Consider the following 72089-nt stretch of genomic DNA (forward strand, 5'->3'; position numbering starts at 1 on the left):
TTGAATTTTAAATACTATTTTGGAAAAAGTAATGCTATAATTAGCTTGAAAACTCTTTTTCACAACTTTTTTATTTAACTAGAAATAGTATTTCAAAAAGTGTATGATACTTTATGATTCTTAATTGCTCTAGTTTGAATAAGTAAAATAAAATTCGGATTAGAAAACTTTTGAAAATCATTATTTCTTATAAGTTTCAATTGTTTAGGACTATCTTGGATAAGTAACATATAAATCAACTTAAGGACTATTCTTGAATCTTATTTGAAACTAAATCAGATTTGTGCTTCATCTCTTTTCTTAAATAATTGACTAAGGAATTAGCGATTAATTAGGTTAAAGAGAAATTGAATTATCAAGGGATTGGAATTTAATTATTTATGATTTGTCGTCATTGATCTCTACATGCCTCAATTAAATGAACACAAGGATTGTTTTCCTAAAGAGTGAATATCTCTAAAACCTTAACATTCTCACCATCATTATTGTCACACTCACTATTTGATACTTTTATTGTCCTCTATTTACACGTTGCTTTAATTTCTCATTCCTTCTTCTGTTTGTTGATTTGTCTAATTAGAATAATCAATTAATCATTGTCGCTTAGTCCTTTAATCCTCGTGGAAACGATAACTAACTCACCATGATATTACTTGATACAATTCGGTGTACTTGACAAGGTGTGGTTTTGAAGAATTCTGCATCAAGTATATCTAGAAATCAACTCAAATTCATATGCGTCTCCATCCTTGTACTCAATTCGAAGGCCTAAATAACAATCACCGGTCTCCGTAAGCGACTCCCGACTTATAGATTCCATTTTTCTTAGGGCTTAATAATTCACTTTATAAGTCTGAGTTTTATTTCCATCTGTATTAATGTTTTCAATAAACACCGTTAATCTTCCTCAGTTCTATAACCAAACATAACTCTCTTTTCAAGTCTTCTCTTAAGTGTTTTATGAAGAAGTCCCTAGAGTTTAGGTTATTAAATTATCTTTCTATGTCTTTTACTATAGTTACCGTTATATTCTTAAACGTTATGTTACTTACCTCAATCTTTACTTAAATTTTTTTAATATATCTTTTATTTTTTAACTTTTAAATCTTACACTTACATATTACGTTTAATCATAGAATTTAGTTAATTATAAGTTAATCCATAAGCTTTAGTTAATTATACTTTAACTATCTAGCTTTTACTAATTACACTAATTTTTCAGAATTTAAATTAGTTTCGTTTTACTTCTATCACTTTAATAAATTATACTTCTCCTCTTAATTATTTCAAAATCTCAATTTTAATTCTATTATGCACAAGGTGCACCCACATGTGACGCCCAACGCCTTCGAATCGCAAAAAGTATAAACATGTCGTAGGGACCTAACGTCAACCGTTGGTGCCTAGCGCCTTCGGGATTGATAATAGGGCATCCAATGCCCAGAATATATGTATGATGGGATTCCTTGAAGGGGTGCCTAGCACCCATGTCTCCAAAAGTGGGTGGCCAACGTCCTTGATTTGTTTATATATAGTTGGGCACTCAGCACCCATGTGTTTTTTCTAGGGAAGGCGCCCAGCGCCCAAATATTTTTGTATTTTTAGGAGATATTAAAACATCAAGTAAACATTGTTTCATATATCAAACAATTCAATGATCAACTAAGCATCAAAACACAATCAATTCGTAATAAATTTTTGATCCTTACCTCTCAGTTTCAACTCTCAAAAATCGATTTTGTCTAGGTACTCTTTAACTCACGCCCCTCCTTTCTCACTCTGAAGTTAACGAGTTCTCACTCCTTGAAATTCTATGCAACCTCTTTAGCAAATCTGGTATGGTTATGTAGAGAAAAAAGAGATGAAAATTTTAATCGGTTTAAAATATTCGTTAGAATTTTAGAACTAAAGGATCGAGTCTCAGAAACTCACCGATTATGAAACTTCGATATTTCTTTCTCGTTCTCCCTCACAATATTACATGCGTAAAAAGAAAGAAAGTGAAAAGTATGTCGAAGGTTAAACACGAAGAAAGGAGGCAAGTAGGAGGTGGCTTGAATTAGCACGACCCAAATCCTGAGGATGGTTAATCACCGTCCTTGATTATTAAAATATAGTAAGGAGATAATTACTAAAACTAGATATATTAAGTCATAATAATTACATTTCTAGAGTAAATATATGAGCTACTAGTATAAATGATACTAGTAACGTGATTATCTTAAAAAAACATAAAAGATATGATGACATATTAGCATAGTTAAATTCATCGGAGAGTGTTGGCATTAATCCATGCTGGTAGATTTTTAAGTCCAATTATTATATTATTAAACTTATCGTCGATTTAACTAAAACGGGTAAAATAATAACTAGTAATAATAATATTATATTATATATTTTGCTCTCTCAATACTCGGTTTCGACTCGTCAAAACGACTCTAACCGTAAAAATCAGAATTTCAAAATTCGTAGATGAAGCATCTCAAAAACAAAATTTCTGCTAGTTTATAACTGATGACGTAGCGAGGTACTTGCTGAAACTAGGCCGTTACAGAATTAATTAGTATGGATGTTTTATGCCATCCACACCATACAATGACGGACTCAAAAAATTTATGTTGGTGGGATAAAAATAATACACATTACTATCAAAAGATATATTAATTTAAATTTAAAAATATAAAAATGCACATTAATTATTCGAATACAAAAAAAACCGAAAGTTATATTAGCCGCTAACATTTTTCGCTTCAATTCTAAGAACTTCTTTTTATTAGAAGAGACTAATGGAGTGACTTCAGATTTTAGTGGTAGCTTTCTTTTGAAATATTTTTTCATTATTATTTCTAAAAATAAAAAAAATATATTTTAAATTAATAAATTGATCAATTCACTTTAAAAATTTATATGCAACATAATTACATATAATAGAATAGAACGAATGATAAACAAATAAATAATAAGGATCACTAAATTGAGAATAAAATAAAATATATAAATTCATGAAGAAAATAAAAAAATAGATTAATACCTAAACTATAATTGTTTGAATTAAAATTTGCAATTGAAAATATCGAAAAGGAAAACAATGAAATTGAAAACTAAATAGAGTCATAGAGAGCTATATAAAACAAATAGAGAATTTAAAATTTACCTTTTGATGAAGAGAAAATGACCACTAGATAAGGAATAAAAAAGAATGTTGAAAATATAAAACTAAGAAGAGGGTTTAAAAAAATAAATGAGTGACGGTTGGGATTTAAGAATAGAAGAAGACTAAATTTAATTAAGTTAACTAATAGTCAAAATGATAAAAAGATAAAATGGGTTTGAAGCTTTTAACAATTGGACTTTGTTTATTTGTAATGGGGTCATTTAAAATTTAAAATGGGAGCATATTATATATATAATTTTTTTTGTTAAAAAATATAAAATGAGAGTGGGGCAAGTGCCCCTTCACTACTATGCATGGTCCATGTCTGACACCATAGATGCACCCTTAAGTTCAATACCTTAAGTTAGGGTATTTCCTTCTCTGGATATCTATGAAGCATGAACATTTTACTGATTTGTCGTGTCTGTATGTCTGATATATTTTGGATATGACACTCATCGACACTCATCTTATGCGTATGTTTTCTGTGTGCAATTGTATTTTAATAAAAAATAAAAAAAAATTTTCTCAACATATTTTAACACTTAAATATTATTATGTGTCAACATACACGTATGTATAGTCTTATTTTTAACATGTATTTTTAAAATGAGTTTAAAAACGTTATATATTATTAATTATTAAACAAAAAATATTTTAAATATTTTATATAATAAAAAATTTTAAAATATTATTATAATTTATTTAAAAATATTTTATATTATTTATATATATCGTGTCTCTATATATAAAAATTTAAAATTCGTTTATCTATATATTTTATAGGAAACATTTCAAGTGCACTAGGGAACACCGGTGCACCAGTTGTTTTAACCGTTGATTTTAATTAATATATATTATATATATTTTTTATAATTCAGATCGACGGTTAAAACAACTGGTACACCGATACTTCCAATGCACTTGAAATGCTTCCTATTTTATATCATGTGGTGTTTTGTGTCCGTCACAATATTAGTATAAGGAACTACTTTCCTTCGTCATAATTTTTGGCGTGCTCTTCATTAATGTAGCATGCCCCTTCATTGTATACATATACACGTGACTAATTTCCTTCGTCAATACGAATCATATTTATTATTTTGTCGGTATAAAACTCAATAATATTTTTAAAATTTAAATAAAGACAATAAAAATATTAAATAATATAAATAATAAATATATTAAATATTTATTTTACTAAATATACGGATAGTTATTCTAATATTAAAATTTATATAGATAATTTAAAAATATAGTATATTTTTATTTAATTAATAATTGTTCATATTATTAAAAAAAATTATTAGTTACCTAATATAATCCCTTAAATAAACACGGCTCATCATTACAATAGGTCAGATTTAATATTTATTTTGCACTTAAGTTTTTAAGAATTTATTTAAAATATTAGGAATTAAAATTTATTTAAAAATTAATTTTTTAATTTTAGAATAATAAAAAATAAATAACTTAAATTTCTTTAAAAATTTTAATTTTAATTTTTTATTTATAAATCATACTAAAAAAATTTTATTTCTAAGTTAATTTTTATTTTTATAAATTTAAATTTTATTTTATTAATATATTATAATTATTTTAAATTATAGAATTAAATTTTAAATATAAATGAATTTTTTTAAAAGAATAATTTTTTTATATTAAATATTTTTCAAACAAATTCTAGCTAACATCCTCAATAAAACTATTAAAATATAAAAATTTTTAATATTTTTAACTAATGGCTAATGCGTTTATTAAAATATTCGTTTTATTTGAAGCCAATTTCTTTTGATCAACAGTTAACCAATAAAGTAGTACATGAGCAAAGATTATTATTATTATATTGTTTTAAAAGGGTTAATAGGTAAATTAGTATTTAAAAGATAAGATATTTTTTAAATTTAATTTTGAATGACTTTTTTAATTAAATTAGTTCTTCAAAAATTACGAATTAATTGTAACATAATAGAGTTTGTTTTTTGTATAGCTGTCAAGTTGGTTAGTTTGTTAGACATAATTATAGCACTATTAGTTAGTAATTTATTTTCCCTTTTGCTATATATATTGTAATTGGTACTCAGTACTCCGTGGTGGTTCTTTTAATCAATTATTCTCTCTTTTCACTTCTTTTCAATTCTTTTTCCATTACTTTAAATTTCAATGACCTGAGAGTACATCACCAACCTTCTTCTTTTCTTATAATTATTTTTGTAATTCACTTGAATTTTAAGCTTGGTATCATTTTACATGGTATCAGAGCGAGAAGATCCAACTATGGCAGATAATTTAGCTAATCCGAATGCAAACCCTTCATCAAATTCCGCTGCAGATTTTGAGAATTTCACCGCTTTCATGCGTCAATTCTCTCAGTTCCAGGCACATCTTGGCAGATCTAGTTCCTCTTCTGTAATTTCTGATCCGATTAGCCCTTATTTTCTTCATCCAGGAGAAAGTCCTGGTTTGGCTCTAATTCCGCTTAAGTTGACACCTCAAAATTATTATCAGTGGTCGCACGATATGTGGAGAGCACTCAGATCGAAGAACAAAGTGAAATTCCTCGATGGATCCATTCTAAAACCAAGTGAAGGTGATCCTAATTTTGAAGCATGGGATATGTGTAACAATTTTCTCCTCTCCTGGATCAACCTCTCTCTCAGCCCTGAAATCGCTAAGAGCGTGATGTGGATTAGCTCAGCTCCAGACTTGTGGAATGATTTAAAACGTCGTTACTCACAGGGAGATGTCTTTCGAGTTGGTGCGTTAAAAGAAGAATTTTATGCACTCAAACAAGGTGATCTTACTGTTACCTCTTACTTTGCTATGTTGAAAGCTATTTGGGAAGAATTAGAAAATTTACGTGCTATTCCTAGTTGTGTTGCTTGTGTTAATGGATGTTCATGTGGATTACGAATTGTTCGAGACTATGCTTCTGAGGAATATGTTGTCAAATTCTTAAAAGGATTGAATGAGCAATATTCAAATGTTAAATCACAAATCATGCTAATGAAGCCGTTACCTGAAATCAACACAGTACTATCTATGTTAACCCAACAAGAGCAAGAATTGAATTGTGACCCGTCAAATAGCAACATAATGACTAACTCTTTAGAGGTGCAAACCTCAACTGGAGGCGGTTCATTTTCTGGAAGAGGCAGAGGCCGTGGACGAAATTCAGGCAGAGGAGGAAATCAAAAATCTTATAGTCGAGGCTACACTTCAAAGTTTTGTAGCTACTGTAATCGAATTGGTCATTTAGCAGAGACATGCTATAAGAAAAATGGCTTTCCTACTCACCAAAAGCAGCGAGTAGCCAATCAACTTAGCACTGACGAGATAGTTGAGAATTCTAGTGCTGAGATTGCTGATTCTAACCAGGATAAAAAGAGCGATGATACAGTACTTGTGTTGACTCCAGATCAGAAGGAAACCTTACTAGTACTCCTTCAACAACCACACATGCCAACTTCAAATAGTGTAAACCATATTACTTCTTCGGCCACCCTTACTCAACCAAAAGGTAGGCATTTCTTGAGTGTATCATCAAATTTTACTAAAACTTCTTGGATACTTGACAGTGGAGCTACTGATTATGCATCCTATATTCAAGAGTCTTTCAAAACTTTTCATTATATGAGACCAGTTTTGGTAAATCTACCTGATGGTTCTACCACTACAACAAACATTTGTGGCACTGTGCAACTCTCTAAATATTTGATTCTTACCAATGTTTTATTCATACCTCACTTTAAATATAATTTGATTTCAGTGTCTAAACTCACAAAGTCATTACATTGTGAATTAAAATTTACTAATTCTTTTTGTGAGATACAGGTACTCCCATCATTGAAGATGATTGGGCAAGCTAAAGTCATTGGTGATCTTTATGTGATGGATGCTCAACCTTGGAAACTAACTACACCAGAAGTTAACACACATTCTGTAAATGTCACAGTGCAGCAAGATTTAGGAACTCTATGGCATGCTAGACTAGGTCATTTACCATCCAAAAGAATGTCAATCATGAAAAATACATTTCCATTTATTGAATGCATTTCATCATCTTATGTTTGTGATTCTTGCCACTTGGCTAGACAAAAGAAATTATCTTTTCCCATTAGTAATACACAATCAGAATATATTTTTGATTTGTTACATATAGATATTTGGGGACCACTCTCACTTTTATCTACTGCTGGCCATAAATATTTTCTTACAATTGTAGAAGATAAAACGAGGTTTACTTGGATTTATTGCATGAAACTAAAATCCGAAACTAGAGTGTTAGTAGAAAATTTTGTTCAAATGGTGCAAACTCAATTTCATAAAGTTGTGAAACAAATTAGAACAGATAATGGGATGGAATTTAAAATGAACTCCTTCTATAACTCAAAAGGAATATTACATCAAACATCTTGTGTTGAAACTCCTCAACAAAATGGAATTGTTGAGAGGAAGCATCAACATATACTGAATATTGCAAGAGCACTTTTGTTTCATTCTAATGTGCCAAAATGTTTTTGGCACTATGCTATGCAACATTTAGTACATTTAATAAATAGACTACCAAGCACCTTCTTGAATCGTCAAACGCCTTATGAGGCACTTTTCAAGAATAAACCAGATTTGACTCATCTCAAGGTGTTTGGTTGCCTTGTTTTTGCTACCACTTTGAGTACTAATAGAAAAAAATTAGATCCTAGAGCTAGAAAATGTGTTTTTCTTGGTTATCAATCAGGAACAAAAGGGTCCATTTTGTTTGATTTAAAATCCAAAGAAATTTTTATATCAAGAAACACTGAATTTTATGAATACTATTTTCCTTTCAAACAAATACCAAGCACTGATTTTTCTATAGATCAGCCTTCAATTGAATCATCCAATTTTGACCCTTTTGCATTCTTTTATAATAACTCTGCACATACTTCTTCATATGAGCATACTCATGGCATAATTGCACCTCACACCATACACACTACACCTGATTTATCTGCCACTTCTACATCACCTATGGCATCTCTTCATGATATAACAGATTCTGCATCACCCGCCACCTTAGAATCAGCATCTGCATTGGCACCATTGGAACATTCATCCATTCATATTGAGTCACAATCTGCTGCACCAGTTTTGAGAAGGTCTGAATGAGAAAGAAAAACACCCTCTTATCTTAAAGATTTTCATTATTTCCATATTTCATCACATAGAGATCCAATCAATGCGGCCCAATTACCTTCAACATGTAAGTATCCCCTTTCTCACCATTTGTCATATTCATTGTTTACTCCCAAGCACCAAGCCTTCACTTTTGCTCTCATAAATAACTCGGACCCCAAACACTATTCTGAGGCTGTTATGCATGATTGTTGGAGGAAGGCTATTGAGGCAGAACTCACTGCTCTTGAGCAAAACAAAACCTGGATCATCACTTCTCTTCCTCCTGGAAAGAATGCAGTTGGTTGTAAGTGGATTTTTCGCACAAAATTCAACCCAGATGGCACTATCGAGAGGCATAAGGCACGTCTTGTTGCCCAAGGTTTCACTCAAATTTTTGGAGTCGATTACATTGACACCTTTAGTCCCGTTGTGAAAATGAGCACTGTGCGTATTCTTCTTACCGTTGCAGCAGCAAAGAATTGGCATCTTCATCAACTTGATGTGAATACAGCTTTTCTCCATGGAGCCCTACATGAGGACGTTTATATGAAACTTCCAAAGGGGTTGCAGTGTTCCGATCCAAACTTAGTCTACAAGTTGACAAAATCTTTGTACGGTTTGAAACAAGCTAGTCGCCAATGGAACATCAAGTTGTCTGCTGCACTTGCTGATCTGGGGTTTACTCCATCTAAAAATGATCACTCGCTTTTTACCAAATCCACAGGTACAACTTTCACAGCTATTCTTGTTTATGTTGATGATCTTGTGTTAGCTGGAGATGATTTGAGTGAAATTCAAGCTGTCAAAATGTTTTTGGATGATAAGTTCAAAATTAAAGACCTTGGCCTTCTTAAGTTCTTTATTGGGATGGAGGTAGCATGAAGCAATGCTGGTATTGCACTGTATCAAAGAAAGTATGCATTGGATTTGATCACAGACTGCGGTTTGCTTGGTGCAAAACCAGCATCTACTCCTATGGAGTACACTACTTCTCTGTCTAAGGCTTCAGGCTCCCCTCTTCCTGATGCAACCATCTATCGTAGATTGGTGGGCAGACTTCTGTACCTTACTAACACAAGACCAGATCTCAGCTACTCTGTTGGATGCCTATCTCAGTTCATGGATTCACCAACTGATGCCCACTTGAAGGCTGCCTATAGGATCATCCGGTATCTAAAACAATCACCAGCAACTGGCTTATTTTTCTCTGTCAACAATTCTTTCACACTATCTGGTTACACTGATTCTGATTGGGGGCTTGTAAAGACACCCGAAAATTCATCAGTGGTTATTGTTTCTTCCTTGACCAAACTCTTATTTCTTGGAAGAGTAAGAAGCAGGCTACAGTTTCAAGGTGGTCCTCAGAAACAGAATATCGCGCCCTTGCTAATGGCACTTGTGAACTCGTTTGGTTACTCAAACTACTAAAGGAATTCAACATTCTTCCTCCTCTTCCGGTTGATATCTTCTGTGATAATAAATCTGCTATCTATATTGCTTCAAATCCTGTCTTTCATGAAAGAACCAAGCATGTTGAGGTTGATTGTCATGTGGCTCGAAACAAGTTCAAAGAAGGGGTTTCTAATCTTAGGCACGTTGTCTCCAGTGAACAACCGGCTGATCTATTCACTAAATCCCTTCCTCCAAGACCATTCTCTCATTTGCTTTCCAAGCTGGGATTACTTGATTTGCACAAACCACGTAATACCAGCTTGCGGGGGATGTAACATAATAGAGTTTGTTTTTTGTATAGCTGTCAAGTTGGTTAGTTTGTTAGACATAATTATAGCACTATTAGTTAGTAATTTATTTTCCCTTTTGCTATATATATTGTAATTGGTACTCAGTACTCCGTGGTGGTTCTTTTAATCAATTATTCTCTCTTTTCACTTCTTTTCAATTCTTCTTCCATTACTTTAAATTTCAATGACCTGAGAGTACATCACCAACCTTCTTCTTTTCTTATAATTATTTTTGTAATTCACTTGAATTTTAAGCTTGGTATCATTTTACATTAATCATATTTGTTCTCTAGTCACTCCATTATTAATAATTTTTTTTAAAGATTGATGTTATAAAATGTTGATTGATAACATATAATACCTGATATATCTAATTGGATATTGATTAAATATGTTTATAAAAATTTATTAATTTAGTCATTTTTCTCAATTACAAAAATTCTATTCTTAATATGACCTGGTGATTAAATTGATAGTTTTTTATAAATATATTTAGTTAATGTCTAATTGAACATGTTATATGTCATATATATTATCAGTTAATATTTTATATTCTTAATTATTAACGAAAATTATGAATGGAGTAACTAAAAGGTAGATATAATTAATTTGTAATTGTTAAAAGATCAATTTAATTTAAAAAAATTTTCAAAAATAAATTTAAAAAATATTTTATTTTTTAAGAACTAATTTGACTATTAATCCTTTTTAAGCGTATAACATTCTAGTATCCGCTGATGGGGCGCTTTCTTGCATCATTCGTCGTACATTTTTCTTCTAAAAGTCATATATAGAAAGCACTATGTATTAATAATGATGAGATTTATTAACAATTAATGGTTAATTATAATAAAATTTTTCAATATTTATAAGATTTTATATTATATTCTTTTAATAATTATGTTAATTTTTTATATCTATATAAATATTATATATAAAATATTTCATTTACAATTCATTAGAATATATTCTAGAATTAGTATTTTTTTCCTATTTTACTGTTTTGTATGATAATTTTGTATTGTTTCTTTTCAATCAAAGTTAATCCTTTAATATAAAAACTAAAACTTCGTTATCTTTTAGTATTATTAATCTAAATTTTTTTATTCCTTTAATTATATAATTATTGATTTCTAACAAAAATTAATTTTTCTAATTTGATCTTGCAGTGTAATTGTTTTTTTTTTTCGTAGTCATTTATAATGCATCAAATCCATAAATTATTAGAATTTACGTGATCGACATAATTCACAAAATATTTATACATGTTTTGTGTACGGTATATTTTGCTTTTTATTTATAAATTTATTTCAATATTTATATAATTATTTGCTATTATTTTTAATAATATCATTGTTTTTCTACTGTTCAAATAAATTATTATTATTATTATTATTATTATTCCTAGTAAAATATGATTTTATTTTCTTTTAATTTGGACTTGTAATGTGATTGTCTTTTCTCTTAGTCATTTACAATATATTAATACATCACATTCATGAGCTAGGATTCATCCGATCAATATAATTCACAAAATGTTTATACATATTTTGTATACGGTACATTTTGCTTTTCAGTTATTAAACTTATTTCAATAGGTAGATAATTATTTGCTATTATTTTCAATTCATTGTCTTTTACTGCACAAATCAATGTTTGTTGTTGTTGTTGTGGCTGTTTCTTTAGAAAAATTACTCTATTCTCTCAGCATTATTCATAAAGTTGTTATATATTAATAATACTATTTGTCAATGGTTAATAATTAATTATAGTGAAGTTTGTTAATAGTTACAAGATTCTATATTAATTAAAAAAGTATCCATTTATATTAAACATTTTCATTCCAATGCATGCATACTTACTTTATTAATATTTTGTAGGTATTAATTTCTTGATTAATATTTCTTTTTAATTTGCATTGCTTCATATATACTTACAAACACAGCGCGCCTAATATATATCTTATTCATGTATATTTGTTTATCAAATATTCAATTATTATATATTATTTTAAAAAAAAGTTTGGACCAACACTTTTATTAAATTTTTATCTGTATATAATCTATAAAAAAAAATAAATAATTTTATATTATTAAATAAAATCTCACATTATTAAAAATATTATTAATAACTATTTAATAATTATAAATTACAAAAACTACTGCCGTAACATTCCTCTTATTTTAAAGCGCATAGCACATGTTGACATGCCAGTCTTTACACGTTTCTATCCAACATCATTTATGAAAAATATTATTTAAAAATATTCATGTGAAAAACATAATATATTTATATGTACAATAAAATAAAATATAATATAGAATAAATTTAAAGTTTTCTAACAAAAATATGAATTGAATAAAAAATTTTCGTAGATCGAACTGATATCTACTTTAATTGTTGATTAAAAAAATTTGTTTTATAATTTTTTTAATATATTAAAGATATAAAATTTTCGAATTTTCAACGTATTTTTTATTTCTTTCTTAACTAAGACTTATTATTATTATTATTATTATTATTATTACATAGGTTCTATCTTTGTTTTTATTATTATTATTATATAGGTTCTGTCATTGAGTGAGCGTCCAACGTGTATGCATTAATTATTTTACAACTATTTATTTTCTATAAGTTTGACAAAATTTAATGAATTTATAATTAAGCTCTCATTGATGAGAGGAAGCATTTTGTTTCCAAAGAGTAAGCAGGCAAAGGATTCCATGATTTTAGAATATCTAACTATCAAATGGTTTTATAATAAAATATATTTTTTAAATTTTTTTAATAATTATTAAATAATTTTTATTTAATTTTAATTATAAATTAATTTTTTATATATTATTTAATTATAAAATTTATTTTTTATTTTATAAATTATTATTTTATTATTCATCTATTTTATTTATTAATAATTAAAAACAAAAAAAAAACAAAAAAAAACAAAAAAATAATAAATTAAATCTTTTATTGATTGTAATAATTTTTTGGCAATTTCAATTGATTAAAATTTTATTTCTGATCCATTACAATTGTATAGGATTATAAAATCTATTTCTTAAAAAATTAATCGATTAAATTAATAAAACAATAAATTAAATTTCAGATTTTCATAACTCAATCGATTAAAATTCAGATTACTATAAATTTATAATCTTAATATTAAAGAAAAAGATAAGATTAGAATATCTTTATTTTAAGGTGAATTTGAGTTGCCATTTCTAGCACTTCTCTTGGTCATCCTTTTCCCTTATGAGATCATGATATTTAGGTAAGCAAATCCATCCTTTTGGGTTTTGAGTTCATCAAGCCATTGCCTTTTCTTCATAAAACGAATATTGTCTTTGTTAGGAACACAAAAGAAGGTGCTATCATTTCATTATTAATTGCAGTGTATTTGGCTTACTAGCATTTCTCAAGAATAAGTTTACAAAAATCACAAGATCAAGGTTCAATTGTTATCACCATAACTGTCGTTTGTATCACTATTGCATCTTTATTGTTTCTCATATGAGTTGCTTTAGAATGGTGTAGACTCATAATATATTGTACATAATAATGCTTTACAGTGGTGATTATTGTGTAATATATTATATCTGAATTCCATACTTTTTTCATTAATTATTACTGATTCAAATAAAGAGGTTAGCTTTGTTTTGTGATAAAAATTGGCATTCAGAGAATGATTTTATATATAGAGTTATGTCTTATATTAAAAAATTGTGTTATAAAAGATTTAGTTTTTAAATTTTAATATTAAAAAATAAATTTCTAATTTGAGAATATGTAAATGAGATGGATTAATGAAAGATTTGAAATTAAAAATAAAAAAATAATTATATAGAATTTGTAGATGTTTGAAAATCTCACAAAAATAGTTAATTTTTGTTAAATTAAAAAATTAATTTGTGGAAGTTTTAAACCATTACAAAAGTTATTTAAAATCACCACAAAAGTCCAATATAAAACTCCCACTAAACACACACAGAAACCCCCCGACAAAAGATCTCGTGGCATCTCAGATTTTGAGAGTTTAGAAACCCCCACAAACCATTTGGTGGGATTATAAACTTCCACAAATAAAAGAAAAAACTGTCACAAATAAATAAAAACTTTGTAGTGCCACGAACCACCGTCGCGCTATGCGACCTCTTCCACACGTCCCGTTGCCGACCTTCTTTTGTCGACGCCGTCGCCTACCGGCCCGACGCATCTGCACTGCCGCGACCCCCATCTGTTGGGACGCAGCCACCGCCGGTCCTCATTCGCGATGCACGATTAACTACTCCAATCCATGGCGACTCCTTCATTTGCGATGCATGGTCTCCGTGGCTTTCTCCTCGCAACGCACCATCACGAGTCTCTCACCGTACACACAACAATCGGTTGCTGCATGCACAAGATGGGATTCGAATCCCTGACACCTGCTTAACGAGTGAGCTGACCACTCGACCAACCCAAGCCAAAATTTTGGATGATTCTTTTTATTAGTTTTACATGATTCTTTTTCCTATGTTTTGTATGTTTTTTTTTTAAGATTTGGATAATTTTTTATTTTATATTTTGGTGTTTTTTTTAGCTTGCACTTTAATTTTTGTTGAAAAGAAAAATTAGGATTTACGTAATAAAGGATAAAAGATAAATTAAAGTGAAAAGAGGTAATTAATAATAATTAATTTTGTATTTTTAAAAAAATAAAATTTAATAATTAAAAATTAATAATAATTAATTAATATAAAATATAATTTAAATATGTTTATTGGCTTATTATTGGCTATATCTTCTTAGTTACCTAACGAAATTGATTATTAATTTCTGCACTCAATTTCTATGTGGACATACAATTGAGTGGTTCCAAGTATAGAATTAAGTGAATCCCCCAATATAGAGTAGCAAGGATAGGAATAGGGATGCCGTGCTTACATATACAAAATGCTCCACTATAAATATAGGGCGTCCATGCAAGTTTTTTCATAAAATAATTTGGTTGTTCTATTATTTTATATAAGAATAATAGTTGAATAATATAGTATTATTAAGATGATGAGAGTGGCAGTGGTGGGTGGTGGAATAAGTGGATTGGTTTCAGCGTATGCATTGGCCAAAGAGGGAGTGAATGTGACTGTTTATGAGAAAGAAGATTATTTGGGAGGCCATGCAAAAACTGTGAATGTTGATGGTATTGATTTGGACCTTGGTTTCATGCTCTTCAACCCGGTAATTTTAAGTCTCTACACATACAATTTTCATTCTTCTTATGTTAGTGTTGTTGCACTTTCATCTCAAAAAGCTTTTGGTTACTAGTTAATTAACTACTCTTCCATTGCCTTTAACTCTAGTTCTCTCATTTTGTTGGTATGCCTCAAAATGCTTACACACAAATTAGTCTTGGCCACATTATCCGAAACAGTAAGGGACGGAATCACGTTTATGGCTATGGGCCAAGTGTGCCCAGTGGATTTTAAAAAATATTTAAACAATACATAGTAATAAAATTTGTTTACTCCTACTAAATAATTAATTAAATTTCACCCTATTGTGTTATATATTGGACTTTACTCATCTACCTCGATTATATAGAAGCAACTCTAATTTAAAATTTAAATAAATTTGTTATAATAATATATGTAGTTGAAATTTTAGTCGCTAAAGGCATTTTTGTGACTTGAAATTAAGATAGATTATATTATAGAAAGTTGAAAATAATGTAATATGGGTTATTGAACAGGTAACTTATCCTAATATGATTGAATTCTTTGAGAATCTCGGAATTGACATGGAATTATCAAACATGTCATTCGCTGTGAGCCTTGATGGTGGCTGTGGCTACGAATGGGGCAGCAAAGATGGGGTCTCTAGCCTGTTTGCGCAAAAGAAAAATGTGATCAACCCTTACTTCTGGAAAATGGTTAGAGAAATTATTAAGTTCAAAGATGATGTTATAAGGCAAGTTATTCTTTATCTGTATCTACACTTTTTCTTTGCTTAAGTCCATTCTTTCACTAATGTGAGTAGGGTATAAATAACAACGATCGTTTTCATACACTTAGCAAGGGACTAATAATGGATAAGAGTAATACTAAGTTTGTTCTGTCTTTCTCCAATTATAAATGTAGCTATCTTGATATGTTTGACAACGAATTGGATATGGACCGCAATGAGACTTTGGAGAAATTCATAAAGTCAAAGGGTTATTCTGAATTATTTGTGAAGGCCTACCTTGTGAGTTCATTTCCATCTTATTATATTATTTTGATTTCTATAAATATCATTCCTTTGGTAAGTGACTCAGTGTATGATTATTAATTCTAACATGCAATGCATGTAGATTCCAATTTGTGGTTCTATATGGCCATGCTCTTTTAAAAGGGTTATGAGCTTTCCTGCTTTGTCAGTTCTCTCCTTCTGTCGCAATTTTCAACATCTTCAGCTAGTAAGGAGATAATTTTTATTTCAAATTTTATACAATAACGAATGAACTACTTTTAAATAAAATAAAAGACTTTTTTTGATGCACTTGATCCTTTTTTTATCTCTATAGTTCTTTGGAAGACCACAGTGGCTAACTATTAAAGGTCGCTCGCACACTTATATTAAGAAGGTAATCATTTGTAATGCTATGTGAAATTTTTAGTGTAACTTATACTAGATATCTTGTAGTTTAGGCTATAAATTAAGATTTTGAAATTAATTATTTGTTATAATAACCAGGTCAAAACAGAGCTTCTTGATAGAGGTGTTCAAATAATAGCTAATTGTGAGGTTGAATTGGTTTCATCATCAGAAAAAGGTGATTGATTTGTCCACTCCCTGATTAAGCTTTTGATATTTATTCATGCACACCTTTTTGTCAAACATTGATGATAATGACTAATTAAGTAACAAGTCTAGAAATATTATTGCAGGGTGTGTTGTGCAATGCAAAGATGGTTCCAGAGAAACATACGAAGGCCGTATAATTGCAACACATGCACCAGACACTTTAAGATTACTAGGAGATGAAGCGACATATGATGAGCGAAGAATTCTTGGTGCTTTTCACTATGTATATAGGTAGAATTCATCCTAACTCCTTACTACCTTCCGCACAGGGAACATGACAATGGAGCTTATAATAGTTATTTCTAAAAGTAAGAAAATTCATAAAAGGATATGATGATGCTCTCAAGTATTGTTGATCTCTATTGGCAGTGATATTTTTCTTCATCATGACAAAAGTTTAATGCCTAAAAACCCAAAAGCTTGGAGTGCAATGAATTTTCTTGGATTTCAGAATAATACAGCTTGTTTGACATATTGGCTCAACATTCTTCAGGTTAGCAATAATTTATATAGTGCGCGCTTTGTACATAAGCGAAGTATTCTAGAAGGCAAGTGATTCAAACTTAAGAAGTGAACTATGAATAAAACTTGTTGGTTGATCTTATATTCTGATTTGCAGAATATTGATAAAACAAGATTACCCTTTCTTGTAACTCTGAATCCAGAGCATACCCCAAAAAATACCTTGCTTAAGTGGTCAACTGGACATCTAATTCCATCAGTTGCTGCATTCAAAGCTGTACAAGAACTTGAAAGTATTCAAGGAAAAAGAAGAATTTGGTTTTGCGGTGCCTACCAAGGTCTTTTTTTTTACTTGGTTAAATTATTAAAACAAACAAAAAAAACATACACAAAAATATTATAATGAAATTCTAGATAGCTGAAACAAATTGGGCATATCTAATCATATTTTCTTTTTCACATACAACCATTGTTATGTTGAGAGATTTTGATGAACATTAAATACACATGTGATTTGAGCAAAAATTTGTGCTTTTCAGGTTGTGGATTTCATGAAGATGGATTGAAGGTAGTAAAAGCAAACTTGATTTAAATGAGAAGAAAACACATATTTTTTGTTGAAAAGTAATAATTTTTCGTAGATAAGACAATCGAGCCTCTTTTCTACATCAATAAAATCCAATATAAATTGCCAATTTCATTTCAAGAAAATATTTCATTTCCAAACTTTTAGGCTGGTAAGATTGCTTCATATGGCATTCTTGGAAGATGTTGTTCCCTTCAGACCAACCCAAAACACATGGAACCTTCTTGGAAGGAACTCGGAGCACGTCATTTCGTGACGAAATTCCTAGGTTCCTATATCACTACCGGATGTTTAACGTAAGTTCACTTCTCAAAGTGTGCAGACATTTATTATAAATATACTTCTTTTACACTTCAAGTTGTAAGTATCATATTCATACTCAATAATACTATTAAAACAATAGTTCCTTAAAATAATGGTATTCTAGAAGATTTTAGCATTGATTGTATCCTAGTTCTTGACTCACTTTATATCTTGCCGTGAGGAGTTTACAGTTTATTGGAAGATGGAGGAACAATGTTTACCTTTGAAGGAAATAATACGAAGAACTCTTTGAAGTGTGTTGTGAGAATCCATAGTCCCCAATTTTATTGGAAGGTATGTGCTTTTGTTGTAAGCATGAAGTGAAGTTAATGATTTTCATTTCTACTTTTTGTATGAAACTAAAATAATATTTTTTGTTGTGTTTGTCAGATTATGACGCAAGCTGATTTAGGCCTTGCAGATGCATATATTAATGGAGATTTTTCCCCTGATGATAAAGATGAAGGTCTTTTAAATCTTTTTATGGTATGTATATTCATTATTAGGATATACTTGACACATAACTGTGGGTACAAGACTTTAATATTTACTTCCATGTGTTTTTGAAATTTCGGTACAGATTTTCATCAAAGCAAGTAGAGATTCAACAAATGCTTCAAACTCAAAATTGAAAAAGAATAGGTAAGTTGATTATGATGTGTTGAAGTGTTGAAATTGTAACTGTATTTTTTTCAACCCTTTCTGATTTTTTATGTCTTCAGGGGTTGGTGGACACCAATTTTTTTTACAGCTGGTTTAGCATCTGCAAAGTTCTTCTTTAAGCATTACTTTAGGAAAAATTCTCTTAGACAAGCTCGTCGCAACATCTCTAGACACTATGATCTGGTATAAGATCAAGAACTACCAAAGTTACAAGTTCCATTGAAATTATTCTAAACGAGTTGCAATAATAAAAGAACTTTCTTACAACTTTCTATAACTAGAATTGAAAAGAGTTCCATGCATAAGTTATCATTTTTAGATTTGGAAGTTATTTTATGTCAACTAAAATCATTACTTGACAAGGAAGTGCTAGCGGAAATATTTAATATTTTACTTTTATTTGTTTTATTTTGTTTTCATAATTTATCTCAATTGTCTATATTTTTTTATATTAAAAATAATTCTCTTACACTTATTCTTTGGTTTGTTTCAAGAGTAATGAATTGTTTGCACTGTTCTTGGACGAAACAATGACATATTCATGTGCAGTGTTCAAGGCAAGACAACGAATTTCTGATATTTGAGTCCAACTTTCTTGTAAAAAATGTTTCTTCAATTTCTGTTATATCCCTTATTCACATTTTCTCTTATTTGTCTATTTGGATATCTGATATAGAATGAAGATGAAGATTTGAAAAATGCACAAATGAGAAAAATGTCTCTTCTCATTGAAAAAGTGAGTATCTTTGAATATTGTTTTATCAATGTATTTTGGTTGGTAAATTGTAAATGTACTTAAAATATCAACTTTGTTGAAATATATGAAGGCTAGGATAGACAACACACATGAAGTTCTTGACATCGGATGCGGATGGGGAAGTTTTGTCATTGAAATTGTCAAACAAACTGGATGCAAATGTACTGGCATCACTTTGTCTATGGAACAGTTGAAACTTGCAGAAAAAAGAGTTAGAGATGCTGGACTTGAGGTATATGAAAAGCTAATATGTTTTCATTAGTTTCTTAATATAAAATAACATAGTAAAGTGAAAAATACAAGCCAAATGGAATATGTTCGTGGTAGACATTAAATCCCCATATTTAATTATTTCATTTTACAATTGAGATCGTTGTGAGAATACTACTCATGCTAAGTGTTTTGAATTCATGATTTCAGGATCATATCAAACTTTTATTATGTGACTATCGCCAACTACCAAAGACATTCAAATATGATAGGATTATATCTGTGTGAGTAAATTTGTATTTTAACTTTGCAAACCTACATAGAATAGCAATATTTTTCAACATATTGCATAACATGTAGTATGGTATTTTAGTGGGATGATAGAAGCAGTTGGTCACGAATATATGGAAGAGTTTTTCGGTTGTTGCGATTCAGTGTTAGCAGATGATGGACTTCTAGTTCTCCAGGTATAACTTCTTTTTTGAAATGTTTAAATTATAAAAACTTCTATGACATAATACTTACTACTAGCTACTTTGGTATTTAAATTTTAACTAACTTTTGAAGATGATTATCTTACAACATAGTTCATATCGTATCCGGATGAGTCTTACGACGAGTACAGGCGAAGTTCCGAGTTTATAAAAGAATATATTTTTCCAGGAGGATGCCTACCCTCCCTAAGTAGGGTAACATCAGCCATGGCAACTGCATCAAGACTATGGTACAATTTATACGTTACTACAGAATCCAATAACCAAGAGCATATCTTTTCGTTATTCTGTTTTTTCAATGAAGAAATGAACATTCTTAAGTAATGTAGTGTGGAGCATGCTGAGAATATTGGAATCCATTACCATCAAACATTAAGGTGGTGGAGGAAGAACTTCATGAGAAAGCATAGGTATGTCATTAATTTTATTGGAACATACTTTATTAGATTGAAGTTAATACTTATACCATGCACTAGCTAATTGTTGAAATTTGTTATTTCTATTTTTTCTTATTCTATTACTTCTTACACTAACATTTATTTAAAAAAAAATTGTTCTGTCAGTGAGATTTTGGCTCTTGGGTTCGATGAAAAATTTATTAGGACATGGGAATACTATTTTGATTATTGTGCTGCTGGTTTTAAGTCACGAACACTTGGAGATTACCAGGTACTATTTATTGCATAGCTAAGTTACTATAGTACTATATAGACAATACTATAAAAATCTAGTAATAAAAATCTATTACACACAAGGCATAATTACTCATATAGTTAAGCAGTACATCCCGTAATATATCTAATTTAAATCATGTATCTTGTAACCAAATTTTTAATCTTTGAACTTGAAACTTTGGCCTCATAGGATAATTTAATTATCCCAATAATCCCACACCAAGGAAAATATTCATTTATGGGATTTTGGTTTGTGGAATGTTGTAGAATAAATCTAGACCTAAATCCTAAATCAAGAAAGAAATAATAGACTGTGTGTTCTTTAATTAAAATGATATTTATGCGGCTAGAATTTATATTCCTAATACTACTTATTAACAAAAAATAGGGTTCATTGATAAGGACAAAGGAATAAAATTAATCATAATTTGAATATGTTTCATAGAGTGAGAGTTGGGTCAAGTAAATTTAATTGGTTTTCATTTATGTACTATACATGTAGATGGTTTTCTCACGGCCTGGCAATACTAACACACTCAAAGATCCATACAGAAGTTGGCCCTCAGCATGTTAAGAATAAGCTATGACATATAATAGCATACCATATTTGAAGCTTCTTTAGTAACAAATGAAAATGGGTTAATTGGTGATTTTTGTTTTTCTTTTTTTGTACTTCATATTGCCAAAAATAAAGATGTAATTTTTATTTGGTGATTTTTCATAATTTTTGAATGTACACTTTCTATGATGAATAAATATTTGAAATAAATATATTATTGTTTGAAAATTATATAATATCATGATCATATGCTCCTTGGTAAACTAGTACTTAATATTATACTTGTAATCGTACGTGAAATTCTGCATATACAATATTTTCACTAAAAATAGTCATATAAATAATGGAGTTTTGAAAATAATTGGTAATATTTGTAATCAAATCCAATTAACTATCTTTAACCGTTTTTCTTCTCCTTCTGCTACATCTTTTTTTTTCTTTTTTTTAATATGTCTTCTCCTTTTTTTGTGTTTTTTCTTTTATTACTTTTTATTTATTTTTGTATTTTTAGAAATTTTATGAAAAAAGAATAAGAAGAATAAAGGAAAAAACAACAAAGAAAAAGACGACGACAACATAAAAAAATAAAAGGAGAAATATTTTTACAATAAACATAGAATTTTTTCTTTTGCAATAAACATATAAATCTTTTAAAGAAAATTTTTTTGAAAGCAAATACAAATTTTTTAATATTGAGTTACATATACATTATATGTACCTCACTTTTAGCATCAACGAAACCACAACAAATTATATTCAATTACTTAGTTTTTTTTTTCTTTCGTTTTTTTTGGCATAAATAAGACAATGGAGAGAGTTTGATGAGACAATGCTAGATTGTTGTGAATTCTTTAAAATGGTGTATTTTCTGTCAAATTTGTTAGATCTAATTTTCAACCATTTTGTGCAAGTGAAACCACTATATATTAAAGATTTCAGAAGGCATCTAATTAGCTATTTAAGTACTAATAGATCTATTATAATTTTATCATATCAATGATGTACAGTCAATTAGGTAACAGTAATAAGATAAGAAGAAGTACTTATCTATCTTTTTTTTCTCTTTTTTTAATATGTCTCCATTTTTTATGTATGTGTTTTTTTTTCTTTTAAGCAATAGGATAAGTGCAGAATATATACGTATGTCTGAGTGGTTTTAATGGGATGATTTTGGACTAATTTTATTTAACTTAGTTATTAAAAAGATTTGTTCATGTAATAGTCTGTTATATTTTATTGAAGAGTTTTATGCATGCATGTGCCAAGTATGTTTCTTCCATTCTTTTCTTTGTTCCTTTTTTTTTGTTTTTGTTTTTCTCCTTTTTCATCTTTCTTTGTTCTATTTTTTTTCTTCGTTCTCCATAATTCTTTCTCTTTTTTCTTCTTATTTTTTTCATTTTCTCAAGTTTAAAATTTGTTTTGTATATATTCAATTCAGTTTATTTATATTTGTGTAACATATTTGTTATTTAATCACACATATTATTTGTATTCTTTTATTTGAGACATATTTACTAATTTGTACGTAAAATAAACAAGATTTATTTAAGCAAGCAAACATGTTCTATTTATACAAATAAGCATGACTACTAGAATAAGGTCAATTAGTTACGGGAAAAATAGTAAAAAAATCATCGTTAATCTGACGCAAAATATAATTTGTGACGGATTAGGTACTGCATAGCAACCAATTCTTTTCTCGTTGATTTCAAGTTGCAAATATTTGAGGAAAACACAACAATCGCTAATCTATCGAAAAGTATTTTAGTGATCGAATTGATATTCTCAAATTCATCACTAAATTAAAGCTAATTCCATAGAAGAAATAAACTAAAAAGTAGTTGCCAATTGTCAATGAACTCTACTATAGCATATTTCTCGCTAAATCCAAACTAACTTCGTAGTAAAAATGGAATGCCTAGTCATCGCTAATTTGCAACAAATTATTACAAACCTAACTCGTCGCACAAGTTGACCACTAACGTGATCGTAAATATATCACATTTTGTAACAAATGTAAAGCTAATTTTTGAAAATTCTTAACTAAATTCATAGAAATTTTGTCGCTAAACCAAAATTATTCTAAATTAGAAAGCAAAGTTATAAAATAGTAGCTAATCTCCAAGAAAATAATATGTAGTTAATTAGTTGCAATACCATTGCAAATGTCATCATAAATTTCTTTCAAACTAGTAACAAATCGATATAGGTATTTAACAAATGTTTCAGTTGTAATGGAGTCTTTAATTTCTCACCATCGTCAACAGTGAATATATCGCTAATTGGTCAATAAACAAGCAAATTTTTATTGAAATAATTTCGTCGCTATGTTGTAACAATAATTAACAGCATAATAAATTTTTTATAACTATTACACGACAATTCCTCCTCTACTTGGTTGCCAATTTTCCCAAAATATTAATTAGAATACTAATTTTATCATTATATTAAAATAAACATCATATTATTTTTTATTTTAATAATTGAATTAAAAAAATCATAACACTTACAAATAAAATTAATTCAATAAATTATACATTCATATATTTACAAATACAATAAAATGACTCACAATTTTCAATGAACATGCATGCAAAAACTAAGAATTTTTTTTTGGCTTCTCACTTATAATTTGCAACAAACATGCATGTCATAACGAGGATTTTTTTTGTTTTCCATGGTATCTTCAATCTGATAAGGAAAAGACTAATCCGTCGTGGATCAGAACTCCATTTAAGAATTTATCACTGGCTAATGAACTGCATATACAAGGCAGAATCTTTTTTTTCCAAAGTTAAGAGTGAGACTCGAAACCGAGGCTAAGTCATTTGAACTATAGCTCATTGGCCAAAGTGGAATCTATTATAGAATAAACATTACTCAAAAAAATATTTTTATTTTATATCTGATTTGTGTTATGGTTCTAAGAATCAGACTAAATTAAACTATTTAACCTAATTGATCAAAATTCATTCACCTCGTCAATTAAGCCCAAAAATCAGTTAAACAATAGTAGTTCTAATGGCTAATTGATTAAATAATTCTTTCAAAAAATACATTTTACACAAAAATATATTATTTTATTATATCTGTTGACATTATGATATCATCGGATTTAGTGATGGACGTTACAGCAAGTTTGGTGTAAAATTCGGTCAAATCAAAATTAATTAAATAATAAATTAAATAGGAGCAAATATTGTTAGAAAATTTAGCAATCAAAATTTGATAATTTAAATATGATATTTGGACTCAATGAATTTTTTTGAGTCAGAAAACATAGTTTTCTAAATAAAAATGCGTACTGGAAATTTGACTGGCAGTACCGGCTGCGATCTGTCCGGTACTGTGGCTGAGAAAATTAATTAGAAGTGAATAATTTTAAGAAATAAGAATTTATAATTTGGGAAGATAGAAATATTTAAAATACGATTTAAAACTCTAATTTTGAAGGTTTTAGCCCAAAGTTGGGCCAACGGACTAAACCAAGTGAACCGGACTCAAGTGGGCCCAAGACCCAACATATATATAGCCTTATTAAGGCTATTCAGCAGCCACAACCCCCCATTTTCATGAGAAATACACTGAAATAGAAGAGAGGTGAGAGGGGAGGGTTCCAACTTCAATTTCAATCTTCAAACCACCATAACTTGAGCTACGGAGCTCCGATTGACGAGCCGTTTGTGGTCACGCATCACTCTTCTTCTCCCCTTCGAGGTAAGGTTTGTGGTGAGCATTTAACTCTCTTCTACCCAGTTTTGTTTTTCCTCTTGTATTTCGATCTTGGTTTGGATTTTGAAGAAATCTTGTGATTTTGGTTGTTTAGGGGTGCTCAAGTATGAGCCATTGGTGATATTCATCACAAAATTCATTGGGTTGAGGTAAGGAACCCTCCAACCCTTGTGATTTATCATTTTTCATAAATCCTAGGTTAATGTATATATGTGAAATTGGTTATGTTAGTGTATTTGGTGATTTTGGTGCACAACGGGAAGATTCAATTTACTTGTCGAACTTTGATGTGGAGGTTTAAGCTTGTGGGCCTTGGAGAAAAGAATTCAAGTTGGGTGTGAACCGTCATCATTAAGGTAGGATTTAGGCTTCATTTAAGTACCGTGTAGAGTGATGAGAATTTCTAGGCAAGATACCCCTAGGATTAAGTTTGGATTGTGTAGATGGTTGGTACTAATATGCATAGTTGATATGTAATGTAAATTAATGATTGGGTTGAGAATTGTGTGAATTTGTATGTTTGGTGTGTTGAGGATTTGATGAATTGGATAATGAATATTGGTTTATGGAATATGCATTTAAATTGTGAATTTGGGCCAAAGGCCGTGAATCTTGGGCCGGAGGCCGGAAAGAGGTAAGGAAGGTAAGTGATGATATAAGAGATTGGATGGACTTTAGATATTGAATGTGTGAATAATTGGTTTGGTTATTGAATAATAAAGTTTGAGAAATTGAGTTGTGGAATTTGATAGTTTTTGGTGAAATTGTGTAGATGAGATAGGTTTGGTTTTGGTTGAGTGTAATTATGTGAATGTGGTTGGGTTGGGGTCATTTGGATGAGTGAAAATGAACTTGGCTTGTGAACATTGGAAAAATTGGTGATTTCTATTTTTGGGTAAAAACTGATTTTGACCAATTTCGGCGGTCTGTAACTCGGTCCTCGGAGTTAGGAATTCTTCAAAATTAGATTTTCATGAAAGTTTAATCAACGATCTTTCCAACGGTTCTGAAATGGTTGAAAAAGGAATTTTGTAGAAGCAGTTATGTGTGTCGGAAGTTTGGGGTTCGGAAATGTAATCCTGCAGCTTTTTAACTTAGTAAAATTTTTGGTAAATGTACTCCGATGTGCACGCATGGTTGACGCGCACGCGTCACTCACGATTTTTACTCTCTCACACGTGCGTTTGGTCGACGCGTACGCGTCGCTATATTGATGCAAGTGCCCAGTAGAAGATCCAGAAAGTTGCGCTGGTACGGTGCTAGTTTTGTGTGAAGAGCATAAAACACGTCACTTCCTTTTTCTGCTTTCCACGCGTGCGCGTGGGCGATGCGCACGCGTGACCCTGTTTTCAGCAAAAGTTGATTTTTGAGTTCTTAAAGCTGAATTTCAGACTTCTAAGCCTCCATTTTCATCCTCTAAGTCTTAAATATTTATAGTATGCCTAGTAATGAAAAGAAGCTAGGACATGTGGTAACTTGTGGATGAAGTAAAGTGAGAATCAATGATGAATGATGAGTAATGATGATTGTATGAGTTGCTAAGGATGATAGTGGGAGTGTTATGTATGCCATGAGCCGAAGGGCTATGCTTGTTAGTGAATTATGGCTGGTTGTGTATTATGTTGTGAGCCGGATGGCTGTGATAAATATTGATTCATGGTGGAGTATGTATATGCATATGATTGAATGAGATAGAGGTGTCGGGTAAGAGGTGGTGGAAATGACCACTCGCTCTGGGTATATGACTAAGAAGTGTAGAGATATTGAGAATGTATGGGAAATGAATTAATGATTATGAAGGAATTGGAATAATAATGAAAATGAACTTGAACTTGATTGTTATATGCCTCCGGATAAGACGTCGTGGTGTCATCCACTTGCTCTGGGTAAGATGTAGTGGTGTTATCCACTTACTCTGGGTATGAATTGTGAATGAGTTGATGTGTGGAAATGAATTGTAATGATAATGAAAATGTGTTTCTGAATGTGAATCCGGGTAAGATGCAGTGGTGTTATCCACTTGCTCCGGGATAGTTTGAGGCTTCGGGTAAGATGCAAGTACTGTGTTCTGTCACCGCTTGCTTCGGGTCGAGAACTATAACACCGCCTGGGTAAGAGGCAGTGGTGAGGTTGTCCCCTACTCTGGGTACGCGGGTAAGATGCAAGGGTTGCGGCGTTGTCCCACTTGCTCTGTGTTTGGTGTTCCATCCACGGTTAGCTACCAGGACTTGTCGGGTTGGCTTTATAACCGACAGATGAGACTCATCAGCCATTGGGAAGGCATACATCATTTGCATATATTTGACTTGTTTAGGTTTGCCTATTTGTTTTGGATTGCTAAATTGTACAAACATGCTCTGTTACCTGATTATGTGCTACTTGTTCTACTTGTACCTTATTATGTATTACTTATTTGTATTGCTTGTGTTTGTACAACTGAGAGGTCTCTCATGCTGGTGTTGGTTGACGCTGAGGGCTGTTCTTGTTGAAATAGAATAATGATTGTTTAGTTTAAAATGATGATTACTGAATGAGATAATTTGAACTCCCTGGGTAGACGTAGTGAAGTGATTTCACTAGCTCCACGTGAGGATATGAAGTATTGATATAGAATTACTGAGACAGAATAACTGGTGATGGTTTGGCTTATAATTCTGATTCTAATTTGTTGGAGAGAAAGAAAGTTAGGAAGCATGAGGAAGAGGAATTAGATCTAGCATTCCCTTATGACATTTACCTGTCTATGGATTAGCGAAAATATAAGGTGAATATTGGGTGAAAGGACGTTTAGGATGCTTAGTGAGTTTTTATTACAATGCATTGTAGTTATTTGACATTTTTACCGTATTGGAAATCCATAGGTCGGGGGTTCTCATTCCGTATATATCTCTTATTTTTCAGATACAGGTCCAGGTGCCCAGAATTGAGCTGTGGTTCATATGAGAGATGGCAAAAATCTTTATACTCTCTACTTTATATTTTGCTTAGAATCTCTCCATCTTTATTTTGAAAAGCTTATATTATGTATTGAACTCTTTTGAACTTGCCTATAGAGGCTTTTATGTTTCTTTTGGGAGAGATTAGAAGATACTGTTGTCAACTACTTTCATACTGTACCCAAGCCGGCCTAAACTTCGCGGGTCGCGACTAGTGGCTATTTACTTATGTTATATATCTATATATCGTCCTTCTCTTATTCTCCTTTATGACTTTATCCTTATATCGCTTTCGACTTCACGTTTTATCTTTTAGTTGTCAATGCGTGAGTGATACGACTTCGCGATTTTATTTTTACTCTTTTCAGGCTTCTCGATTAATACTCCTTTCAATTATACTTATAATTATGTATTAAAAATCTACATGAGAGTCGTACCACCATAATATCATTGACTCATGACTCAAGCATAAGGATTTGAATATTAGAGTGTTACATTTGGTGACAGATTTTTTGATGATTATGAGTGAAAATTCGTTCCTGAAATAACTTAATGCAAAATTTAAAATTTCGTAACTAATTTTGATGGTAACGCAAATTAGTGAAACACAACGTTCAGGCAACATCCAACACCTTATTAGTGGATTTATTTGAGATTAAATCCAATGGTATAATTGTCTAAAATTCAAAATAAAAAACCCTCCTCCCTTATTTCTGCAACTTCTCTCCCTCTCCTCTCTCTTTCTCTCTCACCGTTTTCTCCCTCTCTCTTTCTCTCCCAGCGTTTCTACCGCCACGACCACCATTCATGTCCTCCTCTCTTCGCAGAAAATGAGTCCATCTTTTGCATTGTCCTAGCCAAGACACCAAAAGTCTAGACGTCGCTGACAGGATCCGTCACCGTCGTCACTGCTTTGTGGGTTGCTGTTGTCATTGTCCACTGTCGTTCCTCCTCTAGGTTGGTATAAATTCTCCCCATTCTACAATTTATTAATTTTTTGTTAAAAAAATCCTAGGTTTAGTTTTTAATTTTTTATGTATTTTTATATGTATTTTATTAATTTTGTATAAAATACAAGTCTATTTGAAATTTTATATGTTTTTGAAAATTTTTATTTTGAATTTTGTGTTTAAATTTTGCTTTATTTTTTAATTTACTACTTACGATATTTTGGTTTTAAAATTGAAGTTTAAAGTTTAAAATTTATAATTTATAATTTTTTGAAAATTTGTGTTTAAAATAATTTAATCAATTTAGGTTGTTAATTAAGGTTAACATTATTTTTTAATTAGATTATTTTAGGCCAATTAGGTTTTATAGTTTAAATTAATATATTTTTATCAATTAGGTTTGTTAGATTAATTAAGTTTAATGACTTTTTGAATCATTTTTACCAAATAAATTTAATAAGTTGTCTTTTTTATTAGGATTGTGTTATTTTTTTTTGTGATCCACTGGAGTTTGCATCTTTTAAATTTTTTGTTGTTATATTTCATGGGTTATTGCATCTTTTTCTCTAAATATAATTAATTGTTTAAATTTTATGCCAATTTTATTTTTTCTATGATAGAGTTTTAGGACGAAAGTGGGAGACGGTTACCTAGTGACACCTTTTCAAAAACATTGTTTACTAGAAAATTGTAAAATAATAAAGGAATGTATACCAGAACGTTTAAGATTTGATGTTTGTTTAAATGTGTATTTACTTTAATTTATATTTGCAATTGTTTCTTAGGTGAAAATTGATAAATTTTTTTGTAGAGCTCTTTGAATTAAGAGAAAATTCTGCCGAATTTTTATTAAAATTGTTTAAAGACATGTTTGGTTTGTGAAAGCATGAAAATTATATTTGGTACGGTGGAGGTTTCTAATTTTATATAAAATTCTACTGAAATTTTTAAAAAATCATATTAGTTGAATTTCAGATATTTTCAGTAATAAGAAACCTAGAGACCAAAATATATCTTTTTTCTCAATTAAGCCCCTCGGATCTTCTTTCTTTGGCTTATTATTGTCACTATGATTGGTTTATACTGTAATAAACTCAGCGTTACACATAATTGAATGATGAAATTAAAAACAAAAAATTTAGTACATTGAATGAATTAATTATAAATTTCAAAAAAATTGTTGACTATTATATCTAAAAAATTAAAAACAAAATTAGTACATTCACTTTTATTATCATTAAGCTAAGTACATGTAAATTAAAAGTGTAAACTAAAACCTTTTTCTTCCATTCGCTTTTGTTGCAACATTCATCAGTAATAGCACACTTTCTGAGTCAAGATTTGATTTGATAGCTTATGATGATAAACATAATTAATTATTTTTTATTATAATTAACTATTATGATAAACAATGTAAGAATTAATCAAAGATGACCAAATTAACAAGATGAGATTATACAAATCAGTATCATTAAGAGGAATATCATGAAAGATATCAAGTCAAACTTAAAAATATATTATCATAAATGTTTGGACAGTTGTTGCACATTATAAAGATAAAGAAGAAAAGTATTTCTACTTTAATGTCAATAGAATCAACTCATAAATAGTGCAATGGTCAGTTGATGAAAATGAAAAACCATTGATAAACTACTATTTTATAGTTTATATGGTGTTTAATTGTGTGGTTTTGTCATGATCCTTACCCACTTATTCATCAATTTAGCATGCATTTAGATTTCCTTCCTGAATTTATTACATGTTTGAAAATTGCTTCCTAGAGACTTTAATTATTTAATTTTAATTCTCTTTTATTCCATTCGATGTCGTAATCTGTGTGTCAAGTGTTTCAGGCTTTATAGGGCATGAATGAGACGGAGATTGGAGAGGAAGCTAGCAAAAATGGAAGGAACACAAGAATTTGAGGAGATAACCAGCGAAAAGTGACGCGGTCGCATGGCTCACGCGACCGCGCGAAGGAGCGCAAATCGCAGTGACGCGGCCGCATGGCTTGCGCGGCCGCGCGGATTGGAAAGCACAAGCAACGCGGTAGCTTGGATGACGCGAACGCGTGAAGAGGAAAAGCGCAAGCGACGCGTCCGCATGGACGACGCGATCGCGTGACATGCGCGATCTGCATAATCTGCAGAATCCGAAACCAGCGATTTTGGACCCTATTTCGGCCCAGTTTTCGGCCCAGAACAGCAGACTAGAGTCGGAGAATATGTAGAAACAACGAAGACACATTCATTTAGTAGTTTAGATCTAGTTTTTCACTCTCTTAGGTTTTCTCTCTATAGCTTTTAGAATCTTAACTTTCAATTGGTCTTAGCATTGGAATATTGAGAAGAGTTATTTCCTCATCAAGACTTCATCACTCTAGTTTGTTCTCTTAACTTGGTTTTATTCTTCCATGTTCTTTGTTATGTTCAATATTGTCATTCATATACTTTTATGATTAATTAATGCAAGGATTATTTCTTTTTAATTTAAATTCAATTCCAATAATCATGTCTTCTTTTAATTCCCTTTCATGTGCCATGGATTCTTTATTTACAATGCGTGAGTAGTTTCATTACTTGATGGGGAATTGATTAAAAGGAACTCTTGAGTTGGAAGGATTGAAGAAAAAATTTGTAGTTGGGTTAATTGTTGGATTGCTATCCTGTCACTAACGCCAATCCCTTTGAACTAAGTGGGTTGTAACTCGTGAACAGATCTGGCATTCCAACTTGTTTGACTTTCCCTTACCTAGTAAAGGATAACCAAACAGAGTAACCATTAATTATAAATCAATCTTAAAAATCATTCCATCAATGATAGAGATTTTAACCAATCAATTCCCAGTCAAGGCTTTTATTTATATTATTTAAAATTTCTCAATTTAAATCCCAATTTACTTAGCTCAACTTTTTGGAATATCTGATTAATAAAACAGCACACTTTTCTGCAACTCGTTGGGAGACGACCTGGGACTTAAAACTCCCAGTAATTTTAATTTAAACTTTTTGTGACATATTTCTAAATTGATAGGCAGATTTTCGGTGAGTTAAGAACTATACTTGCAATGTAACCATTTTAATAAATTTTTAATTCACCAGCTTCTACACTCCATCAATTTTTGGCGCCGTTGCCGGAGAGTTGCAATAGAGTGCTAATTTTATTAATTAGAATTTATTTACTTGCATTTTATTTAATTTTGCTACTATGAGCTGCATGTTTCTTCTATCAAATGACACGTTCACTTCCTGATCCGCGCTTGCTAATATTCGATCCTGAAATTGAAAGAACAATTTCACGAATAAGGCGAGAACAACGTAGGTTAGTCCGCTCTGAGGGCGGATCTGAAAGTGAATCTGAGGAAGAAACCAGCCCCCGTTCTACTGATTTGGTTGTTTTACGTGCAGAAAACATGGCAGCTAGAAGAGTTACCATTCAGGAGGAAGGAGCTCCTGATTTTACAATACAACCGTTTCAAGCGCATCATCCAGTGGTAGCTACGGATTTTGAAATAAAGACCGCACTGCTAAATTTGATGCCCAAGTTTCATGGCCTACCTGCTCAAGAGCCTATCAAGCACTTGAGAGATTTCCAGGCAGCCTGTTCTACTGTCAGGCGTGATGGCACTGATGAAACTTCAATTCTGCTGAAAACTTTTCCGTTCTCTCTTGAGGGAAAAGCAAGAGAGTGGTACTACACTCAACCTCTAGCAAATGTATCCAACTGGGATACACTCAGAAAGGAGTTTCTGGAGAAATTCTTTCCATCTGAAGTTACTGATAAACTGAGGAAGGATATCTCTACAATTGTTCAGGATGACAATGAGACTCTCTTTGAATACTGGGAGCGCTTCAATAATCTTCTGGAAGCATGCCCCCACCACATGATTGACAAGATCGTGCTACTCAACTATATCACACAAGGTATGAGGCCCCAAGATAAGACCACATTGGAAAGTGCCAGCAATGGGTCTATGAAGAAGTACAAGACCACTGATGAAGCTTGGCAATTGATCAGTGATTTAGCTGAATCTACTCGGAACCACAGACAGAAGCAAGGCCGTTCAAGCGCCGTTGCAGAAGTATCTTCTGGCATAGAGACTGCTGCTCTAAATTGAAACATCTGTGAAATGACCAACCTGCTGAAGCAAATGCAGTTAAATCAACAAGCTCAGCAAGCTCAACCGCAGCAAAACCAACAACTAGTTCCACAAAGAATTTGCGAAATTTGTGCTGATTACAGTCATTACACTGATGAATGCCCGCAGCTCCAACAAGAAGACAACATGGTGGCATCCACTCACAACTTCTATGACCGCCCCAACCAAGGGTACAATCAAAGTGGAAATAATAACCATGGATGGCAGGACAATTCAAACCAGAATTGGAGGGACAACAATAATAGGGGAGGCAGAGATAATCAGAAAAATCAGAGGTGGAATAATTACAACAACAGGCAGCAAAATCAACCTTACCGAGCACCTCACCTGAGGCAAAACCAAGGACCACCGAACAATCAGCAGCAAACTTCTCAATTTACTCATTCTTCTGTATCTTCTAATGAAGATTTATTACAAGCTTTTGAGAAAAGACAACTGGCCATGGAAAATACCATCGTGAATAGTATTAACGCCAGTCTGAATGGTTTCATCTCTACTCTGCAAGCTTTTATGACACAACTTGGTTCAGCACAAAATTCCAGTAACCAACCTTCAAGCACCACTGGAATCCCCTCTCAACCATTACCCAATCCAAAGGGAGGCATTAATGCCATCACCCTGAGGTCCAGAACCACACTGCAGGAGAGGAATCAGGAGGAACCAAGCTCACCAGAATACGCCTCAGCTGAAGAGGTGGTAGAAATCGAAGATGTTGAAGAGGAAGAGGATATACAGGACATAGCTGAAGAAGAGATAGCTCAACCACAGGAAGAAGCACAAAAAGGTGCAGGCACCACAGAAAACACTAATCCCATTCCATTTCCACAACTTGCAAGGAAGCCTAGGAAGCAGCTGGAACCTGATCCTAAAATGGTAGAAATATTCAAAAAGGTTGAGGTAACTGTTCCCCTTTTTGATGTTATTCAGCAGGTACCTAAATATGCAAAGTTTCTAAAAGACTTATGTATCCATAAAGACAAAATTAATGAATTAGAAACTATTCCTTTAGGTAGTTCTATATCTGCTTTAATGGGAGGATTACCTGAAAAATGTAGTGATCCAGGTCCTTGCATAGTTAGTTGTACTATTGGTGGTGTAGTAATTTATGATTGCATGTGTGATTTAGGAGCATGCGTCAGTATAATGCCTTTGTCTATATATGATGTTTTAAGGCTCCCTCCCTTAAAAAGGTCGGCAGCTCGTTTTGTGTTAGCAGATAAAAGCATTATTACAGTGGCTGGAGTTGCTGAAGATGTTTTGGTGAACATTAAAGGGCTCACATTTCCCACTGATTTTTATATCTTGGAGATGTCCCATAATGATTCAGATAAGCCATCATCAATCCTACTTGGAAGACCATTCCTGAAGACATCAAAATTCAAATTGGATGCTTTTTCAGGGACATACTCCTTTGAAATAGATGGCCGCAAATAGTAATCTTCAATCTGAATGGAGTCATTGACAACCCCCTAGAAGATCGTTCTATCTTCCAGTGTGATGTCATAGACGAAAGTGTGGCTGAAGTTCAAAAAGAAGAGTTTGAAGAGAGGCACACTGGACAAGGTCCAAGTGTGGGGACCCTCTTAACTGACAATGAGAACACTTCGCCATTTTCACAAGCCCCAGATAACCCAGAGCTTGCCCATGATCAAAAGTTAGAATTGAAACCTCTCCCTTCACATCTCAAATATGCTTACCTTGAGGATGAGCAGAAGCTTCCGGTTATTATTGCAAGAGAACTGACTTCTCAACAAGAAGAGCAGTTACTTGATGTACTGAGGAAGCATAAGAAGGCAATTGGGTGGAGTTTGGCAGACATAGTGAGAATCAACCCTCAAGTATGCGAGCACAGAATATTTTTAGAAGAGGGAGCAAGACCTGTCCGTCAACCGCAAAGAAGATTGAATCCCACCATCTTGGAAGTTGTCAAAAAGGAAGTGACCAGACTATTAGAGGCAGGTATCATATATCCCATTTCAGACAGTGAATGGGTAAGCCCAGTACAAGTGGTGCCCAAGAAATCTGGAGTCACTATAGTGAAAAATGAACATGGAGAGCTCATAGCAACTAGAGTTCAGAATGCTTGGAGAGTCTGCATTGATTACAGGCGTCTCAACCAAGCTACTCATAAGGATCACTACCCACTTCCATTCATTGATCAAATGCTGGATCGCTTGTCAGGTAAATCACATTATTGCTTTTTAGATGGTTACATAGGTTATTTCCAGATTCATATAGCTCCTGAGGATCAGGAAAAGACTACTTTTACATGTCCTTTTGGGACCTATGCTTATAAGAGAATGCCCTTTGGCTTGTGCAATGCACCAGCTACTTTCCAAAGGTGCATGATGAGTCTTTTCTCTGATCTTATTGAGGACTGTATGGAAGTTTTTATGGACGATTTTAGTGTTTATGGTGATTCTTTTAACCTTTGCTTAGATGGATTATCTAGAGTATTAGATATATGTATTAATACAAACCTTGTATTGAATTTCGAAAAATGCCACTTTATGGTAAAGCAAGGGATTGTATTGGGACATGTGGTATCTAATAATGGCATTTTTGTAGACCCAGCAAAGGTGAATGTTATTTCTAGTTTACCTTACCCCTCTTCTGTGAGGGAAGTCCGTTCGTTCCTTGGCCATGCAGGTTTCTACAGGAGATTTATTAAGGGCTTTAGTAAGGTGGCACTTCCCTTATCCAGATTACTACAAAAGGATATTGAGTTCGAGTTTAGTGAGGATTGCAAACAAGCGTTTGATAAGCTAAAGACTGCTCTAACTCAAGCTCCAATTGTGAGAGGACCCGACTGGAGCCAGCCATTTGAAATCATGTGCGATGCTTCCAACCATGCAGTAGGAGCAGCTCTGGCTCAGCATGAAGGTAAGAATCCTTTTGTTATTGCCTATGCGTCTAAGACTTTAGACACTGCCCAATCCAATTATACAACTACTGAGAAAGAGCTACTTGCTATTGTTTTTGCTCTGGATAAATTCCGGGCTTATTTACTTGGTACTAGAGTAGTAGTGTATTCGGACCATGCAGCTCTAAAGTATCTATTGGCTAAAAAGGAATCCAAACCAAGACTTATACGTTGGATACTGCTGTTACAAGAATTTGATTTAGAAATCAAGGATAGGAGTGGTAATCAAAATTTAGTAGCAGACCACTTGAGTCGCCTTGAACATATTAAGGACGATTCTACTCCTATAGATGATAATTTTCCTTTTGACAACCTGCAAGCAGTATCTGAGGTAGTCCCTTGGTATGCACCTGTTGCTAATTATTTAGCTAGCCGCACATTTCCTCCACATTTTTCTAAACATCAAAGAGACAAGCTAAAAAGTGAGTCTAAATATTATATATGGGATGACCCATATTTATGGAGATGTGGCGCTGACCAGATAATTAGACGTTGTGTACCTCAATCAGAATTCCAGTCTATTTTAGAGGCCTGTCACTCATCTGAGAGTGGAGGACATTTTGGCCCTCAACGAACAGCTAGAAAGATCTTAGACTGTGGATTCTGGTGGCCTACTCTTTTTAGAGATGCTGTTGAGTTTTGTAAATCTTGTCATCCATGCCAGAAATTTGGTAACATATCCAAGAGGGATGAGATGCCTCAACAATATATGCTTTTCTGTGAAATTTTTGATGTTTGGGGCATTGACTTCATGGGTCCATTTCCAAATTCTAGTGGATATTTTTATATATTGTTAGCTGTAGATTATGTTTCCAAATGGGTAGAGGCAATTCCTACCCGCACTGATGATGCTAAAACTGTTGTTTTCTTTGTGAGAAACCATATTATATGCCGCTTTGGATCACCACGAGCGATCGTGAGCGATCAAGGGACCCATTTTTGTAACAGGAGACTAACAGGATTGATGAAGAAGCATGGGATAATCCATAAAGTTGCAACATCTTACCATCCCCAAACTAATGGGCAAGCCGAGGTGTCAAATAGAGAAATTAAACGTATCTTGCAAAAGATAGTAAAGCCTCACAGAAAAGACTGGAGCACCAGACTACAAGATGCACTGTGGGCATATAGAATAGCATACAAGACACCCATTGGGATGAGTCCCTTCCGCTTAGTTTATGGAAAAGCTTGTCATCTTCCAGTTGAAATCGAACACAGAGCCTTCTGGGCAGTTAAAGAGTGCAACATGGAAATTGAGAAGGCCGGAGCTGAAAGGAAGTTGCAACTGCAGGAACTGGAGAACCTTCGCCTAGAAGCTTATGAAAACTCCAGAATATATAAGGAAAAGATGAAAGCTGTGCATGATCAAAACATCAAGAAGAGAGAGTTCCAACTTGGAGATTTTGTTCTCCTTTACAAATCTCGACTGAGGCTCATGCCCGGTAAGTTGAGATCAAAATGGGAAGGTCCATACAGAGTAGAGAAGGCTGAACCGTACGGAGTTTATCACCTAAGCCATCCTTCAAGCTCTGAACTTATTAAGGTTAATGGACACCGCCTGAAGCTATACCATGGTGAGAAGGTGCAGAAAAGCAAGGAGCTTGAGATTTTCCACCTGGAAGATCCCCACATAACAACAGATTGAGCTAGTGGAGTGTCCAACTTACGGACGTTAAAGCAAAGTGCTTGGTGGGAGACAACCTACCGCGGTACGATCGTTCTTTTCTTCACTTTTAGTTTTTCTTCTTTAAATAACTCTTCTCTTTATTAGTGCTTTCGTGTTCTTTCAATTACATGTCTTTATCTTTCCTTTAAAAAAAAATTTTTCGCCGCGCGACGTGATCGCACCAGCGACGCGTCCGCGTGGCAGGGGGAGTAACGAAAAATAAAAATGAACAGAAAGTTACGCAGGAGCAGCGCTGGAGTCGTGCCAAAGGCACAAATTATCCCACGCGACCGCGTCGCATGGAAATCATGGCCTCCCACGCGACCGCGTGCTCCACGCGGCCGCGTGCCCTGCATTTTCGACGTAAAAGGGTGCACAATGCCATATTGTGCGAGAGTGGTGCTGGATCTGTGCTGGAAGCACAATCCTTGTCACGTTACCGCGTTGCCGACGCGGCCGCGTCAATTATTTTCTGACGCACACTCACGCGATTGCGTGACCCACGCGATCGCGTCACCCAATTTTGGCAATTAAAATGAATCGAACAGAGAGTTGTGTTGGAGCGACGCTGCACTCGCGCCAGCATCACAACACGGGTCACGCGACCGCGTGACTGACGCGATCGCGTCGTCTTACCTGACGCGCACCCACGCGAACGCGTGCCTTCCGCGGCCGCGTCGCATGCGCCGCACAGCTCAACCCAATAGCCAAATTATCTTATCTTTCTCTCCTCAAAATCCTACTTTTTCTTTTTCCCCCTTCTTTCTTCTTTCTCCCTTCCCCCTTCTACCTCACCTTTCACTCTCTCTCTCTCTCTCCCCTCCATTAACAAGGTTTTACCTTCTTTTCTTTTCCATCATCCTTATTATATTATGTATATATTATTATTTTCTTTTTCTTTTCTTTTTCTTTTCAAATCATTCTTTTTCTTTCTTCTTCTTCTTTTCTTTTTACATGGTGTTAGAAACCTTTTGAGTCATTATTTATCATTATATGCTTGTGGATTATTGCAAATTGTTTGACAATTATTTTTCTCCTATTTAAGGGATTGCTTGCATGTTTCTCTTCATATTTTCTATACCCTATTCACCATGCATGCTATATGTTTGTGAAAAAGCTCATGTGGCATTATGCACTTCTCTATGTTGCTATACTATTCAATGCTTGCTTTTCACAACTTTCCCTTGTTATTTTATTAATTAGATTTAATTGTCAATACAAACGTGATAGTTTGTTACAAATGGTAATCTAAACTGGACATTGTATGTTTGATATATGCTACTCATGCCTTTGCCTGCATGCCAATAAACCTCTTGCATTCCATTGTCCTCCATGCACTTGCTATATTTCCATTAATGTGCTTTTCACATTAATCCGGACCATGTGTTAATGCCATTTATCTTTATTGTGCATTGACTATCACTTACAATACCCTCTTCCTTGCTCTATCTCTTTGAATTTAATTTCCTTTCTCTTCTCTTCTTTCAGGATGGCCACCAAGAACGGAAAAGAGAAAGCTACTTCCAAACCACCAGCAAGAAGAGGAACTAAAAGAGCATTAGTGGCAGAGCCTTCTTCAACCGCAGTCAAGCCCTCAACAAAAAGAGTTAAGAGTATAATAAAGGTTGACGACAAGGAGAAAGCCTTTCCAGCAAAGGATACTGCGCGATTTCCCAATTGCTACTGTGAGCAGATGTTCCCTATCCTAGCAGAAAGGAACTATAACAATGAATACCTTCTTATCCTCCCATCCAATATTGCCACCTTTGTTGAGCCGCAAATTGAGCGAAGACAATGGGGTTTCCTACGGAGACAGCCAAGGCAGGTCAATCTTTCTTGGGTAGTTGAGTTCTACTCCAACTTCTACATACCGACCCTGCAGTCTGTTTATGTCCGGCAGAAGCAAGTCCCCATCACAGAAGAGGCCATTCAGCAAGTTCTGAGTCTTCCCCCTATTCCAGCAGGAATGGACGCTTTTCAAGAAGCCACCCTTCAGCGCCAGAGATACCAATTTGACTGGGACTCCGTTCTTGGAGTCATCGCTTTACCTGGCAGCCGTTGGATCTACGGATACCAATAATTAGGATATTGCCACCAGCCCACCCCTGTTCCTGACAGATGGCACGGAGGACGGTGCAAAGCCTTAAGTGTGGGGAGGTCGGTCAGTACCTGACTTCCGGAGGTAAATTCTCTTCTCTGACACCAATAATTAGGATATTTTAGTTAGATTTTTCTTTCTTTTATAGAATAGAATAAATTGCATAGGTTAGGATAGTTGCATGCATGTTCTACTTGATTGAAAAGACAATAAGTTTCTTTTAAAAATCTATCTTTGGAACAAAATTTCACTAATTTTCAAAATTTTTATGATAAATCTGCTTGAGTTGTATTTGGAACATGATGTTTGAGCTAAAGAACACACAACCTGTGAAAGATTTGAGCCTTTATGTATGGTTACATTATTTAACCATAATTATTTTATTCTTGTGTGTTTACTTCTCTATGATTGTAATCTATATTTTGTTTTATCTTATATGTCCAATATTTATTATATTTACATGCTTGCACATGATTGAGGCCATTATTTGTTTAAACTCACTTATCCAAATCAAGCCTACCCTTTTCAATTACCCTTGTTAACCACTTTGAGCCTTTAAAACCCCATTTGTTCTATATTTTACCACATTACTAACCTTAAGCTGAAAAACAATTGCATATCCCAAATTGAATCTTTGGTTAGCTTAAGATAGAATTGTGTGTGCTAGTTAAGTATGGGAAATTGTGGGAACAAAAGTTATTAAGGGAATGTGTCATGAAAATTTAAAGGAAATTTGGATACCCATTCATGTGAAACTATAAGAATAAAAAATCTATGTGCATTGATAAGCTTTATTTATTTCAATTCAAAAAAAAAATAAAAAATAAAAAAAATAAAAAAATGATAAACAAATAAATAAGGGGACAAAATTACCCCAATGTTAAATTCAGAATTCAAAGATCAATGCACATATGATAGAATTAAAATACAAGGTTGAAACATGAGTATGGGTTGAAAAAGGGAATTATGGGTAGCTAGGCATGAATTTAAAAGTATATAGAATATATGTATATTAGGTGAGAGCTTAGGTTAATTAAAGATTTAATTTATAAAGCTCACTTAGCCATATATATATACCCTTACCTGCACCTTGGCCCCATTACAACCCTGAAAAGACCTCATGATGTTTGCATTGGTATATTAACTATTGTTGATTGGTTAGGAGAAAAACAAAAGTTAGAAACATAACTAGAGAAGAATAGAGTGATTACCCTATACACTAGAGATGAGAGCGTACATACATTATCAGTGAGGGTTCAATGCTTGAATTTTCATGTTTTCGGCCTTCATAAGCTATCTTCTTGCACTTTTATCGGTTTTATTATATGATGATAGAATTAGTGGAATTTGATTTGTAATTGTTTTGAAGGGCTTATTTACTTTTGATCAAGTGGACAATAATCATATAGTTGCATTTATTTATATATGTAGGATTGCATTGCATTTCATGAGTTTCTGCATGTTCATACTTATTTCCTTGTCTCCTTCAATTTAGCATGAGGACATGCTAATGTTTAAGTGCGGGGAGGTTGATAAACCACTATTTTATAGTTTATATTGTGTTTAATTGTGTGGTTTTGTCATGATCCTTACCCACTTATTCATCAATTTAGCATGCATTTAGATTTCCTTCCTGAATTTATTACATGTTTGAAAATTGCTTCCTAGAGACTTTAATTATTTAATTTTAATTCTCCATTATTCCATTCGATGCCGTAATCTGTGTGTCAAGTGTTTCAGGCTTTATAGGGCATGAATGAGACGGAGATTGGAGAGGAAGCTAGCAAAAATGGAAGGAACACAAGAATTTGAGGAGATAACCAGCGAAAAGTGACATGGTCGCATGGCTCACGCGACCACGCGAAGGAGCGCAAATCGCAGTGACGCGGCCGCATGGCTTGCGCGGCCGCGTGGATTGGAAAGCACAAGCAACGCGGTAGCTTGGATGACGCAAACGCGTGAAGAAGAAAAGCGCAAGCGACGCGTCCGCATGGACGACGCGATCGCGTGACATGCGCAATCTACATAATCTGCAGAATCCGAAACCAGCGATTTTGGACCCTATTTCGGCCCAGTTTTCGGCCCGGAACAGCAGACTAGAGTCAGAGAATATGTAGAAACAACGGAGACACATTCATTCAGTAGTTTAGATCTAGTTTTTCACTCTCTTAGGTTTTCTCTCTATAGCTTTTAGAATCTTAACTTTCAATTGGTCTTAGCATTGGAACATTGAGAAGAGTTATTTCCTCATCAAGACTTCATCACTCTAGTTTGTTCTCTTAACTTGGTTTTATTCTTCCATGTTCTTTGTTATGTTCAATATTGTCATTCAGATACTTTTATGATTAATTAATGCAAGGATTATTTCTTTTTAATTTAAATTCAATTCCAATAATCATGTCTTCTTTTAATTCCCTTTCATGTGCCATGGATTCTTTATTTACAATGCGTGAGTAGTTTCATTACTTGATGGGGAATTGATTAAAAGGAACTCTTGAGTTGGAAGGATTGAAGAAAAAATTTGTAGTTGGGTTAATTGTTGGATTGCTATCCTGTCTCCAATGCCAATCCCTTTGAACTAAGTGGGTTGTAACTCGTGAACAGATCTGGCATTTCAACTTGTTTGACTTTCCCTTACCTAGTAAAGGATAACCAAACAGAGTAACCATTAATTATAAATCAATCTTAAAAATCATTCCATCAATGATAGAGATTCTCACCAATCAATTCCCAGTCAAGGCTTTTATTTATATTATTTAAAATTCTTCAATTTAAATCCCAATTTACTTAGCTCAACTTTTTGGAATATCTGATTAATAAAACAGCGCACTTTTCTACAACTCGTTGGGAGACGACCTGGGACTTAAAACTCCCAGTAATTTTAATTTAAACTTTCTGTGACATATTTCTAAATTGATAGGTAGATTTTCGGTGAGTTAAGAACTATACTTGCAACGTAACCATTTTAATAAATTTTTAATTCACCAGCTTCTGAACTCCATCAACCATTCCAAAATTAAAGAAAAGATATCAAGCTCTATAAAAAAAAGATTTCATCCAAATAAAAGGTAACTATTTTTTGTGCATATTGCAAATCACACAAACAACCTTTTATTTCTTTATTATTTGAGTATGTTCATCCTTCTCTTTTGTCTAGATTCAAACTTAACTTGAGAGATACAAAAGGTAAAGAGAGTAGTGTATACAAAAGCCATTTGACATTTTTTCGAATGTTTTGATTTCAAAAGTGTACTGGATTAGAGTGCACCCGATTCTCTTTAACTAGGTTGGCTTAGCACCTAGGTATGTTACTAAGCTTGGGATAGCTGAGGTGGTTTATAAGAGTGTGAGTTTCTTAGAATTAGTATTTGTAATCCATATTGATTATAGTGAAAATTCTACCATTATTGTGGTCGTGACTGGACGTAGGTCATATTGCACTTTATGGCTGAATGATGAGTCTATATTTTTCGATATATTTTGGCTTGATTTGGGTGGACTTCATCACATAAACCTACACTTAAGCACCATAATAGCATACTTTTGTGTTTGATCCCTAAATTGGACCTAAACGTGAAAACATGCATTTTTGTGCTTAAATTGGGCAATTTAATCTCACTTTTATTCCATTCAATCCCGTGATATGTTTGTTGAGTGATTTCAGACCTTAGAAGCAAGAATGGATGGCCAAAAGTGGAAGAAAGCATGTACAAGGGAGAACACATGAAGAAAACAAGGAAAAGCACACACAGCGACGTGTGCATGCGCATAAGTGCCTATGCGTATGCACGGGAGGATTTTCAGCTAAGTGTGCGGACGCACAGATGTGTGCGTCCGCACAGGTACCAGTGTGTGCCTTCATTAAAAATGCACGTGCACTCGCATTTTGGGGCTCTTTTTGGCCCATTTATAAAGGTTTGAGGCTGAAATCAAAGGCTATATCAAGGGGGCAACATCTCATATGAAGGCATTAGCTTAGAGAGCCATCTTAGTTTAGAAAAAAAAAACACATTAGGAGTAGTGTAGAGTATTTTTAGGTTTTCTCCCTTAGGGTTTAATTAGGTTTTGTAGAATTTTATACTTCAAGTTTGATTTTGAATTCTAGCAACTTTTATTGTAAGTATTCCTTTAATTGTCTCTTTTAATACATTGCTTGTTCTACATTTTCTTTCATTTTCATCTCTTTTGTCAATTTACATAATCTTGCAATTTTGATTTCTAGTTGTTTAATTTGATGTTTGATGGCTCTTTTATGTTTGTTTGCATTGCTTTTATTGAGTTTAATCATTTATGATTCATAGCTTTTACCATTTTTCCAATGTTGCCATGTTTTATGTTTATCCATACTAGGTGTTTGATGAAATGCCAATCTTAATTTTGGGGTAGATTTTCACCCCTTGACTTGGGAAAAATGAGTTTATGGATTACTAGAGTCATAATGTCCAACATTTAGTGGTAATTCTTGGGGATTTAATTGACTCTTGTTTCCATTAAAGCTAGCCTTTTATCAACTAGTTTGGTAAGTTGGCTAGGACTTATGGATTAAGGTCAATTATGCTTTCTTGACTTTTCCCGCGATGGTTGGGGTTGACTAGGCAAGACTAACTCATGATAATTATCATAGTTAAGGTTATGGCAAGGAAGGGACTCCATAACTCATCCCAAGTCAAGGTTTCATTTATGTCTTAAACCACTTTGTCATTTACTTTATAGCTTTACCTGTTTATATTACATATATAGTTCTTTAGTTCTTTCATTAGTTTATTAATTGAAATTTTGTCTTGTTCTTTTATCTCTTTATTGCTTGCTTCATCATAAAAATCCCCTTGCTTTCTCACAACCAAGATTGTGCACTCGTTGGCATTAGTTCCTAGGGAGAACGACCCGAGGTTGAGGTACTCTCGATTTCAGTTTATTTTTATTTGAATTGGATTATTTGATTTGTGAGTTAATTGTTGGTCTAGACTATACTTTCAACAAATGAAATTCTACTTTGTGAAAATCTAGATCGATGATAAACGACTAACATCAAATTTGGCGCCGTTGCCGGGGAGCTAGCGTTATGAGTGCTATATTTTTTGTTGTTGTAAATATGTGAATAGTGTGAATAGATACTCTTTTCGGGTTGTTTGCTTGTTTTGCTATTAATTAGGAATTTGCTTCTTTTGTTATTTGATGTCTTTTGTCTTTATTTTCTATTTCCTCTATGAGTTATCACCCTCTTGGTTTAGAGTTTGGTTGTGATCATTTTGTAGGGTTTGATAACTTCAATTGTGGATTGTATCATGGGTTTGGAGCATCAATTTTGGGAGGAGCAACCTCCTCCATATTACAATGAACCATACCCTTCCCAATATGCATACCCAAACCTAGGATATGGTGGATTCCACTATGACTATACACCTCCACCACCATATACTTATGATCCCTACCCTCAACACAACCTACAATCACCATATTTTCAAACACCACATCAATACCACCATCCACCTCATTATACACCACCTCAAAATGCCTATTAACATGAACTACCTTCCACATATACAACCTTCTTCCCTACCAATGAACCTTCTCTTTCACACCAATGTGAAACTTTCCCACCCTTGACCCAAGACCATCAAGACCTTCAAGTTCTTCTCCAAGAGCAAGAAGGATCCTGAAGAACTCAAGGGCAAATCATGGCTACCATAGACGAAGTGGTAAACCGCTTAATCCTCCTACGCTCATCCAATCAAGGCATTCCTCTTGAAGAATGTGAGAGATCAACTAAAGTCTGTAGTAAAAAGGAGAGCGTGGAGCCACAAGGGGAAGAAGAAGGGTTAGAGATTGAAGTGCAACAAGAGGAAGATAGTGAAGTATGTGAATCGGAGGAGAGAAGGGGAGAATTGAGGGAGGTTGATCAATATGAGGATTGGTGCACGAAATTATAAATCACACTTTTCACAATTCGTACCACTAACCAGCAAGTGCACTGGGTCGTCCAAGTAATACCTTACGTGAGTAAGGGTCGATCCCACGGAGATTGTTGGCTTGAAGCAAGCTATGGTTATCTTATAACTCTTAGTCAGGATATCAATTATAATTATCAGTTGACTTACAAATGAACAAGAGAGCATGGATTAAATAATACTTGTTATGCAGTAATGGGGAATATGTTGGAGTTTTGGAGATGCTTTGTCTTCTGAATCTCTGCTTTCCCCCTGTCTTCCTCTTCACGCACGCAAGGTTCCTCCTATGGTAAGCTGTGTGTTGGTGGATCACCGTTGTCAATGGCTACCATCCGTCCTCTCAGTGAAAATGGTTCAGGTGCGCTGTCATCGCACGGCTAATCATCTGTCGGTTCTCACTCATGCTAGAATATGATCCATTGATCCTTTTGCGTCTGTCATTATGCCCAGCCCTTGTGAGTTTGAAGCTATTCACAGTCATTCAATCTCTGAATCCTACTTGGAATACCACAGACAAGGTTTAGACTTTCTGGATTCTCAAGAATGCTGCCAATGGATTCTAGCTTATACCACGAAGATTCTGATTAAGGAATCCCAGAGATACTCATTCAATCGAAGGTAGAACGGAGGTGGTTGTCAGGCATGCGTTCATAGATTGAAAATAGTGATGAGTGTCACGGATCATCACATTCATCATGTTGAAGTGCGAATGAACATCTTAGATAGAAACAAGCGTGTTTGAATAGAAAACAGAAATAATTGCATTAATTCATCGAGACGCTGCAGAGCTCCTTACCCCCAACAATGGAGTTTAGAGACTCAAGCCGTCAAAAAGTACAAAGTTTAGATCTAAAATGTCATGAGATACAAAATAAATCTCTAAAAGTTGTTTAAATACTAAACTAGTAACCTAGGTTTACAGAAAATGAGTAAACTGAGATAGATAGTGCAGAAATCCACTTCTGGGGCCCACTTGGTGTGTGCTGTGCCTGGGCTGTTTCTGGAGTTAAATGTCAGGTTGTAACCTGTTTTGGGCATTTAACTCCAAATTGTAACCTGTTTCTGGCGTTTAACGCTAGAATGGAAAATGGAACTGGCGTTAAACGCTAGTTTACGTCATTTATCTTCGAGAAAAGTATGAACTATTATATATTTCTAGAAAGCCCTAGATGTTTACTTTCCAACCCAATTAAGAGTGCGCCAATTGGACTCCTGTAGCTCCAAAAAATCTATTCCGAGTGCAGGGAGGTCAGAATCCAACAACATCAGCAGTCCTTTTTCAGCCTGAACAGATTTTTGCTCAGCTTCATCAATTTCAGCCAGAAAATACCTGAAATCACAGAAAAACACACAAACTCATAGTAAAGTCCAGAAATAGGAATTTTGCCTAAAAACTAATAAAAATATACTAAAAACTAACTAAAACATACTAAAAACTACATGAAATTACCCCCAAAAAGCGTATAAAATATCTGCTCCTCACAACACCAAACTTAAACTGTTGCTTGTCCCCAAGCAACTAGATAAATAAAATAGGATAAAAAGAAATCAAGAAGCAATAATATCTCAGAGTTTTAAGTGAAGCTCAGATTCTAATTAGATGAGCAGAACTCGTAGCTTTTTGCTTCTGAACAGTTTTGGCATCTCACTTTATCCTTTGAAATTCAGAATGATTGGCATCCATAGGAACTCAGAATTCAGATAGTATTATTAAATCTCCTAGTTTAGTATGTTGATTCTTGAACACAGCTACTTTATGAGTCTTGGCCATGGCCCTAAGCACTTTGTTTTCCAGTATTACCACCGGATACATAAATGCCACAGACACATAACTGGGTGAACCTTTTCAGATTGTAACTTAGCTTTGCTAAAGTCCCCAATTAGAGGTGTCCAGAGTTCTTAAGCACACTCTTTTGCTTTGGATCACGACTTTAACCACTCAGTCTCAAGCTTTTTACTTGGACTTGCATGCCACAAGCACATGGTTAGGGACAGCTTGATTTAGCCGCTTAGGCTTGGATTTATTTCCTTGGGACCTCCTATCCACTGATGCTCAAAGCCTTGGATCCTTTTTACCCTTGCCTTTTGGTTTAAAGGGCTATTGGCTTTTTCTACTGCTCTTTCTCTCTTTTTTTTACTGATTTTTCTTGCTTCAAGAATCAATTTCATGATTTTTCAAATCATCAATAACATTTCTCTTGTTCATCATTCTTTCAAGAGCCAACAATTTTAACATTCATAAAATTCAATATCAAAAAATATGAACTGTTCAGGCATTCATTCAGAAGACAAAACGTATTGCCACCACATATAAATAATTAGAATTTTTCTTATTAAAAACTCGAAAAAAATATTGCCTCCTTATTCTAAATATCTGCTATTTTATTCATGTTTGATGATGATGAGAAAAATAAATTATAGCTTAATTGGAGATAAAATCAAAATAGAGATACTAATTACTACTACTCATATATAACTTCTAAAGTAAATTCCTAATAAGAACAATTATCACAGAGTTAAGGCTAAGATTAGGACTCAACAACCTTTATTTTGGGAGGTGGATGCTCCTTTAATCTGTGGGGTGCTTGGCCCTTCAAGAGATAGCTTCTGACGCTTCAGTTCCTTAAGTTCACACATTTGCTCTTCTTGTTCCCCAAGCAGTTTGCAAAGCATGCTACTTTGATTTTGCTATTCTTCCTTTAGTTGGTCCATAGCTTCTTACAACTTGGTGACAGATGCTTCAAGACTCTCCCAGTATTCAATTTGAGGGATTTCCGGCAGGAACTTCTGTGCTTTCCTCTTGATGGGGTCGTCCTGCACTTGTTGTCCTTCCATTGACTTTTTGGTGACTGGTTGCTCAACTAAGATATACTCATTTACTCCCATCTTTACCCCAGCATCTTTACATAGCATAGAGATTAAGCTTGGATAAGCCAATTTGGCATCTTTGGAGTTCTTGTTTACAATTATGTAAAGTTCACAAGAGATCAGCTGATGAACTTTCACTTTTTTTCCAACATAATGCAATGGATCATTACTGCTCTTTTGATGGTGACTTCAGAGCGGTTGCTAGTGGACAGTATAGAACGCCCAATGAAGTCCAACCAGCCTCTGGTGACTAGTTTGAGATCTCCTCTCTTGAGTTGATTTGGGACGCCCTTTGTGTTGGTTGTCCACTTGGTTTCAGGGAGGTATATGTCCTCTAGAATTTCGTCCAAGCCCTTATTTGTTCTCATCATTCTCCTATTAAAGGAGTCTGGGTCATCTTTCAGCTGAGGTAGCTTGAAGATCTCCCTGATTTTGTCAGGGTGGAGGTGAACAATCTTCCCTCTGGCCAAAGTCCGATAGTCATAGAAGGCGGTTCCAGCTATTCTCTGCCTGTCTGTTTGCCACAGATTAGAGTAGAATTCCTGAACCATGTTTTTTCCCACCTTTGTTTCAAGATTAGCTAGGATTTTCCAGCTCCTATTTCGAATTTGATCTTGGATCTCCGGATATTCGTCTTCTTTCAGATTGAATTTACTTCTGGGATCACTGATCTTAGACCCATTATTTTGTAGCAATGGTCTGAATGTTCTTTGGTTAAGAACTTTCCTTGATTCCAAAGTGATTTTGGAATATTCTCTTTCTTACCTCTTGGAGTGGTTTGTTTTCCCTTAGGAGCCATGATCTTAGTGGGTATTGGTTTAGTGATCACGGATAAACACACCAAACTTAGAGGTTTACTTGTCCTCAAGCAAAAGAAAGGAAAGGAGAGGGATGGATGGAGAGCCAAGTTTGAATTGTGGAGGAGAGGAGGGAGCCGAACATAGATTTAAAGGGAGGGGTGGGTTTTTGAAAAATTTGAAGAAGATATGATAGAAGATATGATTTGTAAAAGATAAGTGTGATAGGAAAAAGATGCAATTTAAAATTGAAAAGATATGATGAGTTTAAAAAGATTTGAGAAGAATTTAAAAAGATTTGAAAAGAATTCAAAAAGATAATTGAGTTTTGAAAAAGATTTTAAAAGAAGTTGAAGAGGATTTAAAAAAAATATTTATGTTTAGAATTAAGATACATTTGATATCTTTAAAAAAGGATTTGAAAAATTAGGATTTGTAATATGTTTATGCAAGAAATTATGGATGGAAACATGAAAATTTGAAAAAAAATCAAGTTGGGAACAAAAACTTCCTCCCCTCCACAATCCTGGCATTAAACGCCCAACTGCTGCATGTTTTGGGCGTTTAACGCCTAGTTGGTGCTTGGTCTACGCGTTTAACGCCCAGCTGTTGCTTCTAACTGGCATTAAACGCCAGAAACTCCTTTATCACTGGGCATTTTTCTGAACGCCCAAGACACTGTAAATCTGGCGTTAAATGCCCAGAAGCCACTTTTTTCTGGCGTTTAACGCTCAGATGGCTATCTCTACGGGCGTTAAATGCCCAGTAGATGCTTCTTTTGGGCATTTAGCGCCCAAAACAGCTCTTACTGGCGTTTTCGCACTAGTGAGCTTCTTTTTGCTGTTTTATCCTCTGAATCCTTCTGTAACTCTGTGAACTCATGCAATTGATACTTTACCTTGAAGAAAATTAATATGAACCTGTAAATTTATCAATTAATTAACAAATAAGCTTTGTTAATGGCTGGGTTGCTTCCCAGCAAGCGCTTCTTTATTGTCTTTAGCTGGACTATTACTGAGCTTTAATCAAGTCTCAGTTTTGAGCATTCTTGCTCAAAATTGCTTTCAAGATAATGTTTGACTCTCTGTCCATTAACAATAAATTTTTTGTTAGAGTCATTATCCTGAAGCTCTACATATCCATATGGTGACACATCTGTAATCACATATGGTCCTCTCCACCGGGATTTCAACTTTTCGGGGAATAATCTGAGCCTAGAGTTAAACAGCAGAACTTTCTGCCCTGGCTCAAAGACTCTGGACGACAGTTTTTTTTCATGCCATTTTTTGCTTTCTCTTTGTAAATTTTTGCATTTTCGAAAGCATTGAGTCTGAATTCCTCTAACTCGATTAACTGGAGCAATCGTTTTTCTCCAGCTAACTTGGCATCAAGGTTTAGGAATCTGGTTGCCTAGTAGGCCTTATGTTCCAGTTCCACTGGCAAGTGACAGGCTTTTCCATACACAAGCTGGTATGGAGAAGTCCCTATAGGAGTCTTGAATGCTGTTCTGTATACCCACAAAGCATCATCCAAGCTTCTTGCCCAATCCCTTCTACGGTTAATCACAGTCCGTTCCAGGATTCTTTTAAGTTCTCTATTAGAGACTTCAGCTTTCCCATTTATTTGTGGATGATATGGAGTTGCCACCCTGCGGCTAACTCCATATCGAACCATAGCAGAGTTGATGAGCGGATAATTTATACACTTTTTGGCATTGTTTTTAGTATGTTTTTGGTATGATCTAGTTAGTTTTTAGTATATTTTTATTAGTTTTTAGTTAAAAATCACTTTTCTGGACTTTACTATGAGTTTGTGTGTTTTTCTGTGATTTCAGGTATTTTCTGGCTGAAATTGAGGGACCTGAGCAAAAATCTGATTCAGAGACTAAAAAGGACTGCAGATGCTGTTGGATTCTGACCTCCCTGCACTCGAAGTGGATTTTCTGGAGCTACAGAAGCCCAATTGGCGCGCTCTCAACGGCGTTGGAAAGTAGACATCCTGGGCTTTCCAGCAATATATGATAGTCCATACTTTGCCCAAGATTTGATGGCCCAACCCGGCGTTCAAAGTCACCTACAGAAATTCCAGCGTTAAACGCCGGAACTGGCACCAAAATGGGAGTTAAACGCCCAAACTGGCATAAAAGCTGGCGTTTAACTCCAAGAAGAGTCTCTACACGAAAATGCTTCAATGCTCAGCCCAAGCACACACCAAGTGGGCCCGGAAGTAGATTTTTATGTCATTTACTCATCTCTGTACACCCTAGGCTACTAGTTTCCTATAAATAGGACCTTTTTACTATTGTATTAGAGAGCTTTTGATCATGTTTTATGATTGAACTCAATTTGGGAGGCTGGCCATTCGGCCATGCCTAGACTTTATGCTTATGTATTTTCAACGGTGGAGTTTCTACACACCATAGATTAAGGTGTGGAGCTCTGCTGTACCTCGAGTATTAATGCAATTACTATTGTTCTTCCATTCAATTCCGCTTGTTCTTGTTCTAAGATATCACTTGTTCTCCAACTTGATGAATGTGATGATCCGTGACACTCATCATCATTCTCACTTATGAACAAGGTGACTGACAACCACTTTTGTTCTACAAGCAACCAAGGCTCTAGTGAATATCTCTTGGATTCCTGATTGCACGATGCATGGTTGATCGCCTGACAACCGAGTGCTCGCCTGACAAACGAGCCAACCATTCCGTGAGATCAGAGTCTTCGTGGTATAGGCGAGAACTGATGGCAGCATTCAAGAGAATCCGGAAGGTCTAACCTTGTCTGTGGTATTCTGAGTAGGATTCAATGATTGAATGACTGTGACATGCTTCAAACTCCTAGCAGGCGGGGCGTTAGTGACAGACGCAAAAGAATCAATGGATTCTATTCCGGCCTGACCGAGAACCGACAGCTGAATTCCGCGTGCTGTGACAGAGCATATGCAATCGTTTTCACTGAGAGGATGGGAGGTAGCCATTGACAACGGTGAAACCCTACACAAGCTTGCCATGGAAGGGAGTAAGAAGGATTGGATGAAGACAGTAGGAAAGCAGAGAGACGGAAGGGAAGGCATCTTCATGCGCTTATCTGAAGTTCCTACCAATGAATTACATAAGTATATCTATCCTTATCTTTTATGTTATTTTCGTTCATCACCATATACATTTGAGTCTGCCTGACTAAGATTTGCAAGATGACCATAGCTTGCTTCATACTAACAATCTCCGTGGGATCGACCCTTACTCACGTAAGGTATTACTTGGACGACCCAGTGCACTTGCTGGTTAGTTGTGCGAAGTTGTGTAATGCCATGGAATTGAGCTACCAAGTTCTTGGAGTTCATGACCGGGGATTATGAGAGTTGTGAAAAGTATTGTTCACAATTTCGCGCACCAAGTTTTTGGCGCCGTTGCCGGGGATTGTTCAGTTTGGACAACTGACGGTTCATCTTGTTGCTTAGATTAGGTATTTTTTTTCGAAATTCTTGAAGATGAATTCTAGAGTTTCATGATGATTTGTTGAAATCTGGCTGAGAAGCCATGTCTAATCCCATTGGACCGAGGTTTCAACTTGTCATCACAAGAGCTTGTTTATCTTTATCAATCTTGCTTTTGGAGCAGTGATCTGCTAAGGCTTGGCTGGCCTTTGGCCATGTCTAGTGTTTTGGACCGAAGCTTTCGTTGAAAGCTTGCCTGGCTGTGAAGCCATGTCTAATTCCTAGACCGGAGTCTTAGACTAACATTGCACTGATTCCTGGAAGTCTCATTAAGAATTTTGATATCTTTTTCCACTTAATTTTCGAAAAAACACAAAAAAAATCAAAAAAATTATAAAAACAAAAAATATTTTATGTTTCTTGTTTGAGTCTAGTGTCTCATCTTAAGTTTGGTGTCAATTGCATGCATTCATGTGTCTTAGTGATCTTCAAGAGGTTCTTGATGATTTACTTGCTCTAATCTTTGAATTCTATTGACTTGAAGTATTTTGTGTGTCTCATATGCATTCGCATATTGTTAGTGTCAGTAGTATACAAACTGCTAAGTTTGGTGTCTTGCATGCATTGTCATTTGATTCCTGTTGCATTTTGATATTTTTTTCTTATTATTAAAATTCCAAAAATATTTTTAATTTGTGTCTTTTCAAGTCAATAACACAGAGAATTGAAGATTCAGAACATACAGCAGAGGAATTGCACAGAAAAAGCTGGGCGTTCAAAACGCCCAGTGAAGAAGGACAGACTGGCGTTTAAACACCAGCCAGGGTACCTGGTTGGGCGTTTAACGCCCAAAAGGGTATAGTTTTGGGCGTTAAACGCCAGAATGTGCACCATTCTGGGCGTTTAACGCCAGGATGGCACAAGGGGGAGAATTTTGTTTTCAATTCAAATTTTTTTTAATTTTCAAAATCTTTTCAAAATCAAATCTTTTTCAAATCAATTTTTCAATCAAATCTTTTTCAAAATCAATTTCTTTCCATTTTTAAAGATACTTGATATCAATTAATGATTTGATTCAACATTTCAAGTATGTTGCCTTTTCTGTTGAGAAAGGTTTAATGTTTGAATCATATCTTTTCTTGATAACCAAGTTACTAATTTTTAAAATCAAATCTTTTTAAAATTGTTTTCAAATCATATTTTCTCAATCACAATTTTTTTAAAAACCAATCATATCTTCTTAACCACATCTTTTTCAAAATAGTTTTCAATCAAATCTTTTTGATTTCTAACTTCAAAATCTTTTTCAAAAATCATTTTATTTCTCTCCCACTTTCTTTTTCGAAAATTAAGTAATGTTTTTTTCAAAAATGTTTTCAAAATCTTCTACTTAATTTTCGAAAATTACTTCCCTTCTCCTCACATCCTTCTATTTATGGACTAACACTATCCCTTAACGCAAAATTCGAACTCCATTCCCTCTAATAAGTTCGAATTTTCTACTTCTGTCTTCTACTCTTCTTTTCCTCTGACACTTCAAGGAATCTCTATACTGTGACATAGAGGATTCCACATTTTCTTGTTCCCTTCTCTTTCTTATGAGCAGGAGCAAAGACAAAAGCATTCTTGTTGAAGCTGATCCTGAACCTGAAAGGACCTTGAAGAGAAAGCTAAGAGAAGCCAAAGCACAACTCTCTTTAAAGGACCTAACCGAATTCTCCAAAGAAGAAGAACACATGGCAGCCGAAAACAACAATGCCAACAATGCAAGGAAGGTGCTGGGTGACTTTACTGCACCTACTCCCGACTTCTATGGGAGAAGCATCTCTATCCCTGCCATTGGAGCAAACAACTTTGAGCTTAAGCCTCAATTAGTTTCTCTAATGCAACAGAATTGCAAGTTCCATGGACTTCCATTGGAAGATCCTCATCAGTTTTTAACTGAGTTCTTGCAAATCTGTGACACTGTCAAGACTAATGGGGTAGACCCTGAGGTCTATAGACTTATGCTATTCCCTTTTGTTGTAAGAGACAGAGCTAAAACATGGTTGGATTCTCAACCGAAAGAAAGCCTGGACTCTTGGGAAAAACTAGTCAATGCCTTCTTGGCAAAGTTCTTTCCACCTCAAAAATTGAGCAAGCTTAGAGTGGAAGTCCAAACCTTCAGACAGAAGGATGGAGAATCCCTCTATGAAGCTTGGGAAAGATACAAACAATTAATCAGAAAGTGTCCTTCTGACATGCTTTCTGAATGGAGCATTATAGGTATTTTCTATGATGGTCTCTCTGAACTATCCAAGATGTCTCTGGATAGCTCTGCTGGAGGATCTCTTCATTTGAAGAAGACGCCTACAGAAGCTCAAGAGCTGATTGAAATGGTTGCAAATAACCAATTCATGTACACTTCTGAAAGGAATCCTGTGAACAATGGGACTAATCAGAAGAAAGGAGTTCTTGAGATTGACACTCTGAATGCCATTTTGGCTCAGAATAAAATATTGACTCAACAAGTCAATTTGATCTCTCAAAGTCTGTCTGGAATGCAAAATGCACCAAGCAGTACTAAAGATGCTTCATCTGAAGAAGAAGCATATGATCTTGAGAACCCTTCAATGGAAGAGGTGAATTACCTAGGAGAACCCTATGGAAACACCTACAATTCTTCATGGAGAAATCACCCAAAATTCTCATGGAAGAATCAAGAAAGACCTCAACAAGGTTTCAATAACAATAATGGTGGAAGAAACAGGTTTAGCAATGGCAAGCCTTTTCCATCATCTTCTCAGCAACAGACAGAAAACTCTAAGCAGAACCCCTCTGACTTAGCAACCATGGTCTCTGATCTAATCAAGAACACTCAAAGTTTCATGACTGAAACAAGGTCCTCCATTAGGAATTTGGAGGCACAAGTGGGACAGCTGAGCAAGAAAGTTACTGAACTCCCTCCTAGTACTCTCCCAAGCAACACAGAAGAAAATCCAAAAGGAGAGTGCAAAGCCATCAACATGGCCGAATTCTGGGAGGAAGAAGAGGCAGCGAACGCCACTGAGGAAGACCTCACTGGACGTCCACTGGCCTCCATTGAGTTCCCCAATGAGGAACCATGGGAATCTGAGGCTCAAAATGAGGCCATAGAGATTCCATTGGAATTACTTCTGCCATTCATGAGCTCTGATGAGTATTCTTCCTCTGAAGAGGATGAGTATGTCACTGAAGAGCAAGTTGCTAAATACCTTGGAGCAATCATGAAGCTAAATGACAAGTTATTTGGAAATGAGACTTGGGAGGATGACCCCCCCTTTGCTCACCAAAGAACTGGATGACTTGTCTAGGCAGAAACTGCCTCAAAAGAGGCAGGATCCTGGGAAGTTTTCAATACCTTGTACCATAGGCACCATGACCTTCAAGAAGGCTCTGTGTGACTTAGGGTCAAGTGTAAACCTCATGCCTCTCTCTGTAATGGAGAAGCTAGGGATCTTTGAGGTGCAAGCTGCGAAAATCTCACTAGATATGGCAGACAACTCAAGAAAACAAGCTCATGGACTTGTAGAGGATGTTCTGATAAAAGTTGAAGACCATTACATCCCTACTGATTTCATAGTCCTAGAGACTGGGAAGTGCATGGATGAAACCATCATCCTTGGCAGACCCTTCCTAGCCACAGCAAAGGCTGTGGTTGATGTTGATAGAGGCGAACTAATCATTCAAGTGAATGAAGAATCCTTTGTGTTTAAGGCCCAAGGATATCCCTCCATCACCATGGAGAAGAAGCATGAAGAGCTTCTCTCAAAACAGAGCCAAACAGAGCCCCCACAGTCAAACTCTAAGTTTGGTGTTGGGAGGCCACAACCAAACTCTAAGTTTGGTGTTGAACCCCCACATTCAAACTCTAAGTTTGGTGTTGGGAGGTTCCAACATGGCTCTGAGTATCTGTGAGGCTCCATGAGAGCCCTCTGTCAAGCTACTGACATTAAAGAAGTGCTTGTTGGGAGGCAACCCAATGTTTTATAATTAACTATTTCCTTTTGTTATTTTATCTTTTTTGTAGGTTGATGATCATGAGAAGTCACAAAATCAATGAAAAAAAGCAAAAACAGAATGAAAAACAGGAAGAAAAACAGCACACCCTGGAGGACGCACCTACTGGCGTTTAAACGCCAGTAAAGTTAGCTGTTGGGCATTTAACGCCCAGTCTGGCACCATTCTGGGCGTTTAACGCCAGAAAGGGGCACCAGACTGGCGTTAAACGCCAGAAAAGGGCAAGAACCTGGCGTTAAACGCCAGGAATGGGCACCAGCCCGGCGTTTAACGCCAGAAATGGCACAAAACGTGATTTTGCATGCCATTTGGTGCAGGGATGACTTTTCCTTGACACCTCAGGATCTGTGGACCCCACAGGACCCCCACCTACCCTACCACTCTCTCCCTCCTTCACCAATCACTTCAAATACCTCTTCCCCAAAAACCCCTCACCTATCAAATCCCCTCTTTCTCTTCACCACTCACATCCATCCTTCATAAAACCCCACCTACCCTTCCATTCAAATTCAAACCACTTTCCCACCCAAACCCACCCTCAAATGGCCGAACAACCCTATCCCCCTATCCTATATAAACCCTCCTTCACTCCTTCATTTTCACACACCTTAAACACCATCTCTCTCCCCTTTGGCCGAATACAAAGCCATTCCCTTTCTCCTCATTTCTTCTTCTTCTACTCTCTTCTTTCTTCTTTTGCTCGAGGACGAACAAACATTTTAAGTTTGGTGTGGTAAAAGCATTGCTTTTTGTTTTTCCATAACCATTTATGGCATCCAAGGCCGGAGAAACCTCTAGAAAGAGGAAAGGGAAGGCAAAAGCTTCCACCTCCGAGTCATGGGAGATGGATAGATTCATCTCAAGGGTGCATCAAGACCACTTCTATGAAGTTGTGGCCTTGAAGAAGGTGATCCCCGAGGTCCCCTTTTCACTCAAAAAGGGTGAATATCCGGAGATCCGACATGAGATCCGAAGAAGAGGTTGGGAAGTTCTTACCAACCCCATTCAACAAGTTGGAATCTTGATGGTTCAAGAGTTCTATGCCAATGCATGGATCACCAAGAACCATGATCAAAGTGTTAACCCGAATCCAAAGAATTATCTTACTATGGTTCGGGGGAATTACTTGGATTTTAGTCCGGAAAGTGTAAGGTTGGCATTCAATTTGCCCATGATGCAAGGAGATGAACATCCTTACACTAGAAGGGTCAACTTTGATCAAAGGTTGGACCAAGTCCTCACAGTCATATGTGAAGAGGGCGCACAATGGAAGAGAGATTCAAGAGGCAAGCCGGTTCAATTAAGAAGGCATGACCTCAAACCCGTGGCTAGAGGATGGTTGGAGTTTATCCAACGCTCAATCATTCCCACTAGCAACCGGTCCGAAGTTACTCTAGACCGGGCCATCATGATTCATAGCATCATGATTGGAGAAGAAGTGGAAGTTCATGAGGTCATAGCCCAAGAACTCTATAAAGTGGCGGACAAGTCTTCCACCTTGGCAAGGCTAGCCTTTCCTCATCTCATTTGTCACCTCTGTTATTCAGTGGGAGTTGACATAGAGGGAGACATCCCTATTGATGAGGATAAGCCCATCACCAAGAAAAGGATGGAGCACACAAGAGACCCCACTCATCATGAGATCCCTGAGATGCCCCAAGGGATGCACTTTCCTCCACAAAACTATTGGGAGCAACTGAACACCTCCCTAGGAGAATTAAGTTCCAACATGGGACAACTAAGGGTGGAGCATCAAGAACACTCCATCATCCTCCATGAAATTAGAGAAGATCAAAGAATCATGAGGGAGGAGCAACAAAGACAAGAAAGAGACATTGAGGAGCTCAAGCACTCCATAGGATCTTCAAGAGGAAGAAAGAGCCGCCATCACTAAGGTGGACCCGTTCTTTAATCTCCTTGTTCTTTATTCTTCTGATTTTCGAATTTTATGCTTATGTTTATCCATGTTTGTGTCTTGTGATCATTAGTGTCTTAGTGTCTATGCCTTAAAGTTATGAATGTCCTATGAATCCATCACCTTTCTTGAATAAAAACGTGCTTAATTGAAAAAAAAAAGAAAGAATTGCATGAATTTTGAATTTTATAATAGTTTAATTATTTTGATGTGGTGGCAATACTCTTGTTCTCTGAATGTATGCTTAAACAGTGCATATGTATCTTGAATTTGTGGTTCATGAAGGTTGGCTCTTGAAAGAATGATGGAAAAGGAGACATGTTACTGAGGATCTGAAAAATCATTAAAAATGATTCTTGAAGCAAGAAAAAGTAGTGAATACAAAAAAAACTGAAAAAAAACCGAAAAAAAAAGAAAGAGAAAAAGAAAGAAAAAGAAAGAATAAAGTTGTGATCCAAGGCAAAAAGAGTGTGCTTAAGAACCCTGGACACCTCTAATTGGGGACTTTAGCAAAGCTGAGTCACAATCTGAAAAGGTTCACCCAATTATGTGTCTGTGGCATGTATGTATCCGGTGGTAATACTGGAAGACAGAGTGCTTTGGGCCACGGCCAAGACTCATAAAGTAGCTGTGTTCAAGAATCATCATACTCTACTAGGAGAATCAATAACACTATCTGGATTCTGAGTTCCTAAAGAAGCCAACCATTCTGAATTTCAAAGGATAGAATGAGATGCCAAAACTGTTCAGAGACAAAAAGCTAAAAGCCCCGCTCATCTAATTAATACTAATCTTCATAGATGTTTTTGGAATTCATTGCACATTCTCTTCTTTTTATCTTATTTGATTTTCAGTTGCTTGAGGACAAGCAACAATTTAAGTTTGGTGTTGTGATGAGCGGATAATTTATACACTTTTTGGCATTGTTTTTAGTATGTTTTTGGTATGATCTAGTTAGTTTTTAGTATATTTTTATTAGTTTTTAGTTAAAAATCACTTTTCTGGACTTTACTATGAGTTTGTGTGTTTTTCTGTGATTTCAGGTATTTTCTGGCTGAAATTGAGGGACCTGAGCAAAAATCTGATTCAGAGACTAAAAAGGACTGCAGATGCTATTGGATTCTGACCTCCCTGCACTCGAAATGGATTTTCTGGAGCTACAGAAGCCCAATTGGCGCGCTCTCAACGGCGTTGGAAAGTAGACATCCTGGGCTTTCCAGCAATATATGATAGTCCATACTTTGCCCAAGATTTGATGGCCCAACCCGGCGTTCAAAGTCACCTACAGAAATTCCAGCGTTAAACGCCGGAACTGGCACCAAAATGGGAGTTAAACGCCCAAACTGGCATAAAAGCTGGCGTTTAACTCCAAGAAGAGTCTCTACACGAAAATGCTTCAATGCTCAGCCCAAGCACACACCAAGTGGGCCCGGAAGTGGATTTTTATGTCATTTACTCATCTCTGTACACCCTAGGCTACTAGTTTCCTATAAATAGGACCTTTTTACTATTGTATTAGAGAGCTTTTGATCATGTTTTATGATTGAACTCAATTTGGGAGGCTGGCCATTCGGCCATGCCTAGACTTTATGCTTATGTATTTTCAACGGTGGAGTTTCTACACACCATAGATTAAGGTGTGGAGCTCTGCTGTACCTCGAGTATTAATGCAATTACTATTGTTCTTCCATTCAATTCCGCTTGTTCTTGTTCTAAGATATCACTTGTTCTCCAACTTGATGAATGTGATGATCCGTGACACTCATCATCATTCTCACTTATGAACAAGGTGACTGACAACCACTTTTGTTCTACAAGCAACCAAGGCTCTAGTGAATATCTCTTGGATTCCTGATTGCACGATGCATGGTTGATCGCCTGACAACCGAGTGCTCGCCTGACAAACGAGCCAACCATTCCGTGAGATCAGAGTCTTCGTGGTATAGGCGAGAACTGATGGCAGCATTCAAGAGAATCCGGAAGGTCTAACCTTGTCTGTGGTATTCTGAGTAGGATTCAATGATTGAATGACTGTGACGTGCTTCAAACTCCTAGCAGGCGGGGCGTTAGTGACAGACGCAAAAGAATCAATGGATTCTATTCCGGCCTGACCGAGAACCGACAGCTGAATTCCGCGTGCTGTGACAGAGCATATGCAATCGTTTTCACTGAGAGGATGGGAGGTAGCCATTGACAACGGTGAAACCCTACACAAGCTTGCCATGGAAGGGAGTAAGAAGGATTGGATGAAGACAGTAGGAAAGCAGAGAGACGGAAGGGAAGGCATCTTCATGCGCTTATCTGAAGTTCCTACCAATGAATTACATAAGTATATATATCCTTATCTTTTATGTTATTTTCGTTCATCACCATATACATTTGAGTCTGCCTGACTAAGATTTGCAAGATGACCATAGCTTGCTTCATACTAACAATCTCCGTGGGATCGACCCTTACTCACGTAAGGTATTACTTGGACGACCCAGTGCACTTGCTGGTTAGTTGTGCGAAGTTGTGTAATGCCATGGAATTGAGCTACCAAGTTCTTGGAGTTCATGACCGGGGATTATGAGAGTTGTGAAAAGTATTGTTCACAATTTCGCGCACCAAGAGTAAAGCTGTTTATTGCAGAAATGAGCGCCCCCATTACTGATTAGTACTCTAGGGACACCAAATCTGCTGAAGATATGTTTCTGGAGGAATTTCAGCACTGTCTTAGTATCATTAGTGGGTGTTGTAATAGCTTCTACCCATTTGGATACATAATCCACTGCCACCAGAATATAAGTGTTTAAGTATGATGGTGGAAAAGCCCCATAAAGTCAATACCCCATACATCAAACAACTCAATCTCCAAGATCCCTTGTTGAGGCATGGCATAACTGTGAGGCAGATTACCAGATCTTTGGCAACTGTCACAATTAAGTACAAACTCTCGGGAGTCTTTATAGAGAGTAGGCCAGTAGAAGCCACATTGGAGGACTCTTGTGGCTGTTCGCTCACTTCCAAAATGTCCTCCATACTGTGATCCATGGCAATGCCAGAGGATCTTCTGTGCTTCTTTTTTAGGCACACATCGACAGATTACTCCGTCTGCACATCTCTTGAAGAGATATGGTTCATCCCAAAGATAGTACTTTGCATCCGAGATCAATTTCTTTGATTGCTGCCTACTATACTCTTTGGGTATGAATCTCACAGCCTTGTAGTTTGCAATGTCTGCAAACTATGGTACTTTCTGGATGGCAAAGAGTTGCTCATCCGGAAAGTTTTCAGAGATCTCAGTAAGAGGGAGGGATGCCCCTTCTACTGGTTCTATTCGGGACAGGTGATCTGCTACTTGGTTCTCTGTCCCTTTTCTGTCTCTTATTTCTATATCAAACTCTTGCAGAAGCAACACCCATCTTATGAGTCTGGGTTTTGAATCCTGCTTTGTGAGTAGATATTTAAGAGCAGCATGGTCAGTGTACACAATCACTTTTGATCCTACTAAATATGATCTGAACTTGTCAATGGCATAAACCACTGTAAGTAACTCTTTTTCTGTGGTTGTGTAGTTCTTCTGTGCGTCATTTAAAACACGACTGGCATAATAAATGACGTGTAGAAGCTTGTCATGCATTTGTCTCAACACTGCACCAATGGCATGGTCACTAGCATCACACATTAGTTCAAATGGTAATGTCCAGTCTGGTACAGAGATGACTGGTGCTGTGACCAGCTTAGCTTTCAGAGTCTCAAATGCCTACAGACACTCCTTATCAAAGATAAATGGCGTGTCAGTAGCTAGCAGATTACTCATAGGTTTTGCAATTTTTGAAAAATCTTTTATAAACCTCCTATAGAATCCTGCATGCCCCAGAAAACTTCTGATTGCCTTAACATTGGCAGGTGGTGGTAATTTTTCAATTACCTCTACCTTAGCTTGATCAATCTCTATTCCCTTGTTCAAAATTTTGTGCCCAAGGACAATTTCTTCAGTCACCATAAAGTGACATTTCTCTCAGTTTAAAACCAGGTTAGTCTCTTGGCACCTCTTTAGAACAAGTGCTAGATGGTCAAGACAGGAGCTGAATGAGTCTCTAAATACAGAAAAGTCATCCATGAAGACTTCCAGAAATTTTTCCACCATATTAGAGAAAATAGAGAGCATGCACCTTTGAAAGGTTACAGGTGCATTACACAGACCAAATGACATCCTTCTGTATGCAAATACTCCAGATGGACATGTGAATGCCGTTTTCTCTTGATCTTGGGGATCTACTGCAATTTGATTATAACCTTAATATCCATCCAGGAAGTAGTAGTATTCATGACCTGCTAGTCTTTCTAGCATCTGGTCTATGAATGGTAAAGGAAAATGATCCTTTCTGGTAGCTGTATTGAGCCTTCTTTAATCAATACACATACGCCACCCTGTAATTGTTCTTGTAGGAACCAGTTCATTTTTTTCATTATGAACCACTGTCATGCCACCCTTCTTAGGGACAACTTGGACAGGGCTCACCGAGGGGCTATTAGAAATAGGATAAATAATCCCAGCCTCTAGTAATTTAGTGACCTCCTTCTGCACCACCTCCTTCATGGCTGGATTCAGCCGCCTCTGTGGTTGAACCACTGGCTTAGCGTCATCCTCCAATAGGATCTTGTGCATGCATCTGGCTGGGCTAATGCCCTTAAGATCACTGATGGACCACCCAAGAGCTGTCTTGTGTGTCCTCAGCACTTGAATTAGTGCTTCCTCCTTCTGTGGCTCTAAGGTAGAGCTTATGATTACAGGAAAAGTGTCACCTTCTCCCAGAAATGCATATTTCAGGGATGGTGGTAATGATTTGAGCTCAGGTTTAGGAGGTTTCTCCTCTTCCTAAGGGATTTTTAGAGGTTCTATTATTCTCTCTGGTTCCTCCAGATCAGGCTGAACATCTTTAAAGATATCCTCTAGCTCAGATTTGGGACTCTCAGTCATATTGACCTCTTCCACCAGAGAGTCAATAATATCAATGCTCATGCAGTCGTTTGGGGGTGTCTGGATGCTGCATAGCTTTGACAACATTCAACTTAAACTCGTCCTCATTGACTTTCAAGGTTAATTCCCCTTTTTGGACGTCAATGAGGGTTTGTCCAATTGCTAGGAAAGGTCTTCCTAGAATGAGAGTTGCAGTCATGTGCTCCTCCATTTCCAGCACCACAAAGTCAGTGGGAAAGGCAAATGGCCCAACCTTGACAATCATGTCTTCAATCACACCTGATGGGTATTTAATGGAGCCATCAGTAAGTTGGAGATATATCCGGGTTGGTTTGACTTCTTCAGTCAAACCAAGCTTTTTGACAGTAGCTGCAGGTATTAGGTTAATACTTGCTCCAAGATCACATAGAGTTTTCTTGGTACAAGTACCCTCTAATATGCATGGTATCATGAAGCTTCTGGGATCTTTAAGCTTCTCTGGTAAGCTTTTCAGAATGATTGCACTGCATTCATCAGTGAGGTAAACTTTTTTAGTTTCTCTCCAATCCTTTTTATGACTTAAGATCTCTTTCATGAACTTAGCATAAGAGGGTATTTGCTCAAGTGCCTCTGCAAACAGAATCTTTATTTCAAGAGTCCTGAGATAGTCTGTAAAGCGGGCAAATTGCTTATCCTGTTTCGCTTGGCAGAGTTTCTGAGGATAAGGCCTTTTGGCTTTGTATTCCTCAACCTTAGTTGCTGCAGGTTTATTTCCTACAGATGTGGTTAGAGAAGCCTTTTTAGAGAGGTTGCTATAAGCACTTGTATGTGTTTGATCCCTCACTGGCGTTTGAATACCAGGGTTGGAAGCTGGAGTGGCGTTAGACGCCAACTCCTTACTTGTTTCTGGCGTCTGAACGCCAGAACTGAGCTTCCTTTGGGCGTTCAACGCCAACTCCTCAGTTGTTTCTGGCGTTTGAACGCCAGAACTGAGCATGGGTTAGGCGTTTAACGCCAGCTCTCCACTCTTTTCTGGCGTTTGAGTGCCAGAATTATTCCTCTCTAGGCTCTTACTGTCCTCAGAGAGATTTTGGGTAGCAGTTTGTTCATTTCTTGGCTTCCTGCTGCCTTGAAGTGAGGTAATGTTTTCCCACTTCTTAATTGAAATGCTTGGCACTCTTCTGTTATTTGTTTTGATAACTGCTATTCTGTTTGCTTCAACTGCACTTCCATATTCATATTAGCCATTCTTGTGTCTTGTAATATCTCCTTGAATTCGGCTAGCTGTTTTGTTAGAAAATCTAATTGCAGATTGAATTCAGTAACTTGTTCTGCAGGACTGAGTTTAGCAGTTACTGTTTTAGCCTCTTCTTTCATGGAAGGTTCACTACTTAGGTACAGATGCTGATTTTTGGCAACTGTATTAATGAGCTCTTGAGCTTCTTCAATTGTCTTTCTCATGTGTATAGATCCACCAGCTAAGTGGTCCAAAGACATCTGAGCTTTCTCTGTAAGCCCATAATAGAAGATGTCTAACTGCACCCACTCTGAAAATATTTCAGAGGGGCATTTTCTTAGCATCTCTCTGTATCTCTCCCAGGCATCATAAAGAGATTCATTATCTCCTTGTTTGAAGCCTTGGATAGCCAGCCTCAGCTGTGTCATCCTTTTTGGAGGGAAATATTAATTCAGAAATTTTTCTGACAGCTGTTTCCATGTCCTTATACTAGCCTTGTGTTGGTTATTTAACCACCTCTTAGCTTGGTCTTTTACAGCAAATAAAAATAGTAATAGTTTGTAGAAATCCTGATCTACTTCCTTATCATGTACTGTGTCAGTAATTTGTAAAAACTGTGCCAGAAACTCTGTAGGTTATTCCAGTGGAAGACCAGAATACTGGCAACTTTGCTGCACCATGATAATGAGCTGAGGATTCAACTCAAAACTACTGACTCCGATAGAGGGTATACAGATACTACTCCCATATGAAGCAGTAGTGGGGTTAGCATATGACTCCAGAGTCCTTCTGGACTGTTCATTTCCACTTAGGTCCATGATGGAAAAAGGGAGATGACGTGGATTTATTTTATTTATTTTATTATATTTGAAAAAGAAATTTCGAAATAATAAAATAAAATAAAATAAAAACTATGATAAAAATAAAAAAAAGATTTGAAAATATTTTATGAGGATTTTCGAAAAAGTGAGGAGAGAAAAAGTGGTTAGGATATTTTTGAAAAAGATATGATTTTAAAAATCTGACAACTAAGATATGATAAGATAAAATTTTGAAATTGAAATCTGAATTTTTATGAAAAATTTCGAAATATTTGCTTAAAAATAGTTAGAAAAGATATTTTTATTTTTGAATTTTATTATAAAAGAGAAAAACACACAAAAGACACAAGACTTCAAATTTTTAGATCCAATGATCCTTGTTTTTGAAAATTTTGGAGGGAAAACACCAAGGAACACCAAACTTAAAAATTTTAAGATCAAAACACAAGGAAGACTCAAGAACACTTTAAAGACTCACAAGAACAACAAGAACACCAAGGAACACCAAACTTAAAATTTTTAGAAAACCAAAATAAAATTTTCGAAAACTAAAGAAAAATTAACAAGAGAACACCAAACTTAAAGTTTGGCACAAGATTTAATCAAAGAAAAAAAAATTATTTTTGAAAAAGTTTTAAAAGGAAGGTACCCAATTACCAAGAACACAAACACAATGCTCTAGCCAATTGAGCTATAAATGTAACGTGTTTTAAAGAGGTATTTTTAATAAATAAATTTTTTTTTGAAATCTGATATTTTGAAAAAGCACAAGAAAAACAAGAAAAGACACAGAACAAGAAAAAATAAAGATCAAACAAGAAAAATTGACAAGAACAACTTGAAGATCAAGGAAGAACAAAGAACATGCAATTCGAAAATTGAAAGACAAAGGAAAGCATGCAATTAGGGGTGGCAAACGGGCCTGAACCCGCCGGGCCGGCCCGCGTAACCCGCCAAAAAAGGCGGGCTGGGCTGGAAAATTGGGACCGCCAAATAGCAAAAGCCCGCTTAACCCGCACCGCTTAAACCGCGGAGTTTGGCGGGCTTTGGCGGGGCGGGGCGGGCTTCCCCGCCGGGCTTAGTATTTTTTAGTAAGGGGGTATTTTTACAATATTTTTTACCAAAACCCAACTTCTCCCAACCCAACTTACAAGAGAATGAAGATGAAAATTGAGTGTTTTTGATTATGTTTATTTTGTTTTAGAGACAATATTTATAATTATGTTTTGGATTATGTTTATTTTGCTTTGGGAACAATATTTATAATTATGTTTTGGATGAAAACTTAGTTTATAATTATATTTATTAGATATTTATAATTACAAAGACTTTAATGTTTGTGAATATAAAAATTATAATATATTTATACTTTTAGAAATTATAATAGTTAAAAATAAAAAATAAAAGAGATTTTTTTATGTCTTTATATATATTATTTAATATTTAAAAATAAAAAAAAGATATTTGGCGGGCTTGGCCCGCCAGCCCGCCAGCCCGCCGTTAGGCGGGGCGGGCTGGGATTCTGGGACCGCCTCACTAGGCGGGGCGGGGCGGGCCAGCCCGCCTAAGGGCGGGCTTCTGGCGGGGCGGGGCGGGGCGGGGCGGGCTTCCCCGCTTGCCACCCCTACATGCAATTGACACCAAACTTAAAACATGACACTAAACTCACAGAAAAACTAAAAATTAATAAAGAAAAATAATATTTTTGAAAATTTTTTGAAAAGAAAATAAAAGACTCTGACTCAAAAGACAAAATTTTCCTAATCTAAGCAACAAGATTCACCGTCAGTTGTTCAAACTCAAACAATCCCCAGCAACGGCGCCAAAAACTTGGTGCACGAAATTGTAAATCACACTTTTCACAATTCGTACCACTAACCAGCAAGTGCATTGGGTCGTCCAAGTAATACCTTACGTGAGTAAGGATCGATCCCACGGAGATTGTTGGCTTGAAGCAAGCTATGGTTATCTTGTAACTCTTAGTCAGGATATCAATTATAATTATCAATTGACTTGTAAATGAACAAGAGAGCATGGATTAAATAATACTTGTTATGCAGTAATGGGGAATATGTTGGAGTTTTGGAGATGCTTTGTCTTCTGAATCTTTGCTTTCCCCTTGTCTTCTTCTTCACGCACGCAAGGTTCCTCCTATGGCAAGTTGTGTGTTGGTGGATCACCGTTGTCAATGACTACCATCCATCCTCTCAGTAAAAATGGTCCAGGTGCGCTGTCACCGCACGGCTAATCATCTATCGGTTCTCACTCATGCTGGAATAGGATCCATTGATTCTTTTGCGTCTGTCACTATGCCCAACCCTTATGAGTTTGAAGCTCTTCACAGTCATTCAATCCCTGAATCCTACTCGGAATACCACAGACAAGGTTTAGACTTTCCAGATTCTCAAGAATGCTGCCAATGGATTCTAGCTTATACCCCGAAGATTCTAATTAAGGAATTCCAGAGATACTCATTCAATCGAAGGTAGAACAGAGGTGATTGCCAGGCACGCGTTCATAGATTGAGAATAGTGATGAGTGTCACGGATCATCACATTTATCATATTGAACTGCGAATGAACATCTTAGATAGAAACAAGCGTGTTTGAATAGAAAACAGAAATAATTGCATTAATTCATCGAGACACTGCAGAGCTCCTTACCCCCAACAATGGAGTTTAGAGACTCATGCCGTCAAAAAGTACAAAGTTCAGATCTAAAATGTCATGAGATACAAAATAAATCTCTAAAAGTTGTTTAAATACTAAACTAGTAACCTAGGTTTACAGAAAATGAGTAAACTAAGATAAATAGTGCAGAAATCCACTTCTGGGGCCCACATGGTGTGTGCTGGGGCTGAAACTTAAGCTTTTCACGTGCCTGGGCTGTTTCTGGAGTTAAACGTTAGGTTGTAACCTGTTTTGGGTATTTAACTCCAAATTGGAACCTGTTTTTGGCGTTTAACGCCAGAATGGAACATGGAACTGGCGTTAAACGCCAGCTTACGTCATTTATCTTCGAGCAAAGTATGGACTATTATATATTTCTGGAAAGACCTGGATGTATACTTTCCAACCCAATTGAGATCGTGCCAATTGGTCTCCTATAGCTCCAAAAAATTCATTCTGAGTGCAGGGAGGTCAGAATCCAACAGCATCAGCAGTCCTTTTTCAGCCTGAATCAGATTTTTGCTCAGCTCCCTCAATTTCAGCCAGAAAATACCTGAAATCATAGAAAAACACACAAACTCATAGTAAAGTCCAGAAATATGAATTTTGCCTAAAAACTAATAAAAATATACTAAAAACTAACTAAAACATACTAAAAACTATATGAAATTACCCCCAAAAAGCATATAAAATATCCGCTCATCAAGGATTCTATCATCAATTATTTTTTGTCCTCCTTGATCAATCCCTTTGATGATCCTAATGAGCCTCTTACCATTGAGCTTGAGAAAGACATGGAGGTAGACTTCTCACAACCTCCTTGTTGTGATGTGAGTGATGGAGAAGAGGAGGAAGAGGTTGGTAAGGAAGGAGTGGACAACCAAGAGCATATTGAGTGGGTGGCAATTTCACCTATGAGCTTTATTGGCCCCCACCAATAAGCTATCTTAGAGTTGGATTACCAACTCAAGGTCCTTCTTGGGTTGGTACATGGTGGAGGAAGGAGTAGTGGTTGCCGAGCAATTCCAGGGTTCTTCAAGAAAATCAATTCAAGAATTAGAGTTCGAGTGGGGTGTAAACCACAATTGGGTAATTTTTGGAATATGTTGTGTTGCTACAAGGGTCAACTGAGACTGTGTTCATCTGGCTTGGAGCATAGTGATCAACAAGAAGGTGACCGGACGCCTAGGATATAGGATCTCGAGGAGCTTTAAGAACCAAGCTTGGATGGAGGTTCAAGAAGGAGTGGAAACACAAGCCACCCTAGCAAGAGTCTCCTCAACAAGTCCAACTGAAGGACTATAAACCAAAGTGCTAGGTGGGAGACACCCCACCATGGTAACATCTTTCTTACCATTTCTCTTTGTTTATAGTCTTGGTATTGCATTTTTTGTTTATCTTGGTTAGCTTAAGATTTGTTTAATTTTGAGTTTGGTAGGTTAAGTTTTTGTATGGATCATGATTTTGGAAATTTTTGCTTGTTTGGGATTGAAAAATGTGTTGAGCTAAGTTGGGATGCCCTAGATTTTGAAGAAAATTTTTGAAAAACAGGGCATCTGTGCGTGCGCACAAATCCGCATTTCTCATCACCTGTACGGCCACACAAGCCTGTGCGTCCGCACACCCTTTGAAAACCCCTCTGGTGGGAGCGCTGGCATGCCTTGTGCATCCGCTCAACCCACCCCCATTACGCCCTTATGCGTGCGCACAGAGCTGTGTGTGCTCGCACACATGATCCTTCCCTAAAAAAAAGTGTTTTGTGCGTGCGCACAGCCCTGTGCGCACGTACACGTCTTGTTTCCCTCTCTGTCCAGAGCACTCGCACAGCTTGTGCGAGCGCACACCTCCCCTTTCTCATGAAGTGTGCGTACGCACACATACATGTGCATACGCACAGGTGCTGTTTTGGGCAATTTTTGTTTTCAATTCTCGTTAAGCCCTAACGTACTCCCATCCCTTCAATTACCCCATTTTCTTGCTTTTTCCATATTTATCTACTTGTTTTACTTAGTTTTCATTGCATATCATTTTTGTTTTAGTAATTATATTAGCTTTACTCTAGTTGTTATTAAATAATTTGCAAGTGTTTGTTTGTTAGTGATAGGGTTGCCTCTTGATTAAATACAATGCACTTATACTTTGCTTTAATATGCAAGTACCTAGTGGGTTTGAATACTCATGTTTTGATTATACCACTAGGACAAATTATATAAGTGAATTGGATTAAGTAATTTGGGTTAAAATTACCGGTTCATCATGATTTTCATATCAAATTCATCACATGTCCAGTACATGTTCCTTGTTAATACTTTACATTTGTTTGAGTGGCCTAACTTGATTCTTATCGAGCTTATCACTTTTTGTAACAAGTACCCTTCCATGTGACTATTTTCATTATGCTTCGTGATGAATAGGGAGTTTCCGTTCATTATTGAATTGGTTGTTGTTCATTGTGCTATTTTATATCAATCTTGCGCTTTAACTTGCACAATTACAATAGCCAATATCTTAATCACTCCACTTTCATAGTTACCTAGGGTTGCTTGTGCCTTAAGTTTTGCTAATTCTCCACTTGCAACCTAGGTTATCTAATTGAGGAACATATGCTTACTTTTTTGTGTGGATGCCACGTTAGCCGGCCATTGTGTGTATTCCATACCGCTATGCCAAATTCCTCAATTAGATGCTTATTTACTCTCCTCTTTACCTTTTGTGCTACTTGCCCTATGATTCCTAATTATAATTTATTCATTCTTTTGAGGATGAGATATACTGGCAAGGAGTCGGGAGAGGAGGAGGACACCAAGAATGGAGATGCCAAGCCCGCATTGGACTTGGAGATTTCGCCACAACCCGAGCCCCTCGCATCTACCAGTTGAAGGTGGAGGACCTTAGAGCCATTCTCCCCGGATTATGTTCGTGCGCGGAGGACCGTGCAACGCTTAAGTGTGGGGGAGGATTCACCACTTTTGGGAGAGTAAACTTTCTTTTTCGAACACTTTGTACTTTAATTTTTGTTTTCTTTTGCTATGTTTTTTGTAGATATTTGGAGTGTTTTTTATTATCGCATTGCATTTTCTTCATAGTTTATATCTATTGTATTTTGCATCATTTGCATGGTATATATTTATAGATAGAAGTTGTGATTGGATGATGTGAATAGCTTATGCCTAGTTCATTTTGATCCTAATTGTTCATGTTACTTTTTGCCTGTTGAAAATTAGGAAAGAACTAGGAAATTTTGAAAAATTTTGCATCCATCACAACATACATACATACATACATACATACATACATATATAGGAAATAATTTTGGTGAAAAATAATACAAATTTTCCAAGAATTTTGTTTAAAGGCATTCTA

General features: G+C 35.4%; 1 protein-coding gene and 2 non-coding genes across 3 annotated transcripts; 1 reads left to right on the forward strand and 2 right to left on the reverse strand.

Moving 5' to 3' along the window:
* Window positions 1–15093: 15093 nt before the first annotated feature.
* LOC130948527 (uncharacterized) lies at window positions 15094–21663 on the forward strand. The gene is made up of 24 exons (XM_057877288.1): window positions 15094–15270; window positions 15782–15999; window positions 16170–16275; window positions 16382–16486; window positions 16595–16654; window positions 16765–16843; window positions 16959–17106; window positions 17245–17368; window positions 17495–17675; window positions 17877–17905; window positions 18071–18219; window positions 18418–18520; window positions 18617–18712; window positions 18807–18868; window positions 18949–19072; window positions 19384–19446; window positions 19566–19625; window positions 19717–19878; window positions 20067–20140; window positions 20230–20323; window positions 20444–20580; window positions 20680–20760; window positions 20914–21019; window positions 21527–21663. The coding sequence occupies exons 1-24, from the start codon at window positions 15094–15096 to the stop codon at window positions 21596–21598; spliced, it is 2610 nt and encodes an 869-aa protein (XP_057733271.1). The 3' UTR covers window positions 21599–21663.
* An 11319-nt stretch (window positions 21664–32982) lies between these two features.
* Window positions 32983–33090, reverse strand: LOC130952594 (small nucleolar RNA R71). The gene has a single exon (XR_009074774.1). It is a non-coding gene; the product is annotated as a small nucleolar RNA R71 (small nucleolar RNA).
* Window positions 33091–55239: 22149 nt separating this feature from the next.
* On the reverse strand, window positions 55240–55347 carry LOC130952320 (small nucleolar RNA R71). Its single transcript, XR_009074501.1, has one exon. It is a non-coding gene; the product is annotated as a small nucleolar RNA R71 (small nucleolar RNA).
* Window positions 55348–72089: the final 16742 nt, after the last annotated feature.

This window comes from Arachis stenosperma, chromosome 9, assembly GCF_014773155.1.
Source record: "Arachis stenosperma cultivar V10309 chromosome 9, arast.V10309.gnm1.PFL2, whole genome shotgun sequence".
NCBI lineage: Eukaryota > Viridiplantae > Streptophyta > Magnoliopsida > Fabales > Fabaceae > Arachis > Arachis stenosperma.

What these genes read in the sequence shown, in the direction of transcription:
- LOC130948527 (XM_057877288.1), top strand. Translation starts at nt 15,094, where the DNA reads ATGATGAGAGTGGCAGTGGTGGGTGGTGGAATAAGTGGATTGGTTTCA. An exon ending in GGTTTCATCATCAGAAAAAG is followed by an intron (nt 16,844 to 16,958) that starts GTGATTGATTTG and finishes ATATTATTGCAG; the next exon opens with GGTGTGTTGTGCAATGCAAA. An exon ending in TCAAAATTGAAAAAGAATAG is followed by an intron (nt 18,869 to 18,948) that starts GTAAGTTGATTA and finishes TTATGTCTTCAG; the next exon opens with GGGTTGGTGGACACCAATTT.